The sequence below is a fragment of the Garra rufa genome, chromosome 1 (assembly GCF_049309525.1).
Source record: "Garra rufa chromosome 1, GarRuf1.0, whole genome shotgun sequence".
NCBI classification, from domain to species: Eukaryota; Metazoa; Chordata; class Actinopteri; order Cypriniformes; family Cyprinidae; genus Garra; species Garra rufa.
In genome coordinates this window covers 9,116,783-9,188,871 of record NC_133361.1, presented here as the reverse complement: position 1 = coordinate 9,188,871, position 72,089 = coordinate 9,116,783, and the positions used below count along the sequence as shown (strand labels likewise).

Genomic DNA, 72,089 nt, shown 5'->3' with positions numbered 1-72,089 from the left:
GCGCCACCAGCTGGCAGCGGCAAGTTTGGCACATTTAACCCTTTAGGCGCCGAGGTTTTTTTTGAAAAATGCTGGATTTTGACATCAAGATTTCAAAAGCTTGTGGCTTGAAAGGGCTTAAAGATAGAGATCTACTGTAAATTAGAAAAATGTTGGGCATCACCAAAAGTTGATGTGGGGTGTAAATATTCTCATCTAATTTGCATATTATGACGTCATCATGGGGGCGGCATTATTGAAATTCATAATATTCAGGAAATAGTAGATATTGAATTGATGTTTTTTTAGTTTTTTGTCTTTTTATCCACATTACAAATGATCGGAAAAGAGAAAACCAACAATAAAACAGGAAAAATGACTCAATTATTACTATATTACTATACTATATAGTAAAATGCACGTGAACAGTAGCCTAATGTTTGATTAGTTCATCAGTAATACTCAGGAAATAATAGATATTGAATGGATGTTTGAACTTATTTGCACATTTTTTGTCTTTTATCCTCATTCCAAATTATCAGAAAAGAGGATACCAACAATATAACAGGAAAAAGTACTAAATTATTACTATTCTATATAGTAAAATGCATGTGAACAGTAGCCAACTGTTTGATCAGTTCATAATAATATTTAGGAAATAATAAATAATGAATGGATGTTTGAAGTTATTTGCTAATTTTTTTGTCTTTTATCCTTATTTCAAATAATCAGAGAGATGAAACCAACAATAAAACAGGAAAAAGTACTAAATTATTACTATATTACTATTCGATGTAATAAAATGCATGTGAACAGTAGCCAACTGTTTGATCATTTCACAAGTAATATTCAGGAAATAAAAGATAATAAATGGATGTTTGAACTTATTTGCATGTTTTTATTTTTTTTATCCTCATTCCAAATGATCAAAAAAGAGAACACCAACAATAAAACAAAAATATTACATATTACACTACTATACAGTAGTAAAATGATCAAATGGATGAGAATAGAGGAAACCAACAATAAAACAGAAGAAATTACTAAATTATTAGAATATTACTATACCCCTGTGTACACTATGACCATATTCACCCCTGCCACCCCCATTCCTTTTGGGCAAAGGGACGAAATGATCGCTGGTTATGCTTTGTAAACACTTTCTCGTCTTGCGCGGCGGCACCACTGCGAGGCAAAGATGTACCGGGAGACGCGCGTCTATTAGACGGCCGATCGTCACTTCCAAAAGGCAAACATTCCCCTTCAGAGTGAGAATCGGCAAATAACATTTGTTTGTGCTTTATTTGTTTGTGCTTCATGAACAATCTCGTCTTACACAGCGGCACAACTGCTCCGCAAAGATGTACCGCGAGATGCGCGTCTATTAGACGGCCGATCGTCATTTCCAAAAGACAAATATTCCCCTTTAGAGTCACAATCAGCAAATAACATTTGCAACACAACTTCACGGTACAACTTTTTATCAGCCGTTTGGTGCTTTTCTCCTCACAAATCTGACAATTTACTCTATTTACACTATGAGCTGTACTGCTTCCGCATCAATGAAGATCGCTCGCTTTCTCTATGATTTCCGCCAATACTTTGAACAGGAACAAGACGTAATTTTGGTCTAGAATCGAAGTACTACATGTCTGCCATCTAGTGGTTAGGAATACAAATGAGAAATTACACCGTATTAGGAACTACAGTCTATTTCAATGGGTATGACGTCTTGTCGCAATTCTGCGACTTTGGCGCTTAGAGGGTTAAGTGACTTTGACATATTTCTCCTACATTTACTGTATTAAAAGCATACTGCCCACCGTTTGCTGTTTTCCTGAAGCCACCGGTCGGCGGTGAGCCCGGGTGCGAGGGCCCGTTCATCGCTGCTCGCAGCTTTAATTATTATTATTCTTCTTCTCCGGAATGAATCGCATTTTTGAGGGCCTAAACATACCCGAAAACTCATGAAACTTTGCACACACATCAAACCTGGCGAAAATGGATGTCTGATATGGGTTTCAGAGATGGGTGTGGCAAAACGGCTCGATAGCGCCACCTTTACACGTTCCGCGGTGTGCGCTTTCAGCTATGATTCACGTACATGCATGAAAATCGGTACACACATGTAACTCACCAATACCTACAAAAAAGCCTCCTGGGACAAAATCCGAAACCCAACAGGAAGTCGGTTATTATTAATTTTCTTAGCAAAATTTGTGTCATTTTTGCCATTTTCAGGCGTCGTACTTGAACGAACTCCTCCTAGAGATTTACTCCGATCAACAGCAAATTTGGTGAGTCTAATCTAAAGCCCTTTGTGACGTTAAATTGTGAAGATCTAGAGTTTTCATCGGAGGGCGTGTCCGTGGCGGCCTCGCAAATTTCGATGTTTCGCCATGAAAAAGGAAGTTGCTATAACTGAGACATAAAATGTCCGATCTGTCCCAAACTTCACATGTGTGATAACACTCCTGACCTGATGACATCTACATATCCATATTCAGTTATAGTCATAGCGCCACCTGCTGGCAACAGGAAGTGTCATGCTGTACTCTACAACCAACTCCTCCTAGAGATTTATACAGATCAACACCAAAATCGGTCAGTCTAATATAAAGGCCTTAGTGATGTTAAATTGTGAAGATCTTGAGTTTTCGGTAAAGGGCGTGTCCGTGGCGGCCTGACAAATTTTGAGGTCTCGCCATGGATATAAAACTTGTTATAACTCAGCCATAAAATGTCCGATTTGCCTCAAACTTCACATATTCGATAAGAGTCCTGGCCTGAACACATCTGAAGGCCAATATTCTATTATAGTCACAGCGCCACCTGTTGGCAACAGGAAATGACTTGTATCAAACTCCTCCTAGAGATTTAATGATATCAACATTATATTTGGTCAGTCTGATCTAGAGGCCTTAGAGATGTTAAATTGCGAAGATCTTGAGTTTTCGTTAAAGGGCTTGTCCATGGCGGCGTGACAAAGTTTGATGTTTCGCCATGGACATAGAAGTTGTTATAACTCAGCCATAAAATGTCCGATCTGCCTCAAACTTCACATGTTTGGTAAGAGTCCTGGCCTGAAGACACCTAAAGGCCAATATTCAGATATTATCATAGCGCCACCTGTTGGCAGCAGGATATATCATATATTTCACTAACTCAAACATACCAAGGTCAATCTGCACCAAACTTCATATGTTTGATGAAAGTGGTGGCCTGAACACATCTACATGCCAATAATCAGTTATAGGCATAGCGCCACCAGCTGGCAGCAGGAAATTTGGCACATTTAAGTGACTTTGACATATTTCTCATATTTTTACTGTATTAAAAGCATACTACCCACCATTTGCTGTGTTCCTAAAGCCACCGGTCGGCGGTGAGCCCGTGTGCGAGGGCCCGTTCATCGCTGCTTGCAGCTTTAATTATTATTCTTCTTCTTCTTCTCCAAAATGAAAAGTATTTTTGAGGGCCTAAACATGCCCGAAAACTCACGAAACTTTGCACACGCATCAGACCTGGCGAAAATTTACATCTGATATGGTTTTCAAAAGTGGGTGTGGCAAAATGGCTCGATAGCGCCACCTATAAAATTTCAACGGAGTGCCCCTCGAGCTACGTTTCACGTACATGTACGAAACTCGGTACACATATGTAACACACCAATACCTACAAAAAAGTCTCCTGGTGCAACATCCGAAACCCAACAGGAAGTCCGTTATATTGAATTTCCTGTACGATTTTTGTGCAGTTTTTGCCATTTTCAGGCCTCATACTTTAACGAACTCCTCCTACAGTTTTTATCCGATCATCTTCAAATTTGCTGAGTGTCATCATAAGGCCTTTGCGATGTTAAATTGCGAAGCTTTAGAGTTTTCGCCGAAGGGCGTGTCCGTGGCGGCCGGACAAACTTTGATGTTTCGCCATGAAAAAGGAAGTTGCTATAACTCAGGCATACGATGTCCGATCTGCCTCAAACTTCACATGTTTGATGACAGTCCGGTCCTGAACACACATCAGTGCCCATATTCAGTTATAGTCATAGCGCCACCTGCTGACAACAGGAAATGACATGTTTAACACTGTTACGGACTCCTAGAAACATATTGAAAAGCGTTAACAAGTCTTAAATAGGCTAGCAACATGCTACAAACATGCTAAAACATGCTAGCAACACTTAGCTAAGAGCTAAAGCATGCTATTAATACAAATACAAAAGGAAATTGCTGTAACTCATGTATATAATGTTGAATCTGACCCAAACTTAATATTCAACATGCTACAAAAATAATAAAGCATGCTAGCAACACTTAGCTAATATGTTAAAGCATGCTAATAATACAATGAAACAGGAAGTTACTCTAACTCAGGCATACAATGTCCAATCAGCCCCAAACTTAACATGTTTGATAAGAATCCTGGCCTAAACACACGCCAATGCCCGTATTCAGTTATAGTCATAGCGCCACCAGCTGGTAACAGGAAGCCACATGTTTAATACTGTTGTGGATGCCTAGCAACATTTTAAAAAAATTCAACAACTGTTAAACAGGGTAGCAACATGCTAGAAACATGCTATAACATGTTAGCAACATTTAGCTAAGTGCTAAAGCATACTCTTAATGCAATGAAACAGGAAGTTACTCTAACTCAGGCATGCAATGTCCAATCAGCCCCAAACTTCACATGTTTGATAACAGTCCTGACCTGAAGATATCTACATGCCAATATTCAATTATAGTCATAGCGCCACCTACTGTCAACAGGAAGTGACATGTTTAACACTGTGACACACTATTAGCAACACACTAAAAAAGCCATTGAGTGCTAAACTAGTTTAAAACGTACTCAAACATGCTAGCAGCACTTACTTAGTGCTAAAGCATGTTGTTAAAGACATAAAACAGGAAGTTGCTGTAGCTCAGGCATGCAATGTCCAATCAGCCCCAAACTTCACATGTTTGATAAGACTCCTGGCCTGAAGATATATACATGCCCATATTCAGTTATAATCACAGCGCCACCTGCTGACAACAGGAAGTGACATTTAATGGTATTACGGACTCCTAGCAACATATTAAAAAGCGTTAGCAAGTTTTAAATAGGCTAGCATCATGCTAGAATCATGTTAAAACATGTTAGCAACACTTAGCTAAGAGCTAAAGCATGATATTAATACAAAGAAAAATAAGTGTAACTCATGCATACAATGTCCAATCTGACCCGAGCTTAATATGTTTGATAAGAGTCCTGTTCTGAACACAAGCCCATGCCTATATTCAGTTATAGTCATAGTGCCACCTGCTGGCAACAGAAAGTCACATGTTTAATACCGATGTGGATGCCCAGCAACATTTTAAAAATATCAACAAGTGTTAAATAGGGTAGCAACATGCTAGAAACATGTTAGCAACATTTAGCTAAGTGCTAAAGCATACTCTTAATGCAATGAAACAGGAAGTTACTGTAACTCAGGCATGCAATGTCCAATCAGCCCCAAACTTAATATGTTTGATAAGAGTCCTGGCCTGAATACATTTACATGCCAATATTTAGTTATAGTCATAGCGCCACCAGCTGGCAACAGCAAATTACTTGTTTTACACTAACTTAAGAATGCAATGTACAATTTGCACCAAACTTGACATGATTGCCAATAGTCCTGGCCTGAAGACATCTAAAAGCCAATATTTCATAATAGCGCCACCTGTTGGTAGCAGGATATGTCATGACTTACACTCAAGCATGCCATGTTCAATCTTCACCAAACTTCATATGTTTGATAAAAGCGCCGGCCTGAACACATCTGCATGCCAATATTCATTTATAGGCATAGCGCCACCAGCTGGCAGCAGGAAGATTGGCACATATCAATGACTTTGACATATTCCTCCTACATTTACTGTGTTAATAGCATAGTGCCCACCATTCGCCACCGATCGGCGGTGAGCCCGAGTGCGAGGGCCCTACCATCGCTGCTTGCAGCTTTAATTATTATTATTCTTCTTCTTCTCCAAAGTGAATCGCATTTTGGAGGACCTAAACATTCCCGAAAACTCACAAAACTTTGCACACACATCAAACCTGGCGAAAATTTACGTCTGATTTGGGTTTCAGAAGTGGGTGTGGCAAAATGGCTCGACAGCGCCACCTTTAGACGTTCAGCGGTGTGCGCTTTCAGCTGTGATTCACGTACATGCACGGAAATCGGGACTCACATGTAACACACCAAAACCTACAAAAAAGCCTCTTGGAGCAAAATCCGGAACCCAACAGGAAGTCGGTTAATATTAATATTCTCAACAAAATTTGTGTCATTTTTGCCTTTTTCAGGTGTCGTACTTGAACGAACTCCTCCTACAGATTTATTCGGATCAACGCCAAATTTGCTGAGTCTAGTCTAAAGCCCTTTGTGACGTTAAATTGTGAAGATCTAGAGTTTTCATCGGAGGGCGTGTCCGTGGCGGCCTCGCAAATTTCGATGTTTCGCCATGAAAAAGGAAGTTGCTATAACTCAGGCATACAATGTCCTATCTGTCCCAAACTTCACATGTGTGATAACACTCCTGACCTGAAGACATCTACATGCCCATATTCAGTTATAGTCATAGCGCCACCTGCAGGCAACAGGAAGTGTCATGCTGTACTCTACAACCAACTCCTCCTAGAGATTTATTCAGATCAACACCAAAATCGGTCAGTCTAATATAAAGGCCGTAGCGATGTTAAATTGTGAAGATCTTGAGTTTTCGGTAAAGGGCGTGTCCGTGGCGGCCTGACAAATTTCGAGGTCTCGCCATGGATATAAAACTTGTTATAACTCAGCCATAAAATGTCCGATTTGCCTCAAACTTCACATATTAGATAAGAGTCCTGGCCTGAACACATCTGAAGGCCAATATTCTATTATAATCACAGCGCCACCTGTTGGCAACAGGAAATGACTTGTATCAAACTCCTCCTAGAGATTTAATGATATCAACATTATATTTGGTCAGTCTGATGTAGAGGCCTTAGAGATTTTAAATTGCGAAGATCTTGAGTTTTCGTTAAAGGGCGTGTCTGTGGCGGCGTGACAAAGTTTGATGTTTCGCCATGGACATAGAAGTTGTTATAACTCAGCCATAAAATGTCCGATCTGCCTCAAACTTCACAGGTTTGGTAAGAGTCCTGGCCTGAAGACACCTAAAGGCCAATATTCAGATATTATCATAGCGCCACCTGTTGGCAGCAAGATATATCATATCTTTCACTAACTCAAACATACCAAGGTCAATCTGCACCAAACTTCATATGTTTGATGAAAGTGGTGGCCTGAACACATCTACATGCCAATAATCAGTTATAGGCATAGCGCCACCAGCTGGCAGCAGGAAATTTGGCACATTTAAGTGACTTTGACATATTTCTCCTATTTTTACTGTATTAAAAGCATACTACCCACCATTTGCTGTGTTTCTAAAGCCACCGGTCGGCGGTGAGCCCGTGTGCGAGGGCCCGTTCATCGCTGCTTGCAGCTTTAATTAGGGCCCGAGCACCGATGGTGTGAGGACCCTATTGGATCTGCTCCGTTTCTTATTATTATTATTCTTCTTCTCCGGAATGAATCGCATTTTTGAGGGCCTAAACATACCCGAAAACTCATGAAACTTTGCACACACATCAAACCTGGCGAAAATGGACGTCTGATATGGGTTGCAGAAGTGGGTGTGGCAAAATGGCTCAATAGCGCCACCTTTACACGTTCCGCGGTGTGCGCATTCAGCTGTGATTCACGTACATGCACGCAAATCGGTACACACATGTAACTCACCAATACCTACAAAAAAGCCTCCTGGGACAAAATCCAAAACCCAACAGGAAGTCGGTTATTATTAATTTTCTTAGCAAAATTTGTGTCATTTTTGCCATTTTCAGGCGTCATACTTGAACGAACTCCTCCTAGAGATTTATTCGGATCAACACCAAATTTGGTGAGTCTAATCTAAAGCCCTTTGTGACGTTAAATTGCGAAGATCTAGAGTTTTCATCAGAGGGCGTGTCCGTGGCGGCCTCGCAAATTTCGATGTTTCGCCATGAAAAAGGAAGTTGCTATAACTCAGGCATAAAATGCCCGATCTGCCCCAAACTTCACATGTGTGATAACACTCCTGACCTGAAGACATCTACATGCCCATATTCAGTTTTACTCATAGCGCCACCTGCAGGCACCAGGAAGTGTCATGCTGTACTCTGCAACAAATTCCTCCTGGAGATTTAATCAGATCAACACCAAAATCGGTCAGTCTAATAAAAAGGCTTTAGCGATGTTAAATTGCGAAGATCTTGAGTTTTCGTTGAAGGGCGTGTCCGTGGCGGCCTGGCAAATTTCGTGGTCTCGCCATGGATATAAATCTTGTTATAACTCAGCCATAAAATGTCCGATTTGCCTCAAACTTCACATGTTCGATAAGAGTCCTGGCCTGAACCAATCTGAAGGCCTATATTCTATTATAATCACAGCGCCACCTGTTGGCAACAGGAAATGACTTGTACCAAACTCCTCCTAGAGATTTAATTATATTAACATTATATTTGGTCAGTCTGATCTCGAGGCCTTAGAGATGTTAAATTGTGAAGATCTTGAGTTTTCGTTAAAGGGCGTGTCCATGGCGGCCTGACAAAGTTTGATGTTTCGCCATGGACATAAAAGTTGTTATAACTCAGCCATAAAATGTCTGATCTGCCTCAAACTTCACATGTTTGGTAAGAGTCCTGGCCTGAAGACATCTAAAGGCCAATATACAGATATTATCATAGCGCCACCTATTGGCAGCAGGATATATCATATCTTGCACTAACTCACACATACCAAGGTCAATCTGCACCAAACTTCATATGTTTGATGAAAGTGCTGGCCTGAACATGCCAATAATCAGTTATAGCATAGCGCCACCAGCTGGCAGCAGGAAGTTTGGCACATTTAAGTGACTTTGATCTATTTTTCCTACATTTACTGAAAAAGCATACTGCCCACCGTTTGCTGTGTTCCTAAAGCCACCGGTCGGCGGTGAGCCCGTGTGCGAGGGCCCGTTCATCGCTGCTTGCAGCTTTAATTATTAGGGCCCGAGCACCGATGGTGTGAGGACCCTATTGGATCTGCTTCGTTTATTATTATTATTATTATTCTTCTTCTCCGGAATGAATCGCATTTTTGAGGGCCTAAACATACCCGAAAACTCATGAAACTTTGCACACACATCAAACCTGGCGAAAATGGATGTCTGATATGGGTTTCAGAGATGGGTGTGGCAAAACGGCTCGATAGCGCCACCTTTACACGTTCCGCGGTGTGCGCTTTCAGCTATGATTCACGTACATGCATGAAAATCGGTACACACATGTAACTCACCAATACCTACAAAAAAGCCTCCTGGGACAAAATCCGAAACCCAACAGGAAGTCGGTTATTATTAATTTTCTTAGCAAAATTTGTGTCATTTTTGCCATTTTCAGGCATCATACTTGAACGAACTCCTCCTAGAGATTTACTCCGATCAACAGCAAATTTGGCGAGTCTAATCTAAAGCCCTTTGTGACGTTAAATTGTGAAGATCTAGAGTTTTCATCGGAGGGCGTGTCTGTGGCGGCCTAGCAAATTTCGATGTTTCGCCATGAAAAAGGAAGTTGCTATAACTTAGGCATAAAATGTCCGATCTGTCCCAAACTTCACGTGTGTGATAACACTCCTGACCTGATGACATCTACATGCCCATATTCAGTTATAGTCATAGCGCCACCTGCAGGCAACAGGAAGTGTCATGCTGTACTATAAAACCAACTCCTCCTAGAGATTTATACAGATCAACACCAAAATCGGTCAGTCTAATATAAAGGCCTTAGCGATGTTTAATTGTAAAGATCTAGAGTTTTCGGTAAAGGGTGTGTCCGTGGCGGCCTGACAAATTTCGAGGTCTCGCCATGGATATAAAACTTGTTATAACTCAGCCATAAAATGCCCGATTTGCCTCAAACTTCACATATTCGATAAGAGTCCTGGCCTGAACACATCTGAAGGCCAATATTCTATTATAATCACAGCGCCACCTGTTGGCAACAGGAAATGACTTGTATCAAACTCCTCCTAGAGATTTAATGATATCAACATTATATTTGGTCAGTCTGATCTAGAGGCCTTAGAGATGTTAAATTGCGAAGATCTTATGTTTTCGTTAAAGGGCGTGTCCGTGGTGGCGTGACAAAGTTTGATGTTTCGCCATGGACATAGAAGTTGTTATAACTCAGCCATAAAATGTCCGATCTGCCTCAAACTTCACAGGTTTGGTAAGAGTCCTGGCCTGAAGACACCTAAAGGCTAATATTCAGATATTATCATAGCGCCACCTGTTGGCAGCAGGATATATCATATATTTCACTAACTCAAACATACCAAGGTCAATCTGCACCAAACTTCATATGTTTGATGAAAGTGGTGGCCTGAACACATCTACATGCCAATAATCAGTTATAGGCATAGCGCCACCAGCTGGCAGCAGGAAATTTGGCACATTTAAGTGACTTTGACATTATCTCCTATTTTTACTGTATTAAAAGCATACTACCCACCATTTGCTGTGTTCCTAAGCCACCGGTCGGCGGTGAGCCCGTGTGCGAGGGCCCGTTCATCGCTGCTTGCAGCTTTAATTAGGGCCCGAGCACCGATGGTGTGAGGACCCTATTGGATCTGCTTCGTTTATTATTAGGGCCCGAGCACCGATGGTGTGAGGACCCTATTGGATCTGCTCCGTTTCTTATTATTATTCTTCTTCTCCGGAATGAATCGCATTTTTGAGGCCCTAAACATACCCGAAAACTCATGAAACTTTGCACACACATCAAACCTGGCGAAAATGTACGTCTGATATGGGTTTCAGAGATGGGTGTGGCAAAATGGCTCGATAGCGCCACCTTTACACGTTCCGCGGTGTGCGCTTTCAGCTGTGATTCACATACATGCACGAAAATCGGTACACACATGTAACTTACCAATACCTACAAAAAAGCCTCTTGGGATAAAATCCAAAACCCAACAGGAAGTCAGTTATTATTACTTTTCTCAGCAAAATTTGTGTCATTTTTGCCATTTTCAGGCGTCATACTTGAACGAACTCCTCCTAGAGATTTATACGGATCAACGCCAAATTTGGTGAATCTAATCTAAAGCCCTTTGTGACGTTAAATTGCGAAGATCTAGAGTTTTCATCGGAGGGCGTGTCCGTGGCGGCCTGGCAAATTTCGATGTTTCGCCATGAAAAAGGAAGTTGCTATAACTCAGGCATAAAATGTCCGATCTGCCCCAAACTTCACATGTGTGATAACACTCCTGACCTGATGACATCTACATGCCCATATTCAGTTATAGTCATAGCGCCACCTGCAGGCAACAGGAAGTGACATGCTGTACTCTACAACCAACTCCTCCTAGAGATTTATACAGATCAACACCAAAATCGGTCAGTCTTATATAAAGGCTTTAGTGATGTTAAATTGTGAAGATCTTGAGTTTTCGTTGAAGGGCGTGTCCGTGGCGGCTTGACAAATTTCGAGGTCTCGCCATGGATATAAAACTTGTTATAACTCAGCCATAAAATGTCCGATTTGCCTCACACTTCACATGTTCGATTAAAGTCCTGGCCTGAAAACATCTGAAAGCCAATATTCTATTATAATCACAGCGCCACCTGTTGGCAACAGGAAATGACTTGTATCAAACTCCTCCTAGAGATTTAACGATATCAACATTATATTTGGTCAGTCTGCTCTAGAGGTCTTAGAGATGTTAAATTGCGAAGATCTTGAGTTTTCGTTAAAGGGCGTGTCTGTGGCGGCGTGGCAAAGTTTGATGTTTCGCCATGGACATAGAAGTTGTTATAACTAAGCCATAAAATGTCCGATCTGCCTCAAACTTCACAGGTTTGGTAAGAGTCCTGGCCTGAAGACACATAAAGGCCAATATTCAGATATTATTATAGCGCCACCTGTTGGCAGCAGGATATATCATATCTTTCACTAACTCAAACATACCAAGGTCAATCTGCACCAAACTTCATATGTTTGATGAAAGTGCCAGCCTGAACACATCTACATGCCAATAATCAGTTATAGGCATAGCGCCACCAGCTGGCAGCAGGGAATTTGGCACATTTAAGTGACTTTGACATATTTCTCCTATTTTTACTGTATTAAAAGCATACTGCCCACCATTAGCTGTTTTCCTAAAGCCACCGGTCGGCGGTGAGCACGGGTGCGAGGGCCCGTTCATCGCTGCTCGCAGCTTTAATTATTATTATTATTCTTCTTCTCCGGAATGAATCGCATTTTTGAGGGCTTAAACATAACCGAAAACTCATGAAACTTTGCACACACATCAAACCTGGCGAAAATGGATGTCTGATATGGGTTTCAGAGATGGGTGTGGCAAAACGGCTCGATAGCGCCACCTTTACACGTTCCGCGGTGTGCGCTTTCAGCTATGATTCACGTACATGCATGAAAATCGGTACACACATGTAACTCACCAATACCTACAAAAAAGCCTCTTGGGACAAAATCCGAAACCCAACAGGAAGTCGGTTATTATTAATTTTCTTAGCAAAATTTGTGTCATTTTTGCCATTTTCAGGCGTCGTACTTGAACGAACTCCTCCTAGAGATTTACTCCGATCAACAGCAAATTTGGTGAGTCTAATCTAAAGCCCTTTGTGACGTTAAATTGTGAAGATCTAGAGTTTTCATCAGAGGGCGTGTCCGTGGCGGCCTCGCAAATTTCGATGTTTCGCCATGAAAAAGGAAGTTGCTATAACTTAGGCATAAAATGTCCGATCTGTCCCAAACTTCACATGTGTGATAACACTCCTGACCTGATGACATCTACATGCCCATATTCAGTTATAGTCATAGCGCCACCTGCAGGCAACAGGAAGTGTCATGCTGTACTCTACAACCAACTCCTCCTAGAGATTTATACAGATCAACACCAAAATCGGTCAGTCTAATATAAAGGCCTTAGCGATGTTAAATTGTGAAGATCTTGAGTTTTCGGCAAAGGGCGTGTCCGTGGCGGCCTGACAAATTTCGAGGTCTCGCCATGGATATAAAACTTGTTATAACTCAGCCATAAAATGTCCGATTTCCCTCAAACTTCACATATTCGATAAGAGTTCTGGCCTGAACATATCTGAAGGCCAATATTCTATTATAATCACAGCGCCACCTGTTGGCAACAGGAAATGACTTGTATCAAACTCCTCCTAGAGATTTAATGATATCAACATTATATTTGGTCAGTCTGATCTAGAGGCCTTAGAGATGTTAAATTGCGAAGATCTTGAGTTTTCGTTAAAGGGCGTGTCCGTGGCGGCGTGACAAAGTTTGATGTTTCGCCATGGACATAGAAGTTGTTATAACTCAGCCATAAAATGTCCGATCTGCCTCAAACTTCACAGGTTTGGTAAGAGTCCTGGCCTGAAGACACCTAAAGGCCAATATGCAGATATTATCATAGCGCCACCTGTTGGCAGCAGGATATATCATATCTTTCACTAACTCAAACATACCAAGGTCAATCTGCACCAAACTTCATATGTTTGATAATAGTGCTGGCCTGAACACATCTACATGCCAATAATCAGTTATAGGCGTAGCGCCACCAGCTGGCAGCGGAGAATTTGGCACATTTAAGTGACTTATGACATATTTCTCCTATATTTACTGAATTAAAAGCATACTGCCCACCGTTTGCTGTTTTCCTAAAGCCACCGGTCGGCGGTGAGCCCGGGTGCGAGGGCCCGTTCATCGCTGCTTGCAGCTTTAATTATTAGGGCCCGAGCCCAAAAGGGCGAAGGCCCTATTGTTCTTCTAAGGATTCTTATTTGTTTTTTTTTTTTTATTTTTATTTTTTATTTTTGTTTTTTTTCAACCGTTGGGGCACTTTTGGGGGCCTTAACATACTCAAAAACTCTTGAAAATTTGCACACACGTTGGAATCTGCCGTCGTCCGGACGCCACAGAGGCTGGGACCCGGGCGTGGTTCAGGGCATCTACAGCGCCCCCTGGAACACAGTTTGAAAACTTGATGTACTGCGCACACATACTTGCGCGTATTGATATGAAACTCGGTACACATATAGAACTCATCGAGCTGAACAACTTTTGTACTCTATGTCATGGGCTCCACGCAACAGGAAGTGAGATATTTAGGGCTGTTTAAAAAGCGCATGCTCTGGAATTTAACGTACTCCTCCCAGGAATTCCATGGGATTGTCACCAAACTCGGTCAGCATGATCTCAAGACATTGGGGACGCTAAATTGAGAGGAGATTTTTGATATCTCGAACGGTTTGGCCGTGGCAAGGCGACAAAGTTATGGCGAGAAATGAGAAACAGGAAGTGTCTAATAACTGTTGCACACATTGCCTGATTCTGATGAAACTTCACCCGTTTGTTCCTTGTATGATGCCGATTCCATAAATGTGACTATTATGAGTCAAAGTTATAGCGCCACCAACTGGCAGCAGGAAACGTGTCATTTTCAAAATGCTTTGAAATCAGCCTCTTAATTTTACTCGATTTTCTTTAAACTTCATCAAAATCATGTCAAAACACGGCCGATAAGAATATGTAAAGGGGTCGATGATAAATCAAATGCTGTTGCCATGGCAACGTGTCAAACTTTAAAATTACATTCCTGTCTTTTCGAGGCAGAAAACATGCTTAGAATTTCATGAAACTCAACACACACATCAATATTAATGATAGTTAGACACTGGCAAAAGGTCATAAATGGGCGTGGAGCAGGCACTCTATAGCGCCATCTTTTGACAAAAGTTGGGGGGTTAGTTTTTCCTACAGTCACCAAACTCTGTACTTATATTGTTCTCATCAATCTGGACAACTTTCTAAATCAAACTCATTAGCTAAGACCAACAGAAAGCCGGCTATTTTGATTTGAAGGTGGATTTTTTGAAAAATCAGGTAGTAAACAAATTCACACTACTCCTAAGAACAACCAGCTGTTCACACCAAACTTTTTTAACATGAAGAGAAGATTCTGAAGATGTTAAATTGCGAGCGGATTTTGGATATCTCGAACGGTGTTGACGTGGTGATTTTTTAAAGATGTAGTAAAAAACATAACCCTAATTTTTTATATCTTTAAAGTGCAGCATCCAAACTCTTTAAAACTTTTTTCACACAGAGATCTAATCCTTCTGAGCAAGTGCTGGAAATATAAATTTTATACAAGCTTCAATGAATTAAAGAAAATTAAAAAAATAACTCAGAAACCTGCTGTCACTCTGGTGAATGTCTCTACAGTATGTGTGTGCGTTCAGTCAGGCACAGAGAAGCTCATTATTGCAGGGGGGAGGGGTGAGAGGCAGAGAGGGTGACAGAGTAGAGAGCCATCCTACAGACCATCTCTGAACAAAAAATGCACATATGTATTGTAATTACATAAATATGTCTGATCTTTGAGAGTCTGATATTTTGAGAAAATATAAAGGGTCACTAAGTCTTTCATTGTTCGTATTTTGCAGTTGTTGTTTTTTATTTATTTTTTACTTAACTGTACCATGAACTTGTCCTATTCAGTCACATAGCAAAAGATTTAAAAAAATACAACTTTTTAGCATGATCAATTTATCTTCATTGATAGACAATATTTACATAGTGTTATTTATTGAATATAAAATAACAATAATAAAAAATTAAGACAAACTTTGACAACAAAACAAACGTTACTGTTATCTCTTCAAAACATCTGAAAACCATAATTTTAAGATCAGTTATAAATATATATATCACCCCATTAAAATACTCAACTTGATTTTTAAAGATATTTTGAAAGAATGAAGCGTTTATAGAGCACTTTATTGTGTATTGCTGTACACCCACATGAACTGTGTTCATGTTCATGTTAATACACAGTACATAAACTTTATATGAATACTTCTTTTAGCTTAATATTAATTAACATTAATAAATGCTATTTATTTATTGGTCATGTTAACTAATATAGTTAATTTTAACAAATGAAACTGGATGGCAACATTTTATATTTTGTGTGTATGTGTCTGTGTGTTGATTTTAAAGTCTAACCCTTTCAATTCTGTAAACTTAAAATCCAAACTAGCAGAGAGTTACTGTGAATGCATGTGCCAACTGGGCACCGTTTTCCTTATTGATTCTTAGTTATGTAGCACTTAAGAGTGATGTCTTATAACAGGAGGAGTCACCTGCAAAGCAATATCCACACAAAAATTGTACAGATAGGTAACAATGACATTTAAGCAGAAGTGGTGGACGTAAAGCAAGCAATAATAACATTTTGTTATCATCATGAATCATGTTCTTATCATCATCATCAGAGTATAGGGAAAATTTTGCATATTGGTTCACAGTTGGCATTATCTGAAGTCCTTGCATTGATTGCATTTAATTAAATTATATTTGGTCAGTCTGATCTAGAGGCCTTAGATATGTTAAATTGTGAGGATTTTGAGTTTTCATTGAGTTGTTATAACTTAGCCATAAAATGTCTGATCTGCCACAAAATTCACAGGTTTGGTAAGAGTCCTGGCCTGAAGACACCTAAAGACCAATATTCAGATATTATCATAGCGCCACTTGTTGGCAGCAGGATATATCATATCTTTCACTAACTCAAACATACCAAGGTCAATCTGCACCAAACTTCATATGTTTGATAATAGTGCTGGCCTGAACACATCTACATGCCAATAATTAGTTACAGGCATAGCGCCACCATCTGGCAGCGGCAAGTTTGGCACATTTAAATGACTTATGACATATTTTTTCTATATTTACTGTTTTAAAAGCATACTGCCCACCGTTTGCTGATTTCCTGAAGCCACCGGTCGGCGGTGAGCCCGGGTGCGAGGGCCCGTTCATCGCTGCTCGCAGCTTTAATTATTATTATTAGGGCCCGAGCCCAAAAGGGCGAAGGCCCTATTGTTCTTCTAAGGATTCTTATTTGTTTTTTTTTTTTTTTTTTTTTTTAGGGCCCGAGCCCAAAAGGGCGAAGGCCCTATTGTTTTTCTAAGGATTATTATTATTATTATTATTATTATTATTATTATTATTATTTTTTTTTTTTCAATGTTTTGGGGGATTTCGGGGGCCTTAACATACACGAAAACTCTTGAAACTTTGCACACACATTGGAACCTGCGGCCATCAGGGCCGGACAGACTTTGACATGGGGGGGTCACCTGGGGGGGGGCATGGCACAGCGTTAAAAATTGCGACTTTTGAAGGGCTCTGGAGCGCACAACGTTTGACCTACAGTCATCAAAATTCATACACATATAGACCTCATCGGGCCGAACAAATTTCACACTCATAGTCCATGCTTCGCCAAACAGGAAGTCGGCTATTCAGGGATGTCTAAAAAGTGCATGCAATGGAATTTGAAATACTCCTACTAGGCCTTTCCACCGATGGCCACCAAACTCAGTCAGCATGATCTCAAGACATTGGGGACGCAAAATTGCCAGGGAATTTTTGATATTTTGACCGTGACGGGGCGACAAATTTATGGCGAGAAATGAGAAACAGGAAGTGCCTAATAACTTTGACATACTTTGTCTGATTTTGACCAAACTTCAGCAGTTTGTTCACCGTCTGATGCCGATCACAGAGATGTGACTATTATGAGTCAAAGTTATAGCGCCACCAACTGGCAGCAGAAAGCGTGACGTTTTTGAAACGCTTTAAACTCAGCCTCTTAATTTTACTCAATTTGCTTCAAACTTCATCACAATAATGTCAAAACACGACCGATAAGAATCTGTGAAGGGCGTTATCCATAACTTTTATCATGTTGCCATGGCAACGTGTCAAACTTTAACTTTAGTTTTTTGTGTTTTTGAGCCACTTAAAATGCTTAGAATTTCATGAAACTCAACACACACATCTGTATTAATGACAGTTAAACACTGATAAAAGCCCATAAATGGGCGTGGAGCAGGCGCTCCATAGCGCCACCTTTTGACAAAAGTTGGGGGGTTACTTTGTCCTACAGTCACCAAACTCGGTACATATATTGGACTCATCAAGCCGGACAACTTTCTAATTTACACCCATTAGCTACGACCAACAGGAAGTCAGCTATTTTTATTTAAATATGGATTTTTGGAAAAATCAAGCTGTGGAATTTGAAATACTCCTCCTAGACCTTTCCACCGATGGCCACCAAACTCGGTCAACATGATCTCAAGATATTGGGAATGCAAAATTGCCAGGGGATTTTTGCTATCTCGAACGGTTTGGCCGTGGCAGGGCGACAAATTATGGCGAGAAATGAGAAACAGGAAATGTCTAATAATTTTGACACACTTTATCTGATTTTGACCAAACTTAAGCAGTTTGTTCGTCGTATGATACCGATCACAGAGATGTGACTATTATGAGTCAAAGTTATAGCGCCACCAACTGGCAGCAGGAAGTGTGTTGCTTGCAAAACGCTTTTAAATCAACCTCTTAATTTTACTCAATTTGCTTCAAACTTCATCAGAATAATATCAAAACACGGCCGATGAGAATCTGTGAAGGGGTCCTTGATACATCAAATGCTGTTGCCATGGCAACATGTCAAACTTTAACATTTGTTTCCTGTGTTTTTAAATATAGCTGTGAATAAATTCATATCACTCATAGCAGAATCAGACAGTTCACACCAAACTTTGTCAACATGATGCCAAGATACTGAAGATGTTAAATTGTGAACGGCTTTGGGACATCTTGAACGGTGTTGATGTGGTGATTTATGAAAGTAACAATAAAAAAGATGAAGAGTTATTTTCATATATCTTTAAATTGCATTATTCTAACTCATCAAAACTTTTTACATATAAAGAACAAGAAATTCTTAGGAAATACGTGTAGTTTCAAAATGTTATCATGCTCAGAGGCCCCAAAAACATTAAAAGTGTCACATAAATTTGTCAGATTAAAGCTCTAATACCAGGGATGAACACTAGAGGTCCTCATAAGATAAGGAATCGTTTGACCTCTAATGCTATTTAGCTCATTCTCAGTGTATAAGAATGAAAATAATCCATAGAATCAGTTGATATAGACTGTACTGTCAGTGTACTTTTACATAATTATTTTGTATAGGTGCTTAAAGAGCATTAAAATCTTTTTTTAATCTTTTAAGGAAAAATTATATGATTTATATACATATATACAATCTCACTGATAGAATAAAAAATATTATAAGTATGACACTATACTGCTCAGTTCACTTAATTAGAATGAGAAACAAATACATCAACTAAGTAAATATGTATTTATTTTTAATATATTTGTTTATAATTATTTCACAGATGCTTATAGATCATTAAAATAATATGAAAAATGGGTGTAGATCATAAAACATGGTAACTATTTAAAATAACATTGTTAACATTGTTTAATGACCTAACAAACACGAACGAACAACGGACAATATATTTGTACTCGATTTTATTCAAACTTCATCAGAATAATGTAAAAACACGGCCGAGTCTGTAAAGGCGCCCCTGATGCATCAAATGCTGTTGCCATGGCAAATAAATAAAAATAAAAAATACATTCAAATATTTGTTTCCTGTGTTTTTGAGGCAGATAGCGTGCCTAGAATTTCATTTCCCATTTTCAATTTTCAATGATTTATTATATATTTAAAGTGCAGCATCCTAACTCTTTGAAACTTTTTTCATACAAATAACTATTCATTCTGATTAAACACAGTTCATTTAATAATTATATAAAACTCCACGAATGAAAGAAAATTAAAAAACAAATCTGATCTCACTCTGCTCTGCACTCTATGTGTGTGTTTGTGTGGTAAGTGGCTGAGTGTAAGGAGGTGGGATGGGTGGTAAGAGAAAGAGTCAGACAGGAGGAGAGACAGTTAGGGTTAGTCCAAAGGGTTATTGTGAATGCATGTGCCAACTGGGCACCGTTTTCCTGATGCTATTGGGATGGCGACTGCCAGACGGCGAGGGCCCGGTCAACGCTGCTTGCAGCTTTAATTATTTTTATTTTTTTTCAACCGTTGGGGCACTTTTGGGGGCCTTAACATACTCAAAAACTCTTGAAAATTTGCACACACGTCGGAATCTGCCGTCGTCCGGACGCCACAGAGGCTGGGACCCGGGCGTGGTTCAGGGCCTCTACAGCGCCCCCTGGAACACAGTTTGAAAACTTGATGTACTGCGCACACATACTTGCGCGTATTGATATGAAACTCGGTACACATATAGAACTCATCGAGCTGAACAACTTTTGTACTCTATGTCATGGGCTCCACGCAACAGGAAGTGAGATATTTAGGGCTGTTTAAAAAGCGCATGCTCTGGAATTTAACGTACTCCTCCCAGGAATTCCATGGGATTGTCACCAAACTCGGTCAGCATGATCTCAAGACATTGGGGACGCTAAATTGCGAGGAGATTTTTGATATCTCGAACGGTTTGGCCGTGGCAAGGCGACCAAGTTATGGCGAGAAATGAGAAACAGGAAGTGTCTAATAACTGTTGCACACATTGCCTGATTCTGATGAAACTTCACCAGTTTGTTCGTTGTATGATGCCGATTCCATAAATGTGACTATTATGAGTCAAAGTTATAGCGCCACCAACTGGCAGCAGGAAACGTGTCATTTTCAAAATGCTTTGAAATCAGCCTCTTAATTTTACTCGATTTTCTTTAAACTTCATCAAAATCATGTCAAAACACGGCCGATAAGAATATGTAAAGGGGTCGATGATAAATCAAATGCTGTTGCCATGGCAACGTGTCAAACTTTAAAATTACATTCCTGTCTTTTCGAGGCAGATAACATGCTTAGAATTTCATGAAACTCAACACACACATCAATATTAATGATAGTTAGACACTGGCAAAAGGTCATAAATGGGCGTGGAGCAGGCACTCTATAGCGCCATCTTTTGACAAAAGTTGGGGGGTTAGTTTTTCCTACAGTCACCAAACTCTGTACTTATATTGTTCTCATCAATCTGGACAACTTTCTAAATCAAACTCATTAGCTAAGACCAACAGAAAGCCGGCTATTTTGATTTAAAGGTGGATTTTTTGAAAAATCAGGTAGTAAACAAATTCACACTACTCCTAAGAACAACCAGCTGTTCACACCAAACTTTTTTAACATGAAGAGAAGATTCTGAAGATGTTAAATTGCGAGCGGATTTTGGATATCTCGAACGGTGTTGACATGGTGATTTTTTAAAGATGTAGTAAAAAACATAACCCTAATTTTTTATATCTTTAAAGTGCAGCATCCAAACTCTTTAAAACTTTTTTCACACAGAGATCTAATCATTCTGAGCAAGTGCTGGAAATATAAATTTTATACAAGCTTCAATGAATTAAAGAAAATTAAAAAGATAACTCAGAAACCTGCTGTCACTCTGGTGAATGTCTCTACAGTATGTGTGTGCGTTCAGTCAGGCACAGAGAAGCTCATTATTGCAGGGGGGAGGGGTGAGAGGCAGAGAGGGTGACAGAGTAGAGAGCCATTCTACAGACCATCTTTGAACATAATGCACATACTGTATGTAGTGTAATTACATAAATATGTCTGATCTTTGAGAGTCTGATATTTTGAGAAAATATAAAGGGTCACTAAGTCTTTCATTGTTCGTATTTTGCAGTTGTTGTTTTTTATTTATTTTGTACTTAACTGTACCATGAACTTGTCCTATTCAGTCACATAGCAAAAGATTTAAAAAAATACAACTTTTTAGCATGATCAATTTATCTTCATTGATAGACAATATTTACATAGTGTTATTTATTGAATATAAAATAATAATAATAAAAAATTAAGACAAACTTTGACAACAAAACAAACGTTACTGTTATCTCTTCAAAACATCTGAAAACCATAATTTTAAGAACAGTTATAAATATATATATATCACCCCGTTAAAATACTCAACTTGTTTTTTAAAGATATTTTGAAAGAATGAAGCGTTTATAGAGCACTTTATTGTGTATTGCTGTACACCCACATGAACTGTGTTCATGTTCATGTTAATTCACAGTACATAAACTTTATATGAATACTTTTTCTTAGCTTAATATTAATTAACATTAATAAATGCTATTTATTTATTGGTCATGTTAACTGATATAGTTAATTTTAACAAATGAAACTGGATGGCAACATTTTATATTTTGTGTGTATGTGTCTGTGTGTTGATTTTAAAGTGTAACCCTTTTAATTCTGTAAACTTAAAATCCAAACTAGCAGATGGTTACTGTGAATGCATGTGCCAACTGGGCACCGTCTTCCTTATTGATTCTTAGTTATGACAACAATTGATTTTATACAAAAATATATTATACAAAAATTGTAAAGATAGGTAACAATGACATTTAAGCAGAAGTGGTGGATATAGAGGAAGCAATAATAACATTTTGCTATCATCATGAATTACATGTTCTTATTTGTAGCATACTGGTTCACAGTTGGCATCTATCTGAAGTCCTTGCATTGATTGCATTTAATTAAATCAACATTATATTTGGTCAGTCTGATCTTGAGGCCTTAGAGATGTTAAATTGTGAAGATCTTGAGTTTTCATTAAAGGGCATGTGCGGGGTGGCCTGACAAAGTTTGATGTTTCTGCATAGACATAGAAGTGGTTATAACTTAGCCTGAAAATGTCTGATCTGCCACAAAATTCACAGGTTTGGTAAGAGTCCTGGCCTGAAGACACCTTAAGACCAATATTCAGATATTATCATAGCACCACCTGTTGGCAGCAGGATATCTCATATATTTCACTAACTCAAACATACCAAGGTCAGTCTGCACCAAACTTCATATGTTTGATAATAGTGCTGGCCTGAACACATCTACATGCCAATAATCAGTTATAGGCATAGCGCCACCATCTGGCAGTGGCAAGTTTGGCACATTTAAATGACTTATGACATATTTTTTCTACATTTACTGTATTAAAAGCATACTGCCCACCGTTTGCTGATTTCCTGAAGCCACCGGTCGGCGGTGAGCCCAGGTGCGAGGGCCCGTTCATCGCTGCTCGCAGCTTTAATTAGGGCCCGAGCACCGATGGTGTGAGGACCCTATTGGATCTGCTTCGTTTATTATTATTATTAGGGCCCGAGCACCGATGGTGTGAGGACCCTATTGAATCTGCTCCGTTTATTAGGGCCCGAGCACCGATGGTGTGAGGACCCTATTGGATCTGCTTCGTTTATTATTATTATTATTATTATTATTCTTCTCCAAAATGAATCGCATTTTTGAGGGCTTAGACATACCCGAAAACTCATGAAACTTCGCACACACATCAGACCTGGCGAAAATTTACGTCTGATATGGGTTGCAGAAGTGGGTGTGGCAAAATGGCTCGATAGCGCCACCTTTACACGTTCCGCGGTGTGCGCTTTCAGTTGTGATTCACGTACATGCACGAAAATCGGTACACACATGTAGCTCACCAATACCTACAAAAAAGCCTCTTGGAGCAAAATTTGACACCCAACAGGAAGTCGGTTATTTTTAATTTTCTTAGCAAAATTTGTGTAATTTTTGCCATTTTCAGGCGTCATACTTGAACGAACTCCTCCTAGAGATTTATTCGGATCAACGGCAAATTTGGTGAGTCTAATCTAAAGCCCTTTGTGACGTTAAATTGCGAAGATCTAGAGTTTTCATCGGAGGGCGTGTCCGTGGCGGCCTGGCAAATTTCGATGCTTCGCCATGAAAAAGGAAGTTGCTATAACTCAGGCATAAAATGCCCGATCTGCCCCAAACTTCACATGTGTGATAACACTCCTGACCTGATGACATCTACATGCCCATATTCAGTTTTACTCATAGCGCCACCTGCTGGCACCAGGAAGTGTCATGCTGTACTCTGCAACAAACTCCTCCAAAAGATTTAATCAGATCAACACCAAAATCGGTCAGTCTAATAAAAAGGCTTTAGCGATGTTAAATTGCGAAGATCTTGAGTTTTCGTTGAAGGGTGTGTCCGTGGCGGCCTGGCAAATCTCGTGGTCTCGCCATGGATATAAAACTTGTTATAACTCAGCCATAAAATGTCCGATTTGCCTCAAACTTCACATGTTCGATAAGAGTCCTGGCCTGAACCAATCTGAAGGCCTATATTCTATTATAATCACAGCGCCACCTGTTGGCAATAGGAAATGACTTGTACCAAACTCCTCCTAGAGATTTAATGATATCAACATTATATTTGGTCAGTCTGATCTCGAGGCCTTAGAGATGTTAAATTGTGAAGATCTTGAGTTTTCGTTAAAGGGCGTGTCCATGGCGGCCTGACAAAGTTTGATGTTTCGCCATGGACATAAAAGTTGTTATAACTCAGCCATAAAATGTCCGATCTGCTTCAAACTTCACATGTTTGGTAAAAGTCCTGGCCTGAAGACATCTAAAGGCCAATATACAGATATTATTATAGCGCCACCTATTGGCAGCAGGATATATCATATCTTGCACTAACTCACACATACCAAGGTCAATCTGCACCAAACTTCATATGTTTGATCAAAGTGCTGGCCTGAACACATCTAAATGTCAATAATCAGTTATAGGCATAGCGCCACCAGCTGGCAGCAGGAAGTTTGGCACATTTAAGTGACTTTGATCTATTTTTCCTACATTTACTGTATTAAAAGCATACTGCCCACCGTTTGCTGTGTTCCTAAAGCCACCGGTCGGCGGTGAGCCCGTGTGCGAGGGCCCGTTCATCGCTGCTTGCAGCTTTAATTATTATTATTATTATTATTATTATTCTTCTCCAAAGTGAATCGCATTTTAGAGGACCTAAACATTCCCGAAAACTCACAAAACTTTGCACACACATCAAACCTGGCGAAAATTTACGTCTGATTTGGGTTTCAGAAGTGGGAGTGGCAAAATGGCTCGACAGCGCCACCTTTAGACGTTCAGCGGTGTGCGCTTTCAGCTGTGATTCACGTACATGCACGGAAATCGGTACACACATGTAACACACCAAAACCTACAAAAAAGCCTCTTGGAGCAAAATCCGGAACCCAACAGGAAGTCAGTTAATATTAATATTATCAACAAAATTTGTGTCATTTTTGCCTTTTTCAGGTGTCGTACTTGAACGAACTCCTCCTACAGATTTATTCGGATCAACGCCAAATTTGCCGAGTCTAGTCTAAAGCCCTTTGTGACGTTAAATTGTGAAGATCTAGAGTTTTCATCGGAGGGCGTGTCCGTGGCGGCCTAGCAAATTTCGATGTTTCGCCATGAAAAAGGAAGTTGCTATAACTCAGGCATACAATGTCCGATCTGTCCCAAACTTCACATGTGTGATAACACTCCTGACCTGATGACATCTACATGTCCATATTCAGTTTTACTCATAGCGCCACCTGCTGGCAACAGGAAGTGTCATGCTGTACTCTGCAACAAACTCCTCCAAGAGATTTAATCAGATCAACACCAAAATCGGTCAGTCTAATAAAAAGGCTTTAGCGATGTTAAATTACGAAGATCTTGAGTTTTCATTGAAGGGCGTGTTCGTGGCGGCCTGACAAATTTTGAGGTCTCGCCATAGATCTAAAACTTGTTATAACTCAGCCATAAAATGTCCGATTTGCCTCAAACTTCACATGTTCGATAAGAGTCCTGGCCTGAACCAATCTGAAGGCCAATATTCTATTATAATCACAGCGCCACCTGTTGGCAACAGGAAATGACTTGTAGCAAACTCCTCCTACAGATTTAAGGATATCAACATTATATTTGGTCAGTCTGATTTAGAGGCCTTAGTGATGTTAAATTGTGAAGATCTTGAGTTTTCGTTAAAGGGCGTGTCCGTGGCGGCGTGACAAAGTTGGATGTTTCACCATGGACATAGAAGTTGTTATAACTCAGCCATTAAATGTCCGATCTGCCTCAAACTTCACAGGTTTGGTAAGAGTCTTGGCCTGAAGACACCTAAAGGCCAATATTCAGATATTATCATAGCGCCACCTGTTGGCAGCAGGATATATCATATCTTTCACTAACTCAAACATACTAAGGTCAATCTGCACCAAACTTCATATGTTTGATAATAGTGCTGGCATGAACACATCTACATGCCAATAATCAGTTATAGGCATAGCGCCACCAGCTGGCAGCAGGAAATTTGGCACATTTAAGTGACTTTGACATATTTCTCCTATTTTTACTGTATTAAAAGCATACTGCCCACCATTAGCTGTTTTCCTAAAGCCACCGGTCGGCGGTGAGCCCGTGTGCGAGGGCCCGTTCATCGCTGCTTGCAGCTTTAATTATTATTATTATTATTCTTCTCCAAAATGAATCGCATTTTTGAGGGCTTAGACATACCCGAAAACTCATGAAACTTCGCACACACATCAGACCTGGCGAAAATTTACGTCTGATATGGGTTGCAGAAGTGGGTGTGGCAAAATGGCTCGATAGCGCCACCTTTACACGTTCCGCGGTGTGCGCTTTCAGTTGTGATTCACGGACATGCACGAAAATCGGTACACACATGTAGCTCACCAAAACCTACAAAAAAGCCTCTTGGAGCAAAATTTGACACCCAACAGGAAGTCGGTTATTTTTAATTTTCTTAGCAAAATTTGTGTAATTTTTGCCATTTTCAGGCGTCATACTTGAACGAACTCCTCCTAGAGATTTATTCGGATTAACGGCAAATTTGGTGAGTCTAATCTAAAGCCCTTTGTGACGTTAAATTGCGAAGATCTAGAGTTTTCATCGGAGGGCGTGTCCGTGGCGGCCTGGCAAATTTCGATGCTTCGCCATGAAAAAGGAAGTTGCTATAACTCAGGCATAAAATGCCCGATCTGCCCCAAACTTCACATGTGTGATAACACACCTGACCTGATGACATCTACATGCCCATATTCAGTTTTACTCATAGCGCCACCTGCTGGCACCAGGAAGTGTCATGCTGTACTCTGCAACAAACTCCTCCAAAAGATTTAATCAGATCAACACCAAAATCGGTCAGTCTAATAAAAAGGCTTTAGCGATGTTAAATTGCGAAGATCTTGAGTTTTCGTTGAAGGGTGTGTCCGTGGCGGCCTGGCAAATTTCGTGGTCTCGCCATGGATATAAAACTTGTTATAACTCAGCCATAAAATGTCCGATTTGCCTCAAACTTCACATGTTCGATAAGAGTCCTGGCCTGAACCAATCTGAAGGCCTATATTCTATTATAATCACAGCGCCACCTGTTGGCAATAGGAAATGACTTGTACCAAACTCCTCCTAGAGATTTAATGATATCAACATTATATTTGGTCAGTCTGATCTCGAGGCCTTAGAGATGTTAAATTGTGAAGATCTTGAGTTTTCGTCAAAGGGCGTGTCCATGGCGGCCTGACAAATTTTGATGTTTCGCCATGGACATAAAAGTTGTTATAACTCAGCCATAAAATGTCCGATCTGCCTCAAACTTCACATGTTTGGTAAAAGTCCTGGCCTGAAGACATCTAAAGGCCAATATACAGATATTATTATAGCGCCACCTATTGGCAGCAGGATATATCATATCTTGCACTAACTCACACATACCAAGGTCAATCTGAACCAAACTTCATATGTTTGATCAAAGTGCTGGCCTGAACACATCTACATGCCAATAATCAGTTATAGGCATAGCGCCACCAGCTGGCAGCAGGAAGTTTGGCACATTTAAGTGACTTTGATCTATTTTTCTTACATTTACTGTATTAAAAGCATACTGCCCACCGTTTGCTGTGTTCCTAAAGCCACCGGTCGGCGGTGAGCCCGGGTGCGAGGGCCCGTTCATCGCTGCTTGCAGCTTTAATTATTATTATTCTTCTTCTTCTCCAAAGTGAATCGCATTTTAGAGGACCTAAACATTCCCGAAAACTCACAAAACTTTGCACACACATCAAACCTGGCGAAAATTTACGTCTGATTTGGGTTTCAGAAGTGGGTGTGGCAAAATGGCTCGACAGCGCCACCTTTAGACGTTCAGCGGTGTGCGCTTTCAGCTGTGATTCACGTACATGCACCGAAATCGGTACACACATGTAACTCACCAATACCTACAAAAAAGCCTCTTGGAACAAAATCCGGAACCCAACAGGAAGTCGGTTAATATTAATATTCTCAGCAAAATTTGTGTCATTTTTGCCTTTTTCAGGTGTCGTACTTGAACGAACTCCTCCTACAGATTTATTCGGATCAACGCCAAATTTGCAGAGTCTAGTCTAAAGCCCTTTGTGACGTTAAATTGTGAAGATCTAGAGTTTTCATCGGAGGGCGTGTCCGTGGCGGCCTCGCAAATTTCGATGTTTCGCCATGAAAAAGGAAGTTGCTATAACTCAGGCATACAATGTCCTATCTGTCCCAAACTTCACATGTGTGATAACACTCCTGACCTGAAGACATCTACATGCCCATATTCAGTTATAGTCATAGCGCCACCTGCAGGCAACAGGAAGTGTCATGCTGTACTCTACAACCAACTCCTCCTAGAGATTTATTCAGATCAACACCAAAATCGGTCAGTCTAATATAAAGGCCGTAGCGATGTTAAATTGTGAAGATCTTGAGTTTTCGGTAAAGGGCGTGTCCGTGGCGGCCTGACAAATTTCGAGGTCTCGCCATGGATATAAAACTTGTTATAACTCAGCCATAAAATGTCCGATTTGCCTCAAACTTCACATATTCGATAAGAGTCCTGGCCTGAACACATCTGAAGGCCAATATTCTATTATAATCACAGCGCCACCTGTTGGCAACAGGAAATGACTTGTATCAAACTCCTCCTAGAGATTTAATGATGTCAACATTATATTTGGCCATTCTGATCTAGAGGCCTTAGAGATGTTAAATTGTGAAGATCTTGAGTTTTCGTTAAAGGGCGTGTCTGTGGCGGCATGACAAAGTTTGATGTTTCGCCATAGACATATAAGTTGTTATAACTCAGCCATAAAATGTCCGATCTGCCTCAAACTTCACTGGTTTGGTAAGAGTCCTGGCCTGAAGACACCTAAAGGCCAATATTCAGATATTATCATAGTGCCACCTGTTGGCAGCAGGATATATCATATCTTTCACTAACTCAAACATACCAAGGTCAATCTGCACCAAACTTCATATGATTGATGAAAGTGGTGGCCTGAACACATCTACATGCCAATAATCAGTTATATGCATAGCGCCACCAGCTGGCAGCAGGTAATTTGGCACATTTAAGTGACTTTGATCTATTTTTCCTACATTTACTGTATTAAAAGCATACTGCCCACCGTTTGCTGTGTTCCTAAAGCCACCGGTCGGCGGTGAGCCCGTGTGCGAGGGCCCGTTCATCGCTGCTTGCAGCTTTAATTATTATTATTCTTCTTCTCCGGAATGAATCGCATTTTTGAGGGCCTAAACATACCCGAAAACTCATGAAACTTTGCACACACATCAAACCTGGCGAAAATGGACGTCTGATATGGGTTGCAGAAGTGGGTGTGGCAAAATGGCTCAATAGCGCCACCTTTACACGTTCCGCGGTGTGCGCATTCAGCTGTGATTCACGTACATGCACGCAAATCGGTACACACATGTAACTCACCAATACCTACAAAAAAGCCTCCTGGGACAAAATCCGAAACCCAACAGGAAGTCGGTTATTATTAATTTTCTTAGCAAAATTTGTGTCATTTTTGCCATTTTCAGGCGTCATACTTGAACGAACTCCTCCTAGAGATTTATTCGGATCAACACCAAATTTGGTGAGTCTAATCTAAAGCCCTTTGTGACGTTAAATTGCGAAGATCTAGAGTTTTCATCAGAGGGCGTGTCCGTGGCGGCCTCGCAAATTTCGATGTTTCGCCATGAAAAAGGAAGTTGCTATAACTCAGGCATAAAATGCCCGATCTGCCCCAAACTTCACATGTGTGATAACACTCCTGACCTGAAGACATCTACATGCCCATATTTAGTTTTACTCATAGCGCCACCTGCAGGCACCAGGAAGTGTCATGCTGTACTCTGCAACAAATTCCTCCTGGAGATTTAATCAGATCAACACCAAAATCGGTCAGTCTAATAAAAAGGCTTTAGCGATGTTAAATTGCGAAGATCTTGAGTTTTCGTTGAAGGGCGTGTCCGTGGCGGCCTGGCAAATTTCGTGGTCTCGCCATGGATATAAATCTTGTTATAACTCAGCCATAAAATGTCCGATTTGCCTCAAACTTCACATGTTCGATAAGAGTCCTGGCCTGAACCAATCTGAAGGCCTATATTCTATTATAATCACAGCGCCACCTGTTGGCAACAGGAAATGACTTGTACCAAACTCCTCCTAGAGATTTAATGATATTAACATTATATTTGGTCAGTCTGATCTCGAGGCCTTAGAGATGTTAAATTGTGAAGATCTTGAGTTTTCGTTAAAGGGCGTGTCCATGGCGGCCTGACAAAGTTTGATGTTTCGCCATGGACATAAAAGTTGTTATAACTCAGCCATAAAATGTCCGATCTGCCTCAAACTTCACATGTTTGGTAAGAGTCCTGGCCTGAAGACATCTAAAGGCCAATATACAGATATTATTATAGCGCCACCTATTGGCAGCAGGATATATCATATCTTGCACTAACTCAAACATACCAAGGTCAATCTGCACCAAACTTCATATGTTTGATGAAAGTGGTGGCCTGAACACATCTACATGCCAATAATCAGTTATATGCATAGCGCCACCAGCTGGCAGCAGGAAATTTGGCACATTTAAGTGACTTTGACATATTTCTCCTATTTTTACTGTATTAAAAGCATACTACCCACCATTTGCTGTTTTCCTAAAGCCACCGGTCGGCGGTGAGCCCGGGTGCGAGGGCCCGTTCATCGCTGCTTGCAGCTTTAATTATTATTATTATTATTATTCTCCAAAGTGAATCGCATTTTAGAGGACCTAAACATTCCCGAAAACTCACAAAACTTTGCACACACATCAAACCTGGCGAAAATTTACGTCTGATTTGGGTTTCAGAAGTGGGTGTGGCAAAATGGCTCGACAGCGCCACCTTTAGACGTTCAGCGGTGTGCGCTTTCAGCTGTGATTCACGTACATGCACGGAAATCGGTACACACATGTAACACACCAAAACCTACAAAAAAGCCTCTTGGAGCAAAATCTGGAACCCAACAGGAAGTCGGTTAATATTAATATTCTCAACAAAATTTGTGTCATTTTTGCCTTTTTCAGGTGTCGTACTTGAACGAACTCCTCCTACAGATTTATTCGGATCAACGCCAAATTTGCTGAGTCTAGTCTAAAGCCCTTTGTGACGTTAAATTGTGAAGATCTAGAGTTTTCATCGGAGGGCGTGTCCGTGGCGGCCTCGCAAATTTCGATGTTTCGCCATGAAAAAGGAAGTTGCTATAACTCAGGCATACAATGTCCTATCTGTCCAAAACGTCACATGTGTGATAACACTCCTGACCTGAAGACATCTACATGCCCATATTCAGTTATAGTCATAGCCCCACCTGCAGGCAACAGGAAGTGTCATGCTGTACTCTACAACCAACTCCTCCTAGAGATTTATTCAGATCAACACCAAAATCGGTCAGTCTAATATAAAGGCCGTAGCGATGTTAAATTGTGAAGATCTTGAGTTTTCGGTAAAGGGCGTGTCCGTGGCAGCCTGACAAATTTCGAGGTCTCGCCATGGATATAAAACTTGTTATAACTCAGCCATAAAATGTCCGATTTGCCTCAAACTTCACATATTAGATAAGAGTCCTGGCCTGAACACATCTGAAGGCCAATATTCTATTATAATCACAGCGCCACCTGTTGGCAACAGGAAATGACTTGTATCAAACTCCTCCTAGAGATTTAATGATATCAACATTATATTTGGTCAGTCTGATCTAGAGGCCTTAGAGATGTTAAATTGCGAAGATCTTGAGTTTTCGTTAAAGGGCGTGTCTGTGGCGGCATGACAAAGTTTGATGTTTCGCCATGGACATAGAAGTTGTTATAACTCAGCCATAAAATGTCCGATCTGCCTCAAACTTCACAGGTTTGGTAAGAGTCCTGGCCTGAAGACACCTAAAGGCCAATATTCAGATATTATCATAGCGCCACCTGTTGGCAGCAAGATATATCATATCTTTCACTAACTCAAACATACCAAGGTCAATCTGCACCAAACTTCATATGTTTGATGAAAGTGGTGGCCTGAACACATCTACATGCCAATAATCAGTTATATGCATAGCGCCACCAGCTGGCAGCAGGAAATTTGGCACATTTAAGTGACTTTGACATATTTCTCCTATTTTTACTGTATTAAAAGCATACTACCCACCATTTGCTGTGTTCCTAAAGCCACCGGTCGGCGGTGAGCCCGTGTGCGAGGGCCCGTTCATCGCTGCTTGCAGCTTTAATTATTATTTATTATTATTTCGGTCTTTTTCGGTTATTATTCCGAAGCAGGATTGCTTTGCTGTTTATTTATATTTTTAAAACTATAACGCTACATCTATGGGCATTTGTTATCATTGTATCCATTCATTTCTTTATTTTAATAATATTATTTGGGTCTTATTACCGGTGAAATGTTGCAGTAAGCCATCAGCGATAAGCGGGTCATTAACGACACTATAGGCTATCGCATTAAGCAGCCTTTACAATATATTTAGAGTCTAAAGAAAAAAAAAGAAAAAAAAAAATTGAAAAGCCCAAAGATCTGTAGGCCTATCTTTGCTAAATGAATTTAACATACGTTTGTGATGCCCTTTATTTTAAGTTTCTTTTTTCTTTTCTTTTTTGGTTCTTTTTATTTAAACTATGTTGTTACTAAATTTGAAAATGTGTAAAAGTAATGTGTCAAGGACTTGATATTGAATTCTGTCATTTTAAAAATTCAATAAAAAAATAAGAATAAAACAATTTAAAAAACGAAACACTGCGCATCTTACAGAAAAAAAAGACATTTAATCTGTGTTTTTGTCACCAGCAGTACAGTATGTTGCTCAGTTTTGTTACAGTAAGTTAAGCTCCGATTTTTTTTTTTAAGTTCCAGTAAGTTTCTTCTGTTCTCCTGTTGGAGAAAAAAAAATAGTTTAATTTAATTTTTCACCTTTTTTTTTTTTTTTTTTTTTTTTGCACAACAATATCCGGGTGACGGCGCTACCGCCAATTAGCTACTTAACGTTACGTCCTTTGGAGTCGTTGAGTAAGGTAAGATAAAATTATTGGCAACCTCATGAACAAGTAGACTATATAATTCGATGAAATATGTATGCAAAAGTGTATTAGTCAAGTATGTTGCTGGAGTATTGTCATGACTGCCTTATGCTCTATTTTAACTTCTTGTGACATTGTTTTGGTGTTTCCATTTGTCTGATATAAAACGCTATAAGTGCTAACTGCATGTCAGTCACATGTTAGTGTAACTAGTTCACAAAAAAATTCTCAACTCTTCCTTTTCGATTTTCGTGTAATTTAATATTGTGATATTCATAAGGCGTTCAGTAGACATTAAAATGTCACATTTTTCTTTTATCAATAGGACTATGTTCGGTCTCTCATATGGGCAACACACACACAGTGTATTATTGTGTAAATAGCAGTTAAAAATCAGAGAAATGTTTACCCTTATCACAATGTCATCACGAACAAAGTTCAAAACTCAGAAGAATGACTGGTTAAGACAATTTGACCATTGAAATTAAGAAAGCACATAGCATCCCTTACATAGTGTGATTTTAAGTCCTATAGTGTGATATTAATTCAGAATGTTTCAATGGGTAGCCTATATTATACATAAATAACTTTCTCTTTTTTCTTTCTTTTTTTCTCAGACAACATGGTTTCTAATAAGAAGAAATGCCCCAACTGCCCTCAGGTCATGCCCTGTGCCACTAAGGTCTGTAAGGCCTGTGGGGCAGAGCAGCCCAAGAAGGCACGTTTGTTGAAGAGACTGCAGGCCCTTGATATGAAGAAGGGGGAGTGGCTTGGCAATCTTAAAAAAAACCACAATGAGGCAGCCATGCGTGATGAAGCCATAATTTTGGTGTGTACAATTAACACTACCTTTTTTAATAGGGTCGCCACATTTACCAGTCCTGATTGAGTGACATTTTTGACAGAAGATCATAATATATTTTTCAAATGCTTTTATTTGTATTTATTTTAAAGAGGGATTTAAACCAGATTTCTGAAATATAGGGTTTACCTCTACCTCGACCTCTAAACAGAGTTTAAATACCAAATGCAACTTGAAGGTTCTCTTTCACACAGTTAAAGCCTAGTGCAGGCGTGTTAAACACATGGTGGTCCAAAATTAAAAACTGTCCAAGTTGCGGGCAAGGTAAATCTTTATTGAAAAACTGACTTAAATTGAGCATGTGATTCCCCCTTTCAGTAGTATGTGATGAATTTAATGTAGTCATGGCATTCATGCAATAATAATAAGGAATTTAGGTACTACTGTTAAAAGTGGAGTTTAACTTTAAACACAGATTCTTCAGAATAGAATAGAATAGAATGCCTTTTATTGTTATTATACACATGTACAACGAGACTGAAGCAACTCCTTTTCCACTGTCAACATGTACATAAGAGAAATGTAACAACAAGGAATAAAATAAGTATTGCAAAAGAGGGGGGAGGGGGTGTAAGGTGCACAGTTCTGAGAAGCTATATAAATTAAAATAAAAAAATAAATTTGGTTTCTAAACTGATTTTGATTGTATCAGAAGTATTAAGTATTACATATTAAGTATTAAATATTGAACAGTAATGAAGTTGCACAGAATAGCAGTGTTATCAAACGTATTAAATATTGCACAGTAGGTGGGCAGAAGAAAGTCTGGGGATTGGAGGGGAAGTGTGGAGTCAGTTCCTGTTCCTGAGTTCAAATTGGTTATGGCTTTTGGGAACAGGCCAGCAGAGTCAGAGTCACTGACTGTTAACTTGAAAGGCATATTAATGAACTAAATACCCATTGCCAAAAATTCACTCTCCAGAACATTCTCATTCACGGTTCCATGCTGGTGGAACGATCTTCCTACCATCATCCGGAATGCAGAATCCCTGACAACATTCAAAAGACAACCAAAAATTCATTTATTTCATGAGCACTTAACCTTGTAAAAAAAACATACAGTATGAATGGGTTTACCAAAGTAAACAACACAGCTATATTGTGTATTTTACTAAATCCTGTATCCTAGATGTACCATCTTCCGTCTCGTAGAACTAATCCCGTTATGTATTTGCAGTGTATTGAAATGCATTGATTTTCAGTGTAAACCTATTCATTTGGGGTGGTAAATATGAAATATGGATGGAAAAAATCTATACATCTACAGGGCTACCAAATTCATACAAGTGGCAACCAGATTTTGACTTTTAAAATGTAACATTAAGTCCTGACCTGTTAATAATTCTAACATCAAATTCAAGCCAGAGATAATTTTTCATACAGAGTAAATTTGACAAAATAGAAAATTCAGTTTTGATGATGACTCAGTAATTTTGCTTTTGCTGGTTATAAGTGCATTTATCCTTTAAAAATAAATGTCTTTGCAGCTTGAGAAGCTACATGCAATGGGCTACAAGCCACTCCTCCTCCTTCAGAAGGAAGGCAATGGCAAAAAAACAAAAATAACTTCCCTCACCCCAAGATGCGAACTGGACCCACTGGCCACACAACACCTCAGCAAAATAACTGCCTTTTATGAGTTGGTTTGTGCAGGTGAGATGTAAAGTATATATTTTTTTCAGTCGTCTACTTGTACAGTTGATTGTCAATACTTCCCTATTTTTTCAGCACTTATCAAATATTTATAGTTTATACAACAAATGACAGCCTTATTACATTTCAACGTTGTGGAATGTTGGTTACATGGACGAGATAATTGTGGCAAACAAGACACTGTCCACTGAAGGTAGAACTACTTTTTGTTGCGTAGAAACTAAGTCGAAAATTACATAAATAAACAATACTCTGGTGTTTTAAGATTATAATTCCAGCCATGTTCAATACATAGCCTTGTTAATATAGGTTACCAAGTGTAGTCTGAAAATTTGGTAAAACATAGTTTGGGTTTCTTTAGATGCCAGTTCGATATTTGGTGTATGTTGTAGTAAGTTTCCCTGTTTTCCCCATTGTTTCGCCTTTAGCTATTCACACCTTAAACAAAATCATATAAACTTGCATCCCGTATGAAAAATAGCCTATAGTCAATGTTTTGCCTGTGTTTCAGAAATATGTAAATGCATACAAGCTAAGAAATATAGTCTTAAAATTCTTATGTGCGGCAATGTCAAATAATCTGCCTGTTTGAATATTATAATACATTATAGTTCAGCCTCATTCCTACCATTTTTTTCGAATCAAATTTGAACAGGTTGGAAGGCAAGTGAGGACACTGTCCTCACCTTGACCCTCACCCCCTGTGACGAGCAGGGCACCTCAGGGGAGGTGGGGTCAGAAAATCTTGTGCAGGAGGCGGAGCTGGGAGGCCTCGTGGAGGAGGCGGAGCTGGAAGGCCTAGGTGCGGAGACTGAAGGCCTCATGGAGGAGCCGGGGCTGGAAGGCCCAGGTGTGGAGACTGAAGGCCTCATGGAGGAGCCGGGGCTGGAAGGCCCAGGTGTGGAGACTGAAGGCCTCATGGAGGAGCCGGGGCTGGAAGGCCCAGGTGTGGAGACTGAAGGCCTCATGGAGGAGCCGGGGCTGGAAGGTCTAGGTGCGGAGACTGAAGGCCTCGTGGAGGAGGCGGAGCTGGAAGGCCCAGGTGTGGAGACTGAAGGCCTCATGGAGAAGCCGGGGCTGGAAGGCCCAGCTGTAGAGAGTGATGGCCTCGTGGAGGAGGCGGGGCTGGAAGGCCCCACTGTGGTGGGTGAAGGTGAAATACATCTACCTAAAAAAGGTAACTCTTACAGCGAACTTTTAAAGCTCTTAAAGCAACATTCCGCTGTGTTTTGTTTAATTCGCTCACTTGCTGTCTACCAGAGAGTTAGATTAGGGAGGGACATATACTTTTTTTGTATTTGTATGCAACATCCCAGTTCGACATATCCCCCTATTAGCCTAATTCAATTGAAGTTGGAGGGGCCGATTAGCATGTAAGCTAAAGGCTAGTTGTCTCCAACTGAAATCATTAGCTTAGCTAATGATGTCAGTTGTTACAATGGAGGTTATTGCACACATAAGAAAGAGTATGGTATGTACTGTATCCAACAAATTTTTCAGCAATTTTGCTGGGCAACTTCTCAACCGATTGATTTAGTTCTGATTGGGTGTTCATGTTCATTTTTGTGGTATGACATAGGTTACACATGATGTGTGTGTGTGTGTGTGTGTGTGTGTGTGTGTGTGTGTGTGTGTGTGTGTGTGTGTGTGTGTGTGTGTGTGTGTGTGTGTGTAAACACAACATGTGTGAATGTGTGCCTGTTTTAATGAATGTATAAAAAGACATACCTAGATAGTCCTTAATTGTTTTCCACTCCATACTTAGTTTGACATCTGACTTCTTTAAAACCACAGGGTCAACAAGGAAGAGAAAGGGGAAGTCAGGCATGTTTTGCATTTGTCAATTTTTTTTTTAATGATATTGATATTTGTAATAAATGGTATGGTGAGCAAGACCGTTTTTGAATTGTTTGCCTTTTTTGAGTGAATATATGTCTGTTTTTTTTTTTATCCCACAGAGGCAGAAATGGATAAAAAAAAACAAAAAAGTAAGTTTAAATGACTTTTGTCAAATAAATACATTTGCATTTAGACTTGATGTTTGATCACTTTGATGTGAATGCTTGACCTGAATATGTTTATGATGTTGTGTTCGTAATCTGAGTTTTGATGCCTTCAGATTGCTCCTACCACACTGGCCTAGGTGTTTTTCCAATTAGGAGTGCTCTGAAAGAAAGAGTGAGAAAGGTAAGACATGCATAACAGAACACATACTACTCTTTATTTGTTCTATTTACGTCAAACTAATGTCAAGATGTTAAGTTAAAATACCTGTCAATCACAGAAGTAAAGCTGGCAAATAATCAAACAATGTAAATATTGTATACAGTATATACTACAGTCTCTTGACTAAAATAATTCAAATATAATAGTAAAACATGAAACAAAAAACATGGTGGCTGTTACCAAAGCCTGATGCAAAAAATATGTAAGGCAAGCATGTATTGTTGTTCCTGCCATAGGGTCAAACAGAATTGCTGATTGACTGGGAGCCTTGTGCAGCATGGTATGTTTTCTACTATATGACAAATACAGAAATAAGATTGCTCTGACTCTCTATTTTACTCTCAATCTCACACACGTTTTGAAGTCAATTGCGTTTACCTAGACCTGTTTTGAAGAATGTGCAAATGTGTTTGAAGTTAACATTCCCAATAGAATAATTGAAATATCACATGTAACTTAATTGTCTCCTTTTTGTTTTCAGTGGGAAACAGTGGACTCCTACTTGGGAGCCCAAGGAGTCATTTGTTTAAGTTAATTAATTTAGTAATATATGTTGTTTTATTTTTTTTATTGTACATTGCATATTCAATAAAGTTTTTTATAGCAATTTTGTGATATTTTTATACAAAGTAAAGTGTTGTTTACAAGCCCTGTGTTAAAGATGGTAGATGTTCAACATTTCCTGCCATTTCAGAACTGGATAATTCAAGAAATGCGTAACTCCATACAGAAACATGTTCTTCTTTTGATATGTGGTTTATCAAGAGGTTAGTAAATCATTCAACCGAGCAAAATGTGTGCACAAAGCAGGACTCTGTACATGCTGTAAGTCAGATGAAATTTATTGTAAATTTTAAAAAAATCCCTCACGAATGACAGTGTTAATAATTTAAAATGAATGTGCAATATCCATAATGGTCATCACAAACACATGTTTCTATATGTAATATGCATGGCAGTTTCCAACATTCATACAACAGAAGGTAATGTAGTGTGATTATTTACAATATTTGTTGATTTAGGATTGGTTGGCTGAAACTTGTTATTCTTGGTGGTTTAAATGACCTTACATCTTTCCCCTTTACTGATGTTTTACCAGTCACTGCTGCTGATGTGGTCCCACTCCATTATTTGGTTGCAGTTCATCAGTGGTCCCTGGTAAGGTAGATAAGTAAGTGTTGTACTGTTTTGGACATCCTCAATTTTTTACTTTACCAACTTCTGTACACACACTGGAAAATGTCAGCTGAGCATTACATATTTGTCCCCCCCCCCCACCAGAAACAAGCTGAAGAAGCCGGTCTTTGTCGTGCCACACTTCCCTGTAGTAGTCCCACTCCACTGTTTGGTCGTTGATCCTTGGTAAGTACATGTTTCACTTTCATTTCACAGCCACACGATATGTCTGTGAATGACTAGTAATTTAATAAGTAAGGGATAATGTGCAGAACGCCAGTCATTATATTTAAAATAACTCCCTACAAGGCGAACAGGTCTTGCTTTATCCTAAAGGGACTTATTTCCCAATAATGACCAGCATTTTGGGCATAAATCTGTTTTTCCAATTTGGTTTTTAGGCTCTCCTATTATATTGTGGTGGTGAGACTGTAGAAGGACCCAAAAAGAAGACCCAAGAATGTTCCAGTGGACAATGGTGGTGGTGCTGCTGCTTTTACCTCATGCCGCTTTTTGGCTGTCCAATCAAACAGCCTCTTAAGCCTAAACACAATTCCCACCCCCACACACACTCCTGTTTTTCCACCTTTCATCTGCTTGCATCCCTGTAGTTTCCATTAAATGTATATTAAATAAAGTTTTTGCTAAATATTGAGAGATTTTTGTTACTTTCATACATATATGCATAGAGAAGACAATAATTGTCTTTTGTCACTTTCATATAGACAACAACATTCAACAAAGTACAAAATAATTAAAATAAGCAAACAATGTCTGTAAATGAAATTAGTATGCATTACATTAATAAACATGGAATAGTTTTTACACTTTGTTAACAGTGTTTTATTGTTAAAGGTAATTGTGCAGTTTGTGGTAATCGTGAGTTGATTTGATGGGTGTTGATGTTTACAGTCAAATAGAGTATGCCCACTACTCCGGGTGTGCCCCCAATGTGCGTGGAGTGGACACTCTTCCTCTGACTGAATATCCATGTATTGATAATCCATTGCATAAATAACAATAAAAAATATTTCCTTCTAACAATGATTTATTGCGTAATTGGGTGATAACAATATCATGATTCTAATGCATTGTAATTTAATGCATAGTAAATTATACATTTCTGTAGTTTCATGTAGCCCATTCATTGTTCTTTAGCCAAGCTGTACAGGGTGTGTTGCCTAGCAACAGGGGTCAGAAATACACATTTTTTATATATTTTGTTTAATTACACTGTTTATATTGTTTGTCATTGTATGCTGTGGTTCATATAACATGTTTGTAAATGAGATGGACCAATAACAGATATAATCATAATCATTATAAACCATATCTTAAGTGATTAGCATAACACATTCAAGGATTCAAGCCCTTTTGAATGTGTCATTTTTTATACCTTTGGTGGGCTCTACTGAGATAACCTGGGGTCCAGGGGCAGTAACATTTCATCAGATGCTTTCTTCTATCTGGTTAAATAACAGGTAATTTTATTGCCACACACACACACCAGTCATATCATATGCAGAGATACAGTACAATTTCATGAGCATAAAACATAAAGATATGTGCCATTTTGGCAAAATAAATTCTGATGTATATGTTTTGCTAAAATATATCCAGTTTCATAGCTGGCCTGCTTTGGCAAGTCAAGGGCCCAGACATCCTCGCATCATAGGACAGCATGTGGGCAGTACTTTTCGGGACAGAACAGTTCCTAAATAATTCTCCAACCATTGACAGAACATTTACAGGCTATAGGGTTCTGGAAAAATGTGTGGTTTTGGTGGTTGAATCAGCTGTACCTCATTGGTAAATAGGCCAAAATGTACCACCTGTAAAGTTGGTTCCGCAATGTACAATATGGGGCTATGTAAACTGTAACCCATATGCTAAATGCCTATGCATGTCAATTCATGTGAATTAAGACATGTTCCATCTTCCAGCTTCGGTGCATCATACTGCATATATAGCCCCATATTCTATATTGATGAACTAACTGTCCAACAGGGTTGGGGCCATTCATGATTGAATTGAGAATGAATGGTAAATTCAAATTCCCTTCCTGGAATGGAATTGGAATTGGAATTGCATGCAGCTGACAGGAAATGGAATTGGAATTTAATTGGAATGTCAGGAAACAGAATTGAAATCAAATAAATTCCACTTGAGTTGCTAAATAAAAAAATGTGACTTGATTTGCTTAATAGTTTAAAGTACATTAAATATTGTAAATCACATAAACAACAAACATATAAAAGAAACACAAAGTACTGTATGTTTAGTATGTTAAGCATGACCATTTCACATGCCAAATTTCAGCAAATTATGATAATTTGATGCAATAAAAAGTGAAAGAAATACATGAATGAACATGACTCATTTGTTTGTGAGTTGAGACATACACTATGTGGTAATCATACATTGAATGTATAGTGCATCCAGAAACTTATCACCACTGTCATTCAATTATTAATTCATAAAGTACAGTTCTCATTTTTATTTCCTTGCATTTGATCAACTCTGTTTCATACATTACTTGGTATTTGTAAAGCATCATAAATAAAGTTCAAATGTATGTCTCTAAATGTAATCACAAATAAATGCTTACTGCACTAAACAGCACTAAATGGAATTCAGTGGAATTTCCCTGAATTGAATTCCACTTCCTGTAATTCCAATTCAATTCCAACTCTGTTTCCTGTAATTGTTGTTCAATTCCAATTCCATTTCCTTCTTTGAATTGGAATTGTTGAGTTCATTCCTGCATTGACCCCAACCCTGCTGTCCAATGCATCAATCTCATCCATGCCCTCATCACCTCCAGACTGGACTACTGCAACAGTACAGGTGCATCTCAAAAAATTAGAATGTTGTGTTTAATTTATTTATTTTAAAGTTTAATTATTTCAGTAATTCAACTCAAATTGTGAAACTTCAATGCATTTAACAAAAACCCACCAATTCACTATCTCAACAAATTAGAATACCCAATAAAAAAAATAAGACCAATAAAATGTTTTTTTTTTTTTTAATTAAATTATTGGCCTTATAGAAAGTATATTAATTTACTCTATATGCACTCAATACTTGGTAGAAGCTCATTTTACTTTAATTACTGCCTCAATTCGGTGTGACATGGAGGTGATCAGTCTGTGGCACTGCTCTCTCATCTTCCTCTTGACAATATCCATAGATTTTCTATGGGGTTCAGGTCAGGCAAATTTGCTGGCCAATCAAGCACAGTAACACCATGGTTATTGAACCAGCTTTTGGTACCTTTGGCAGTGTGGGCAGGTGCCAAATCCTGCTGGAAAATGAAATCTGCATCTCCACAAAGCAGAAGGAAGCATGAAGTGGTAGATGGCTGAGTTGACTGTGGACTCCAGAAAACACAGTGGACCAACACTAGCAGATGACATACCAAATCATCACTGACTGTGGAAACTTAACACTGGACTTCAAGAAACATGGACTCTGTGCCTCTCCACTCCAGACTCTGGGACCTTGATTTCCAAATGAAATTCAAAATTTACTTTCATCTGAAAAGAGGACTTTGGACCACTGAGCAGCAGTCCAGTCCTTTTTGTCTTTAGCCCAGGTAAGATGCTTCTGATGTTGTCTCTGGTTCAGAAGTGGCTTGGTAGCCCTTTTCCTGAAGACGTCTGAGCGTGGTGACTCTTGATGCACTGACTCAAGCTTCAGTCCACTCCTTGTGAAGCTCTCACAAGTGTTTGAATCAGTCATCCCTGTTGCTTGTGCACCTTTTCCTACCCAAATTCTTTGCATTTAATATGCTTTGATACAGTACTCTGTAAACATCCACCCCTTCAGTAATGACCCTCTGTGATTTACTCTTTGTGGAGGGTGTCAATGTTTGTATCATTGCCAAGTCAGCAGTCCTCTCCATTATTGTCTCCATTATTGTGGTTTCAAAGAACAAGAGATACAGTGAATTTATACTGTAGGGATGGTCATTTGTTGAAACTCAAATGTAAATATTCTAATATTTTGAGATACTGATTTTTGACTTTCATGAGCTGTAAGCTCTAATCATCAAAATTACCCCCCCCCCCAAAAAAAAAAAAAAACAAACTTTGAAATGTTTTTTTACTTTACATACAATGGATCTAAAATATCTGAAAGTTTCACTTTTTGAAATAACTTACAAGAAAAAATGAACTTTTTCACAACATTCTAATTAATTGAGATGGACCTGTACTCTGTATTGCAGTGTTTCCCAACCCTGCTCCTGAAGGACCCCCAACACTCCACATATTATTTGTCTCCCTAATCAAACACACCTGATTCAACTCATCAGCTCATTACCACATGGGTTAATGAGCTGAGGCGTTAAATGAGGTGTTTGATTAGGGAGACAAAGAAAATGTGCAGTGTTGGGGGTCCTTCAGGAGCAGGGTTGGAAGCACTGCTCTATGGTCTTAAAAAGCACTATACAAATTAAATGTTTTATTAGTATTATTTAATGCCTGTAGTGCTGCTCTGTATTAGCATATACATTTGATGTGTGTTTTATGTGCATTTAATCCACAAAATATCTTTTTGACATATTGGTGGCAAGCTTGATGCACCAGATATACTTATAAACTACAATTCAAACACCCATATTGGCCAGAGAGGCCTAGGTAAGTGTTACACCCATTATTTCATGAAATGTCAGCATGTGGCACATATTGATACAGGGAATGATAAATTGTTAGTCAAATTTTAGACCTCCCGCTGCTTGTGTGTTGTCAGGAGGTGGAGCATAAGATTTAAAAAAAAATTGATTTCTAGGAGGCACTATAGAATCAGTGAATGTGTAGTTGTGATTTTACTTAGCTCATGTATAAACCTTACAAGTCCAGAAAAATGGAACAACAGTGTAACCCTGACTAGGCTCCTTTTTGCCCAGGCAACATGAAATGGGAGACCACACGTGGATAAAGATACATAAAATAGTGATTTATTACAGTACATACGTGAGATGAAACCTGAGAAATAAGCAATAATCAGTATAAATGATATGGTATGAAATGAAAGTGTGATGTAATAAGTCATATGGCAAAAAGGCAAACAAAAAGCAAAACAATGTGATACAGGAGAGAAGGAATCCAGAATGGCACCCATGAAGTTCTTTTTACACTGCCCTGGCCGCAATCAAGCGATTACAGACACCTGCCCGGTAGCTCCTCACTGAGAGACACAGACACAAACAGACAGGAGTAGACATTTAACATTAAACAAATGTAGTATTAATGCTATCTTTACTCAATTTGACAGGTTACATAAATTAAGGATATACAAATGACACTTTTCACATATTCATTACCTGCACTCCTCCTCTTCATTTTCACTGGTGTCTGGACTGCTGAAATCACTTTCATTCTCCTGTTTATCTTCCAGTTCTATAGCAGAGCCCTGAGGGCCTAAAACAGTCTTGTATTGAAGGAGCACCTCTTTCAACGTATCCGAAACTTCAGACAGTCGTCTTCTGCAGAGACAGGAAAGGCCCTTGTTTCGCTTGTCTGTAAGTGAAAAGTGAAAAACAAATCCAAATTACCACAACATTGCTTTGTAATATTTGTTATAACTCACCAAAATTAGATGGTCAGTGTAATGTTTTTAGTAAGATTTCTAGTAAGATACATCTCTTGTTAGGTAAAGTTAAAGTATGGTGTCCTTATCACCATCACTTCCTTGTTTGATTGGTATGGTTACAAAGATGAAACTTGCCTTCCTCTGAAGTTTTTCTTCTAAGAGTTGCCTGCAAGTTCTGCAACCATGAGCAGTGCTGGGCCATCTCCTGAACAAGTATTGTCCTTTCCTCCTCCAGTCTCATTTTCAGCATGGCTTTGTTAAAAATTTTTAACTTTTCTTCGATTTGTGCTACAACAGAGGTAAAGAAAATGTATAAATACATTTGACTTGAGTCTTTACAAAATAAATCAGAGGCCTCGGGAAACTCCGCTTACCGCTGCCATGAATCTCCCACGGCCATGTTGGGGACGGGTTGTCTCCTGATAGCGACTGCTCCACTTCATTAAAATCAATTGGCATGGCAGGCTCATGACTGTTATAGGTCTCTATGTCTTTCATTAGCAGTCTCTTGCTCTCAGCAATTTTCCTCCGCAGGCGGTGACGGAACTTGCCACTATCTGTAAACACATGAAGCAGAAGGTAAAAAAAAAAAAAAAGACCAAAAATACAGTGAGCAATTATTTATAGACTATGTAATTATACCATTTTGGTGGTATAGAGCCTGCTTCCGCTGCCTCACGTTAAGGTAACGTCCCTCAATGGACTGCTCTAGGGAAGTACCTGTTGTTTCTGGAAACACAACACAAAAACACAATAGTGTAAAGAAGGACGAGTCGGGAGGAGGTGGGTGCCAAAAAAGGATTACAGAGATAGTGGCATGCAGCATAGTAAGCAGTAGGCAGCTTAAATATCATGATCTTAATGATCGCTGCCAATGAGGAAGCACAAAGTGAAACACATTATTGGTTCAAACTTACCACCAGCTGCCCATTCCCTCACATCAGACACCCACACTGCTTCATCGGTGCAAGCCAAGCTTTCTTTAAGCTCCGCTAGACTTGCAGTCTCCTCCTGAAGTCTCTGGCAAGTCTAATGCGACAGTTAAACAATGCAGTTACACAAAGCTACACAATAACCACAAATTGAATTTACAGAGAACACACCTTCACATATCTTGCAGACAATGCCCGATGTAGTGTTGTGATTTTTTGGTAGTTCCAGGCCATAGCGTGGATTGTAAGCATATCCACACGTGCTGTTGAGAGTAAATGTTGAGTGAATGTCATGCAAATAAGCAATAAAAAAATACATTAGAAGAGAAATACTACAATCACCTCCTTTCGACATGTATTTAGTCGTTAGGGCACAGCGGGAGAGGTAGCTGTTCACCTGTTCAACTTCCTCCCCCGCAGTTGACCCTGCTCCTTCTTGGTTTTTGCCACTCCATGTAATCTAGTAGTAAGAAGACATGTAAGGGATAATGTAATGTCCGCCGGTCATTATCGGATAATAAGTAATGACAAAACGAACCGGACCGTGACGTGCAGTAGAGGGACTTATTTTCTGATGATACAGTTAAACATAATAAACACTGAACATACCTCACACTTAGTGGAATGTGCTTTAGCATGCATGACGCTTAGGAAAGGCCTGATTGATGTTAGCCCCTGGAGATCAGGAAGGATGTTTGCTGATTTGTGTAAATATGGCCAGTATTTACACATTACATCCATGGCGATAAACCTTGGCTTTGAACTCATCAATTCCTTGTGCAGATACATGGGGTAGGCAAAGATTTCACCTAGGGATATACAAATTGTATTAGAAATGCAAATATCCTTTTATTGTACATTCTAAAGAGAGCTTTATAATGGGAAACTCAACCATGCAGTGGTATAAGCTGCACTAATAGTGATAATTGAGATGCTTCTCCATATTATTATTTTATTTAGCTTTTGTCCAAAGTGACATACAAATAATAACAATACAAAGTTACATTTACAGCAAACAATTTATTATAATCTCACCTCTGAACATATTAAGCGCTTTAAGGAGGAAACCATGCCGACACACCGCAACCTCCATGCCCTCTTCGTCCAACTTGAAGGTCCTCCTAGAAGTCTCCTTCGCTGCTGTCCACGAGGAGCTCCCACATCTGCCTTGTCCAGGTTGCTGTGATGTAAATGAGACACACTATAAACATACTGTATATGCACCTTGTATTTTGAAGTTGAGGGCAGTTTTTCACCAATGCAATGAAAATCTGGAAAAACATAGTAATTTAATTAACAAATAATTTGAAACCTGCCTGTTTCACAGCTTTATGCAAGACATCAACAAATGCAGACACAGATGTGTCTTCTGCGACAAATGCCCCTTCAAAAAACGAAGAGTCGGAGCTGAGGAACAAAGAAACAGAAAATGTATCCATGCTGAATATAGAATCTAAAAAAATCTAGATCAATCTATACTGGTATAAAAAAAATATCACCTTCCGTTTCGGAGAAACCGGTATAGCTTCCTGTTGCCATCCACAGAGATTGCCAGCATGTCTGGAGTGCAAGCAGGGCAGGTGAAAGGTGCACCGCAGGACAAGTTATCTTCCTCAAAAGCACAATAGGAAAACTCCAGGAAGCTGCGCTGCAGAGTGTCCCCGCACACAGGTCCTGACTGAAAGATGCATTATATTAATTGTTACTTCGGAGATGTCTGCATATGTTAAACAATTCTATAATATGGTGAACATTTACCCGCCCACCACACTTTGTACGATGCTCCAGCAGCTTTGCAAAGGCTTGTCTGGACAGTGCCGGCGCGATGACTTTCAGTTCTCTTACACTGCTGAAAAGGTTGAGGGAATACAAAGTAGAAGAACTGGTGGAAGCTGGCCAATATCCACTGTTTACGAGGTCCATGAACTCTGGAGCCCACTGCTGCTGGCATGTTTGGCATGCAAACAATGGCTGGTGCATGTCATAACGCCCTTGGATTATAAGAAAACAAACCCATGGATACCTGAGCTTTTAGAAACAATCAGCTGGCACACTTTAAGACACTTGAGCTACATCTAGAGTAGAATCACACCAGCATAGTTTAAATTAGTATATTTCTTTTGATTTATCATAGTGACAAGATGTATTCTGCAATTTTTGAGCACTGCTTTTTTCCTTGCAACGCAAAGCCAAAAAAGGGGGAAAAGCTAAATATAGAAAAAAGATCAGAGTTTGGAAATATTACCATTGATGGAAATTAAAATGACTGCTTTGCCAGGTGACACAGTTATGCTGGGGACTTCACAGGGACATTTTTGAGTCACTCTCACCGTTGGCAAAATACAAGCTAGTAAAGGAAAGAAACACAAAATTAGCCTACCAGATTTATTAGACAAGAGTACAAAAGAGTTTTGCAATTACCTACCTTGGTCGTGTGAGCTGTATCCTCCTTCCCCTCTTACAAAATATGTGGATGGGGGAATAGCTTTAAAAAAGCCCTGAAGGACTGACTCCCTGTCGTGGAGTGGCCATCTCCTGTGATTCTTGGTATCGCAGGTTTCACAGAACCACTGATCTGGTAGACACTCTCTGCATCTAGGAACGAAATCAACGAACCAATTCAGTCATTGAATCAACTCTTTGAAACAGCCCTGATTCCACCATAAACATGGAGTTTATCCAAAACATGAAGACATCAATTAGTGATGCACTCAAAAAACCTACAAAGTATGAAAGAACATTAATGAGATCTCACCTAACAACCGCAGGCTTGCTGCAATGGCTACAAAATGGTTGGCCAACATCCTGAGTTTGGATGAGGCATTTAAGGTGGAATGGCCTTGCCTCCTTCCATCTTTGTGAAGCTTGCTGCTGCCTGAAACTCCATGATGATGATGCCCTCTGGATTTCAGGGGAGTCAGACATCATAGCAGAGAGGCTCTCCATGTTTTTTTCTGCAAAGACAAATATTAATTTAATTGACAAAGGACCATTTCTATGCAGACCCACTATTTCATAATAATGGGTAAATATCTTGCCAATGCTTTCAATAACATCAATTTCAGAACTTTTCCAAATCAACTTTCCCACAGTCTAGGGCCAAATTCAGCATAGTTTGAAACATGGATCAGGGTAAATTGTATCAACGTGAAAATTGAGATGGAATTTCTATTGGGATGAACTTGAAACTACTACAAAAAGTGGTTCAATAATAGAATTCAGCCTATTGTGGACACAATTCGTGGCTTTGCTGGTTTATAAAAAAAAAAAAAACCCTGAAAACCCGAAAACCGCCACAGGTAACTAGGCATGGAAAATCTGCCTCAGAATATTACCTAATAATAATTTAAATGTATTTGACCATATTTTACCAAATTCCACTTGAGGATCAAGACTGGCTGCAGGAAGCTCTTCAGTGAGCAGGCAGTTCCCGATCTGGTTGTGTCTAACTACTGTACAACAGCACACAGAGGAATAAAACCAAGTTAGACCACCAATGTATACTTTTTTGGTTGAATCTACATATCTATACATTTCAAATATGGGGGAAATTACATTTTAAAATTAAAATAATTAAAATAAATAACAACAGAACTTGGAAATAATAAATGTAAATAATAGTACAGTTAACCTGTGGATGCAATAAGAAGTTGAACCATGTGGAATATGTTTATGCAGTATTTGATTTGATAACAGTATAAACATATTCCACATAGTTCAACCTCATTATAATGAGCTCATTATCTGGATACAAGTACATGTTACTTAAGTCTACCAGCAACACAACTTGATTTCTTGACAATAATGTGTAACCAATTACTATTAGTATTTTTACCGGTAGCTGAGGCTTTGGGCCGTCCTCCACGCCTCCCCCTTGGCTTGCCACGCACGCTTTTTGGGACTGGCGGTGGGGCAACTTGCCTCTGCTCCTCAGATTCTTTCTGGGGGTTGAAGTGAAAATTATGATTAGGCTGTTAATTTATTTTTAACAAAAGATGCAATGGATATGAAAAAACTCTTATCATACCCTCTATATTTTGAGGGGGGGGGGGTGGGATTCAAGAAAGAATCCTTGATCAATGCATTGAGTTTGGCTGGACCAAGGAGTTCAAAAGTAAAAACCAACTCTACAACCCTTTCATGAAAATGTTTGAGAATTGAGAGCAGCTAGATGCAATAACAGACTGAATGAGTCTGAGGTACGTAGGCTTATATAATAGCCTTATATAACACTGTTTTCTGATAAGCTACAGAGTAATTATTATAGCCTAAACATTTCTTCAACTATTAAGATACAATGGATAGTGTTTTTTTGTACATGGCAATACATAGAATAGGACCTGATGTAGGCACTCTACTTCTCTGCATCTGAAAATTCAACACCTAAAAAGCACCTACCCTGGCTTCAGTCAGAGCATGTTCTAAGCTCATTTCAAGAGCCATCCGTCTCCCCTCCATGTAATAGCCATCTTGACTGTCGGTGACACGTGTAGTGTTCATCACAGAAACAGAGAAAGGGGCAGACAGACACTGAAATGGACAGAGGGGTAGACAAACACTCAGAGAGGGACAGAGGGGTAGAGAGAGATGAGAGACACAGACAGAAATGAGAGGTAGAGCACAAATCCAGATAGGCTGGCGCTTAAAAGGGCCTTTGGTTGTGGTGATTTACTGGTGATCTACTAGTGGGTAGGTTGGTAGAATCTAAAAAACAAAAAAAAACAAACAAAAAAAAAAACACTCGTTTAGAGGAAGGGAGTTAATGGGACCGAGACAGTTAATTGACTTAACAATGGATTAAATATAACATTTTTGTGACTGGTGCAGGTAAATACAACTTTTTAATGAACACTGAAGATCTCAAAACTAAAATGTAAGCAATTCTGTTCACTCGGAGTCTGGAGGACAACTTTCAATCCGCTGAAAGAAGTCCGGATAATTAAACAGAAGTAAAAAAAAAAAATGCAATAAGCAATAAAATCGTATATATCCATGTAATAGGATAATGTAGAGAGATGCGGTTGTTATAGTGGATACAACCCCGAGAGGGTGAAATGCAAACACCAAAACAATGTCACAAGAAGTTAAAATAGGGCATAAGGCAGTCATGACAATACTCCAGCAACATACTTGACTAATACACTTTTGCATACATATTTCATCGAATTATATAGTCTACTTGTTCATGAGGTTGCCAATAATTTTATCTTACCTTACTCAACGACTCCAAAGGAAGTAACGTTAGTAACTAATTGGCGGTAGCGCAGTCACCCGGATATTGTTGTGCAAAAAAAAAAAAAAAAAAAAAAAACGTGAAAAATTAAATTAAACTATTTTTTTTTTCTCCAACAGGAGAACAGAAGAAACTTACTGGAACTTAAAAAAAATCGGAGCTTAACTTACTGTAACAAAACTGAGCAACATACTGTACTGCTGGTGACAAAAACACAGATTAAATGTCTTTTTTTTTCTGTAAGATGTGCAGTGTTTCGTTTTTTAAACTGTTTTATTCTTATTTTTTTATTGAATTTTTAAAATGACAGAATTCAATATCAAGTCCTTGACACATTACTTTTACACATTTTCAAATTTAGTAACAATATAGTTTAAATAAAAAGAACCAAAAAAGAAAAGAAAAAAGAAACTTAAAATAAAGGGCATCACAAACGTATGTTAAATTCATTTAGCAAAGATAGGCCTACAGATCTTTGGGCTTTTCAATTTTTTTTTTTTTTTTTCTTTAGACTCTAAATATATTGTAAAGGCTGCTTAATGCGATAGCCTATAGTGTCGTTAATGACCCGCTTATCGCTGATGGCTTACTGCAACATTTCACCGGTAATAAGACCCAAATAATATTATTAAAATAAAGAAATGAATGGATACAATGATAACAAATGCCCATAGATGTAGCGTTATAGTTTTAAAAATATAAATAAACAGCAAAGCAATCCTGCTTCGGAATAATAACCGAAAAAGACCGAAATAATAATAAATAATAATTAATATACAACGCCGCCACTGCCACCACGCGCAGTGCTGAGGGGTACCAAAACTAGCCTAATGAAAAATCAATAATCATAGTCAATAATTATAATTCCGATATTATTTCATTATATATTATTAGGCACCTTTCAGCAAAGAGTATTTAATTGCTCTGGAGTGGTCGGTTGGATTGCGCCAAGTTTGACTTTGACAGTAGGAGGTATATAAAAGACTGGCAAGCTCTCTTTATGTTTAAAATCATAAAGAAATTATGGTTAGGGCACCGAAATGGCTAGCAGCAGCACTGCACATAATCCAAGATCTCGTGAAAAAATGTTGATTAAAAAGCTTCTCTGCTGCAGCCCGACTGGCAGAAAGAATCGTGCAGTTTCACGAAATATGCATCCAATTGAAATGCATTAGTTTCAAAAAACGTGCTGGACTTACGAAAATAGCGAAATAAACGTGCCCCTGCCACGAAAAAATAGATTAAATTACGTGACTATATCACGAACTGCCGTGAGACTGGGTTGGCCATGCACACTGCTTTTAAAATCACGCCTTGTAAACCATAAAGCAACACCTAAGTAGAGGGGAGAAATAAAATATAACCACTAACCAGTCAACTTTAGAAGTTCCATTCTGCAACTTCACTGCAAAATGCATATCTCCTACATGTGGAATAAAGATTAAATCTTCTAAACCATGAATCAGGCAGCAAGTAACATGCCACACGGCAGTTACAAAATTTGTTAACCACAAGCATTTACACACTGCCTCCAAATTCATCCGTCATAAAAAAAAAAGAAGTTTGGATCAGGTTCGATTTTTTGGTTTTGACATCCGTAGAAAGCATTTTGATTGGAAATGATGGGGAATACAAAAAAAAAAAAAAACTCAAACTCACCGGAATTCTAATCACACGCACCTGCAAGCAATCGACCCCTGCACATATAAGCACGCCACACACAGCCATCAGTGATAAAATCAATAAATCAATAAACCTGGTACCTATTCACTTACCTGTCTCATCGGAATGCTTCCTTAACAGTGTGCAATGACCTTAATACTTAACTAATTGCTTAACCGTTTTGATATTACCAATTTCATAATAGATTTATAATTACTTGTTTTAAAACCAAGACAGTTGCAAATATAGGTCGTTTAAAACATTTATTTTAATTCAAAACCAAATTAGTCAATTAAGAATTGACAGCAGGCTTAAATCGATTATGTTGACTTCAGGCAGTAAGGCAACCTTTACACTTAGATCCTTTAAATGAAATGAATACATCATTAGTATCATAGGCAGAACCATTCTCACTCCACAGCAATGTCTTTTCCAGAAATCATGTCCGGGTTAAGATAATCCACAGACCCTGTAGTTTAGAAAGAAAACAGTTCCTAACCAACCAACTCTTTCACAGCTTGAACAGCTTTCAGCATTAAAACAAAAGAGCACTTATTGATAATTAAACTCAGTAAGGTGATTGTCAAATGTGGGGCAAGTAAATAAGAGTATGCTCAAATACTATGCTCAAAGAGGTGCACAGCAAGATCAACACATGTAAATCCATGATGGAAAGCATGAGCTAAAGACTTCCTCCGATTGATTTCCCCCACCTAGGAGACAAGAACCAGACTGAGATTCCTTCTAGACCACTTTGACCTTTTTTCCCTTATAATATGTTCCCAGGGAAAACATCTATTAACATGTGACACATTCACACATAGCATGCATTTATATTAAATAAAACCACTTCTCATAAAGTAACAAGAATATGCGTCCTCTTTTGAATTAAAGCTATCAATCTTATATAATACGCATTCTTTATAACAACTTGCACATTCAAGCAGACATATTTTAATCCTTATTAGGGCTACTGAAGTGATTCATTCCAAAGCAGTCAGTGTTTTTCGTCTTTTCTCTTTTCTAAAACTGACTGCACTGTTTTCATTATGGCAATATTCGACCAACAGTTTACACTGGGTGCATCAGAAATGGCATACTTCCCTACTATATGGTACACTCTTAAAAAATAAAGGTGCTTTAAAAGTTTCTTCACAGCGATGCCATAGAAGAACTATTTTTGGTTCCACAAAAAAACATCTGTTACCATTTTTTAATCACGTTTTCACCACAAAGAAACTTTTGTGAATAAAGGTTCTTCAGATGTTAAAGGTTCCTTATGGAACCATTTAGACTAAAAGGTTTTTCTATGGCATCACGAAGCACCTTTACTTTTAAGAGTGTAGGCGAGCAAACAGGTACTTTTGAGATGTGAAAGAAGTGGCATATATACACACACAGGCATGTCTACTCTTTGTTGAAACAGAAGTAATGCATTAAACATAGATAAGAGAAACTGAACCTGACTGAGCCTTGCCAGGCTTGTATTGATCCGATACCAATATCAACATTTGTATCAATATTAGAATTGATCTGTCCACCGCTAGAGAAACTCATTCAATCTCAGTCATGGAGTGGAGTAAAATATAGTTTATTAGGTAAATAAATGCTTTTTGAGATATGAAAGCCCAAAAACATTTGCAATACTTCATGGCTTTTAGATACTGAAACTAAAATTATATAAAAACATTTTTTTTTTTCAAATTCAAATATAATCAGTAGACAATTAAAGTTATTGATAAAATATAAAAAGTGAAACTAACAGTGTATTAATAAAAAAAAAAAAAAGATCAATAATTACATTAATCAGCAAATACAGAAACAGGTTAAGTATAAGCAAAAATAATCAGCTGGATCTCTCCAACTGACTTACAAGTAGGGATGGCCACAAGACAGGTGTTTTATTTTTTAATTTGAACCTCACAGTTGAATCTGATGGGTTTGAAGATAAAGATGAACTTTATTCAGTCTGAAAACTGTAGATAATGTTTATTGCTCATGTTGCTTGTAATGATTTATCTAGATGATATTTCACTGCTTGATGCATTACTGCGTCACATTTGGAGAAAACATGACATCAGACCTGAAAGTCCTGGATCTGAAGATGATCTACTCGCTGTGATTGTTTTTTGAATGACTTTGTTGAGAAGTTGAATGTTTGAAACTCTTCCCACATTCAGTGCATTAATACGGTTTTTCTCCAGTGTGTATCTTCTCATGTAGTTTCAGATTTCCTGAATCTTTGAATCTCTTGTCACAGTGTGAACACTTATAAGGTTTCTCTCCAGTGTGGATGTCCATGTGTTTTTTAAGGTGTAAAGACTTTGTAAATCTCTTCCCACACTGATCGCAAGAGAATGGTTTCTCTCCAGTATGAATCCTCATATGGTCTTTAAGGCACCATTTTATTGCAAAACTCTTGCCGCACAGATCACATGTGTGTGGTTTCTCTCCAGAGTGGACCCTCTCATGTGTTTTCAGGCTTCCTGACTGACTGAATCTCTTATCACAGTGTGAACACTTGTACGGTTTCTCTCCAGTGTGAATCCTCTCATGTATTTTCAGAAATCCTGAATTGCTGAATCTCTTGTCACAGCGTGAACACTTGTAAGGTTTTTCTCCAGTGTGAATCCTCTGGTGCAGTTTTAAACTGCTCACTGAAGTAAAAGTCTTTTCACACTCAAAGCACATGTAGTCTCGCACACCAGTGTGAACTTTCTGATGCTCTTTTAAATGTGCTGGACGTGCAAAACACTTTTCACACAAAGGACATGGATGTGGCTTTTCTTTTGTATGAACTGTCAGGTGCCTTTTAAGGTCTAAAGCTCTCAAAAATGTTTTGTTACATTGATCACATGCATACGATTTCTCTCCAGTGTGGAGGGCCATGTGAATCTTAAGCGCCGATGAGTATGAGAAATTATTTCCGCATTGATTACAAGTGTACGGTTTCTCTCCAGTATGAACCCGCATATGGCTTGTAAGGCTTGCTTTTAGTGTGAAACTCTTCCCGCACTGATCACATGTGAACGGTTTATTTCCAGTGTGGATCATCTCGTGTGTTTTCATCTGTGCTAACACTCTGAATCTTTTGTCACAGTGTGAACACTTGTAGGGTTTTTCTCCAGTGTGGATCCTCTGGTGCAGTTTTAAACACTTTGTTGAAATGAAAGTCTTCTCACACTCAAAGCACATGTACTCTCTGACACCAGTGTGTATTTTCTCATGTTCTTTCAAACTTTGTCGATGTGAAAATCTATTTCCACACACATTACATGAATGTGGCTTCTCCTTTGTATGAACTACCACGTGCTGTTTCAGGGCTGTATCTCTTGAAAATCTTTTTCCGCACTGATCACATGCAAACGGTTTCTCTCCAGTGTGGATCCTCTCATGTCTTTTCAGGCTTCCTGCCTGATTGAATCTCATGTCACAGTGTGAACACTTGTACGGTCTCTCTCCAGTGTGAATCCTCTCATGCACTTTTAAATGGCCCGCTGAACTAAAAGTCTTCCCACACTCGAAGCATGTGTCTTTCACACCAGTATCTATTTTCGGAGGCATTTTTCAATGTTCTGGATTAAGTGTAAAACTCTTTCTACACTGAGTGCAGGTGAAAGATTTTTTGGCCCTTTTTTTCTCAAAATCTCCAATTCTTCTTTCTCCTGATTATTTCATTCAACTCTGAAACAAAAGTAAAAACAGTCCATTTGTCAGTAATTCATTAAAAAAAAAACGTGAAGGGACATTATGAAGTGAAAGGACATAGAGAAGAACCTTGATATAAAAAAAAGTTACTGTAGAAAACTGCATAAAATTCGGTTGCAATTTTATAAATTATGCATCAATTAAACTTTCCATGAAAGAGGTACGCTGTGCTTTAAATTATTCCTTTTAAAACATTATTGACATGTTAATGTTTCTATAGAGAAAGTTATTAAATATGTTTGATCAACTACATGAAGGTTCTGAGGATCATCAAATACAAACTTTGTTGCATCAAGAGAGCGACCATACATTTGTATTGTTTTAAATTTCTTGTTTTTATTAATGTATTAATTAATCATTAATCGTTTATGAAACTGAGGCACGCCCTCAGCGTGACCACGCATGTAATCTCGTCCAATAGAGAAGTGCGTGTGACGTTATAGGAAGCTATAAAGCACGTGCGGTGAACGCGGCTGGCAGCTTCTGCCACCAGGAGCGCTCGCAGGGATGCCCGAATTGTGGTTTAGCGACGCAGTGTCTCGTTCCCTCGCGGAACTAGGGGTTCCCTTCGGGAATGCTGAGCTGCGTCGTAACGCTTTGGGAACGATATGCCCACGCCGCCAGAATTAAAAATCCCTGCTGTGTGGGTAAGAATGAGAGAAGGGCAGAAAAAGGCCCGGAAAAACACCCTGCTGGTTTTGAGCAGGACATAAGGAGAGAGGGCAGAAACGCCCAGGTAAAAAGGCCTGTTACAAACAATCAGAGGACAGGGCAAGGGTGCCCGGAGTAGAGGGGAGGTCTAACTCGTAGAACCTCACGAAGGTAAGAGGCATGGACCATCCCGCCACGTTGCAGATGTCTTGGACAGACACACCTGATAAGAAGGCCTTAGAGGCCGCCACTTTACGAGTAGAGTGAGCCTTGACCCCGAAGGGAGAGGGGAGGCCAGAGGACTCATAGGAGGTAGAGATGACATCCGTAATCCACCAACTTAATGTTTGCTTAGTAACAGGAAGACCTCTATTATGGGACCAAAGCAAACAAACAATTGGTCCGTCTTCCTCCACTGGGCAGCTCTGTGGACAAATGCGTCCAGTGCTCGCACTGGACACATACAGTTAAGCTTCTGCTGTTCTCGGCCACGTCTGTACCATAGCGTCCAGTCTCAGGGGAGCTGGATGACTCGGACAGAACCAAAGGGGACATTGCTTCGTCTCCTGAGTCGCAAAAAGATCCAAACTTGATCCAAATGAGCTCCACCACATCTGGGTGAAGTCTCCATTCCCCCGGGCCTCAGCCCCTGTCTCGACAGGATGTCTGCTCCCACATTGAGATATCCAGGGATGTGAATTGCTCTTAAAGAGAGAAGTTTTCCCTGGGACCACACAAGGATCTGGTGTGCCAGCTTGTTCAAGGGGTGCGAGCGCAGACCTCCCTGGTGGTCGATATAAGCGACCGCCGCTGTGTTGTCGGTGCGGACCAACACATGGTGGTATCTCAGGTCTGGGAGAAAGTGTTTCAAAGCTAGGGACACCGCCTGCATTTCAAGGCAATTGATATGCCACGTAAGATGGCGACCGCTCCACAGACCCTGGGCCAAGTGGCCACTCATGACCGCTGCCCAACCGATGAGGGATGCATCCGTTGTTAAAGTTACTCTACGACATGGAGCTCCCAAAACCGGGCCCTGAGATAGGAACCAAGGTTTCCGCCACATGTCTAAGGCACGAAAGCAATGCCGCGTTACCTTGATCATGCGAAGCGGGTTGCCCCTCCGGGAAAACCCCTTGGTCCTGAGCCACCACTGTAGAGGTCTCATGTACAGCAGGCCAAAAGGTATTACATTGGACGCAGCTGCCATCAGACCCAGCAGGACTTAAAACTGCTTGACAGTGAGAGACTGACCTATTCTGACTCTGTTGACTAACGTGAGAATCGACTAGATCCGAGCAGAAGACAGACGTGCCTGCATCGTGGTCGAATCCCACACTACTCCAAGATAAGTGGTCCTTTGAGATGGGGAGAACACGCTTTTCTTGGAGTTTAGTCTTAACCCCAAACTTTTCATGTGGGCAAGAACGACATCTCGATGCCGAACCGCTAACTGCTCTGACTGTGCTAGGATCAGCCAGTTGTCTATTATAGTTTAGAATGCGGATGCCTTGCATCCGAAGAGGAGCCAAAGCTGCATCCATGCATTTGGTGAAAGTTCATGGCGAAAGTGCTAGGCAGAACGGAAGAACTCTGTATTGGTAAGCTATGTCCCCAAAAGTGAACCTCAGGAACTTCCTGTGTTGTGGAAGGATGTAGATATGGAAGTACGTGTTTTTGAGATCTATTGTGACAAACCAGTCCTCGGACCTGATTTGAGACACGACTTGCTTGATAGTAAGCATTCTGAATTTGAGTTTCATGACCGCCCGGTTTAGTAGTCGGAGGTATAAAATGGGACGCAACCATCCATCCTTTTTTTGGAACTATGAAGTAACGGCTGTAGAACCCGGATTCTCTGAGATGAGGAGGGACCACCTCGATGGCCTCCTTCCTCAATAGAGTTTCTACTTCTTGCTGTAATATCAGAGCCTGTTGAGGGCCCACAAGAGTGGGAAGAACCCCTTGAAAAGGTGGTGGCCGAGAACCAAACTGAATTCTGTGACCTCTTTCTACAGTGTGCAGGACCCATTGAGACAAGTTTGGCCGAAGTTTCCACGCTGCTAAATGTTCTACTAAGGGAATCAGCCTCTCAAGGCTGACCTCTGATGTTACTAGAGATGGCGAGCCCCCCTGCCCTGCTGATGTAATGAGTGGAAGTGGAGAAAGAGACTCGCTGGAGACCGCTGCGCCCTGAAGCACCGAGGGTGGCAGGGTTAGCAGACCGATCCCCTGAGGGCACTGAGGAAGGATGCACATGTGTCCTTCCCCAGGGGGACCTGCCCTCAGAAGTCCTGACTGCCCTGTCGAACTTAGGCCTCGAGGCCCCGGGCTTAGAGCGCCGCTGAGACTCCCGACCCCGAACAGGAGGAGCGCGGGAGGCGACGCTCTGTCTTTGTGCATCACGGTATGAGGAAGAGGTACTTGGGAGGGGCTGCTCCCGCCCAGCAGCCCCAGAGCGAGAGTGGCGAGGAAGGAACCTCTGGAAAGCCGCCACTTGCTGCCTAGATTGATGAAACCTATCGACGACTGTCTCAACTGAATCGCCGAATATGCCTGAGGGCAGAAGCGGGGCGTCAAAGAGGTAGACCCTGTCTTTATTCTTCATGTCTGACAGGGTCAGCCAGAGGTGCCTATCTGCAGAGCTAGGTCGGCGGTACAACGCAGCTCGCATACGTCGTCCACCTTCACTTCCTCGCCATCTCCAAGCTCCTTCCTGTCTTTATTCTTCATGTCTGACAGGGTCAGCCAGAGGTGCCTATCTGCAGAGCTAGGTCGGCGGTACAACGCAGCTCGCATACGTCGTCCACCTTCACTTCCTCGCCATCTCCAAGCTCCTTCAGCATGTCAGCTTGGTATGCTTGCAACACCGCCATGGTGTGCAAGCAAGCACCAGCTTGACCAGCTGCCGAGTACCCTTTACCCAGCAAGGAGGATGTAGTGCGAAGAGGCTTGCTGGGTAAAACCGGGGCTCTCAGAGACGATGCCGAGCCAGGTGAGAGATAGCTAGCGAGCGTCTGTTCTGCTCTGTAACCGTGTTCACCCGTCCCAACCACATTGCTGTAATTAGAGGCGTTGGGAGAGTAAACACAGGTAGAGAAAGGCTTGATCCATGATCTCGACACCTCAGTGTGGATATCCGGAAAGAAAGGTAAGCCCCGGCGTGGAGGTGGTGGTTTGGAGCGCAGATACCTCTTGTCTAATCTGCTTTTAGGCGGCTCCATAGGTGTAACAGCGGGCCAATCTAAATTCAATTTTGCAACTGCCCGAGTTACCACCTCCACAAGCTCCTCATACTGTGCGGGCTGGGAGGGCGTGTCCCCAGCCTCCTCGACCATCTTGACGTCTTCCTCTTCGGAGGAAGATAGCCGGAGGGACGAGCGCTCTTCCTGGATGGAAGAAACCGAGAGGGATTCCGATCCAGAGAGAGCGGAGAATCTCATAAGGGAGGAGGGAGAAAGGGGTTCACCCATCTCCACTCCTGTTAAAAGATCCATTTGCAAGCGCCGCTACGCCTCAGCGAAAGCGGGACCTGATCCCTGAGGAACGCTTGTGAGGGCTCCTTTCTCAAAAAGAGCCCTCCAGGAGCGAAGTGTACGCAGCGGCAGCCGCGAACAATGCACACAGTCAGCCTCCTCAAAGGCTGACTGGGCATGCTTCGCCCCCAAACAAACAACACATAAAGCATGTGTGTCCTCTGCCGTGATGTAACGAGGGCAGGGAGGAACACACTGCTTAAACTGTTTGTTTTCACCCTTTCTAGACATGTCAGTACTCAAATAAAATTGGTGCAAACTGGCCCGGAAAAAAAGTACTGACAGACAAAGACACACAGAGAGAGCGACTGAAAGACAGAAGCTGCCGGCCGCGTTCACCGCACATGCTTTGTAGCTTCCTGGTTCTCTGCATCACCCCGCCCGTGACGTCATACGCGCTTCTTGGACGAGATTACACGTGTTCAGAGCATGGTCACGCTGAGGGCGTTCCCACAGCGCTATGACGCAGCTCGACGTTCCCGAGAAACGTTTGATGTAACCAGGGGCGCCGCTCGCAATTTTGGGCCCTATGACAAAATATGAGGTTGGGCCCCCTCTACCACACCAAAGCAGATCTCTGGGGGCCCCTAAAGGGCGTGGTCCCTTAGAATTGTTGGTTTGCTCTTTTCTGATCATTTGGAATAAGGATAAAAGACAAAAACATGTGCAAATAAGTTCAAATATCCATTCAATATTTATTATTTCCTGAATATTGTGATTAACTGTTCAAAAAGTTAGCTACTGTTCACATGCATTTTACTATATAGAATAGTAATAATTTAGTACTTTTTCCTGTTTTATTGTTGGTATCCTCTTTTCTGATCATTTGGAATGAGGATAAAAAGACAAAAAAAATAACATCAATTCAATATCTACTATTTCCTGAATATTATGAAATTCAATAATGCCGCCCCCATGATGACGTCATAATATGCAAATTAGATGAGTATATTTACACCCCACATAAACTTTTGGTCATGCCCAACATTTTTCTAATTTACAGTTGATCTCTATCTTTAAGCCCTTTCAAGCCACAAGCTTTTGAAGTCTTGATGTCAAAATTTGCATTTTTTCCAAAAAAAAAACCTTGGCGCCTAAAGGGTTAAAACAAATGTGGGCTAATTTTACAGTGCTATACTTTTTTTAACGATTTTGAATGAGCAGAAATCTGTAAGAAATGGCAGCGATCCTTAGGTAAAATAACTAAAAAAAAATTTTCATCACAAACAATATTTGAACTGCAAAAAGCAGCAATTATACCTTTTAAAGGTGAAATAATTTTTCCACATAACAGATATGAGTAGCTGATACATCTTTCGAATCCATAAAGACTCTACGTTTTTGTGTGCACTCACAATAACAACAAAACATTGCACTTTTGTAAAATAATGAAAGCAAACAGGATGCGCTGACTGCAGTTGGTCTTGCAAAGATATGCTTTACAGTAGGCTACTGCATTTTATGGAATCTAAATTGCGCTTTTTAGCATCTGAAACGTGCTTTAACCGTTTAGAATAAATTTTTACAGTGAATTTGTGTTTGATTTTACTCATACTTTTGTTTCTTTTTCTGTTCTGCACACTGCTAAAGTTAAGGGAGTTATTTGGAGCAAGGGAAATATAGATACATGTTTTAAATGTTTGTTAACGTTTTGTTTGTATTGCATTACTTGCTAATGAAATGATAAAATGTGTAGGCCGGTTTCAAACTGGATGTACAAGCAGAGCAAAGGAAGCGGGAACCTGAACGCGCCCATTGTGCTTTCACACCGGCAGCGGCTTGTGTACTTCAAATACAGACTGCTATCGTTCATTCGGTCATGCATTTCAGGTTCTCCGACAACTGTCTGTCATGTGCTTTGATTTATGATATGGCTGTATGTTGTAGATTTAGGTAGCAAATGAGAAACGCTAAATTAGATAAAAGTTGTCTTAATGATTACCAGTTTGGTTCAAACTAATTTAAGCAACCGTTTTTCAAAAACGAAAAGAATATGTAAAATTATGGTATTTGGAGTAAAACTCACCCCTGCTGTTGCATGGGGCTAAAGACACAATATTTGACAAGATAATTAATAGATGACTAACTTTTACATTTGTTGACTTGACTCAGATGGTAAATATCATGTTTTATTATGGCGGTTGTCCTGAGAGATAATCACCAGGTTTATAATAAAAACTTCATAATTAAAAATGTGATAAGACATAAAAAAAAAAAAAGTAGTTGTTACTGCTGTAAATCTATATTTAAATATTATAGGATCCCCTTAAATGCTTTCAGAATGTTTTAAAAATGATTTTGTTAGCTGGACAAGTGTGTTGTGATTGGCTAAATGTCGAGCCCCTCACCTCAGCGGCATGTGCTACAGTTGTTTTGTAAACAATAGCGTCGTCTATATTGCATATCTATATCTATATCTATATTTTGCAAATAGTGAAGAGCACATGCACATTACGTTCGCAGTGTCTTCAGCATTTGCCGTCTGGTTAGATGAGAACGTAAATACACGAACAACTGGTTGCTCTATTGCAAAGTAATTTATATTCTAAAAATTCCCCAAAACAGCGGAATTACTAGATGGATGGCCTACAAAAACTTACTCTGAACTTACGTCCATCATGCGGAGCTGTTTTTGCAAAAGTTCTAGCTCTTAGGGCCGAACAATGCTCTTAGATACACAATGGATTAATATTGAAGCAAAAAAAAAAAAAAAAAAAAAACTTAAATATATTTTTTTTTACATTTTTGTATTACATTGCATATTGACAAACTGATAAGCTATGTAACTTTTCATACTTTGCGGTAAAAGTGGCTCTCCTGTTGACTTTGCTGCATCTCTAAGTAAAGCGGCTTTACTTTCCTCATTTGTGAAACTATTTGTCCAAGTCCAAACAACTCAACGACGTATTCGACTCATCACATTAAACACAATGATCGGCATTTCAGGAGTGAAAGTCTTCTTTCTACACTGAACACACGTTAAAATCACTCCAGCCCGGTTCATACGAGAAGCTGACATTTACCTTACATTCCTGCTGCCCACAAACCTAATTATGCAAAATAACCCATGCATGACAGTAAAAGGCAACTAATAAATAAGAGAAGAGAAGAGAAAGAGGACTCACCCTCATCTTACAACTCTCACTCCCGTGCGCATTGACACACCAAAGTAATTCTCGCACCTACTACTTCTTTTTCTGTGCATTTATGGGCGGGTTGCAAACCAACTGTAAAGGTGCATACCGCCACCTGCTGTTCTGGAGTGTGAAGAAGATTGGATCACAAAGAGGAAGATGTTCTATATTCTGTTCTTTACCCGCTATTTCTCAAGAACTTCATTCACATCACAAAAATCCCCAAAAACCATTCCATTTCAAGTAAATATGCCCTCACCTGTAAGATTGAGAAGGTGGTCAGCTGTATGTAATGACAAAGTGATTATATTTCGTTTCTTTAATATATTAATTTAATTTAGGAAATTGTAAATGTAAGTTTTTGATTTTCAAAACGACCAGCTAGTCGATCATAGCTTATGATTAATCAATTTAGCCTTCTCAAATAATCACGACTTGCATGAAATAAAATCTATAGATATTAAACAGTTCAAGGCAAGCATATTATATAAGTTAGTTTAAACGTGTAACCTATAAATGTACGCTGTTAGACCCATATCCAATCGTTTGTGCGCAAATTTAAGTGAAAGCTAAAGCGGGCTTATAGGACTTGGAAACGCCATCGCGATCACTTGCACTGAAAACAATTTAAAATACGGCATACATTTTGCTCATAAAAGTATGAGTAATATATCATTTGGAGCTGTAAAGGGTCTACGTTTATTTGTGTGCACTCGCAATATCAACAAAACTTTGTGACTTTATATAAAAAAAGATAACAGACGATGCGCTTCTGCCGTCTTGGTCTTGAACGGGAGCGTTTCACAATGATGAACCGAAACCGAAAGCAAAATCTTTTATTGGGCTATGAAATCCTTGAAGATGCAATTCTCTATATAAAGGCGGGGCCGAGGAAATGGCGTGTCAGGATCGTCAGCATTATTTTTTAAAAAAATATTTCCTTACTATTTCCTCCTATTTCGCACATTCATGGTAATTACTTTTGCCGGTGCTTTGTGGCAAGCTTTACGCTATTGTGTGCGCATGATCGCGCTACTTTTCAAAATGAAAATTTTAAAATTTACTCTCTTTCGCTATGAAAAAAAATCCTGGAGGCGCCACCGTAGAAGCATAGGCCATGCACACTGCTTTTAAAATCACGCCTTGTAAACCATAAAGCAACACCTAAGTAGAGGGGAGAAATAAAATATAACCACTAACCAGTCAACTTTAGAAGTTCCATTCTGCAACTTCACTGCAAAATGCATATCTCCTACATGTGGAATAAAGATTTAGGGGCCGTTCACATGAAGCGTCTTTTGCGCGCGCAAGTTCGTTATTTCAAATGGAGACGCGCGGCTTGCGCGCGCATATTGGAAGCGACACGGTCGCGACGCGCACGCGGTGCGACGCGCTCGTTTTTTCCAGGCGCGTCCGTGCCGCATCGAGATAAAAACATCTCAACTTTTCAGAATGCAGCAAGCGCACCGCAGCTTGGAGCTAGAGCGCAGCTGATGGTTGCTTAGAAACGGCAGACGCTTCCGGAGCGCAAGCGAGCGCTTTGTTGACAAGGAAGAAAGCGACGCGCCTAGCGTTTTCCACGCGTTTTTAGGGGCGACATGTGAACGGCCCCGAAGAAAGCGACGCGCCTAGCGTTTTCCACGCGTTTTTAGGCGCGACATGTGAACGGCCCCTAAATCTTCTAAACCATGAATCAGGCAGCAAGTAACATGCCACACGGCAGTTACAAAATTTGTTAACCACAAGCATTTACACACTGCCTCCAAATTCATCCGTCATAAAAAAAAAAAAAAGAAGTTTGGATCAGGTTCGATTTTTTGGTTTTGACATCCGTAGAAAGCATTTTGATTGGAAATGATGGGGAATACAAAAAAAAAACCTCAAACTCACCGGAATTCTAATCACACGCACCTGCAAGCAATCGACCCCTGCACATATAAGCACGCCACACACAGCCATCAGTGATAAAATCAATAAATCAATAAACCTGGTACCTATTCACTTACCTGTCTCATCGGAATGCTTCCTTAACAGTGTGCAATGACCTTAATACTTAACTAATTGCTTAGCCGTTTTGATATTACCAATTTCATAATAGATTTATAATTACTTGTTTTAAAACAAAGACTGTTGCAAATATAGGTCGTTTAAAACATTTATTTTAATTCAAAACCAAATTATTCAATTAAGAATTGATAGCAGGCTTAAATCGATTATGTTGACTTCAGGCAGTAAGGCAACCTTTACACTTAGATCCTTTAAATGAAATGAATACATCATTAGTATCATAGGCAGAACCATTCTCACTCCACAGCAATGTCTTTTCCAGAAATCATGTCCGGGTTAAGATAATCCACAGACCCTGTAGTTTAGAAAGAAAACAGTTCCTAACCAACCAACTCTTTCACAGCTTGAACAGCTTTCAGCATTAAAACAAAAGAGCACTTATTGATAATTAAACTCAGTAAGGTGATTGTCAAATGTGGGGCAAGTAAATAAGAGTATGCTCAAATACTATGCTCAAGCACAGCAAGATCAACACATGTAAATCCACGATGGAAAGCATGAGCTAAAGACTTCCTCCGATTGATTTCCCCCACCTATAGGAGACAAGAACCAGACTGAGATTCCTTCTAGACCACTTTGACCTTTTTTTCCTTATAATATGTTCCCAGGGAAAACATCTATTAACATGTGACACATTCACACATAGCATGCATTTATATTAAATAAAACCACTTCTCATAAAGTAACAAGAATATGCGTCCTCTTTTGAATTAAAGCTATCAATCTTATATAATACGCATTCTTTATAACAACTTGCACATTCAAGCAGACATATTTTAATCCTTATTAGGGCTACTGAAGTGATTCATTCCAAAGCAGTCAGTGTTTTTCGTCTTTTCTCTTTTCTAAAACTGACTGCACTGTTTTCATTATGGCAATATTCGACCAACAGTTTACACTGGGTGCATCAGAAATGGCATACTTCCCTACTATATGGTACACTCTTAAAAAATAAAGGTGCTTTAAAAGTTTCTTCACAGCGATGCCATAGAAGAACTATTTTTGGTTCCACAAAAAAAATCTGTTACCATTTTTTAATCACGTTTTCACCACAAAGAACCTTTTGTGAATAAAGGTTCTTCAGATGTTAAAGGTTCCTTATGGAACCATTTAGACTAAAAGGTTTTTCTATGGCATCACGAAGCACCTTTACTTTTAAGAGTGTAGGCGAGCAAACAGGTACTTTTGAGATGTGAAAGAAGTGGCATATATACACACACAGGCATGTCAACTCTTTGTTGAAACAGAAGTAATGCATTAAACATAGATAAGAGAAACTGAACCTGACTGAGCCTTGCCAGGCTTGTATTGATCCGATACCAATATCAACATTTGTATCAATATTAGAATTGATCTGTCCACCGCTAGAGAAACTCATTCAATCTCAGTCATGGAGTGGAGTAAAATATAGTTTATTAGGTAAATAAATGCTTTTTGAGATATGAAAGCATAAAAACATTTGCAATACTTCATGGCTTTTAGATACTGAAACTAAAATTATATAAAAACAACATTTTTTTTCTTCAAATTCAAATATAATCAGTAGACAATAAAAGTTATTGATAAAATATAAAAAGTGAAACTAACAGTGTATTAATTAAAAATTTAATTTTGATCAATAATTACATTAATCAGCAAATACAGAAACAGGTTAAGTATAAGCAAAAATAATCAGCTGGATCTCTCCAACTGACTTACAAGTAGGGATGGCCACAAGACAGGTGTTTTATTTTTTAATTTGAACCTCACAGTTGAATCTGATGGGTTTGAAGATAAAGATGAACTTTATTCAGTCTGAAAACTGTAGATAATGTTTATTGCTCATGTTGCTTGTAATGATTTATCTAGATGATATTTCACTGCTTGATGCATTACTGCGTCACATTTGGAGAAAACATGACATCAGACCTGAAAGTCCTGGATCTGAAGATGATCTACTCGCTGTGATTGTTTTTTGAATGACTTTGTTGAGAAGTTGAATGTTTGAAACTCTTCCCACATTCAGTGCATTAATACGGTTTTTCTCCAGTGTGTATCTTCTCATGTAGTTTCAGATTTCCTGAATCTTTGAATCTCTTGTCACAGTGTGAACACTTATAAGGTTTCTCTCCAGTGTGGATGTCCATGTGTTTTTTAAGGTGTAAAGACTTTGTAAATCTCTTCCCACACTGATCGCAAGAGAATGGTTTCTCTCCAGTATGAATCCTCATATGGTCTTTAAGGCACCATTTTATTGCAAAACTCTTGCCGCACAGATCACATGTGTGTGGTTTCTCTCCAGAGTGGACCCTCTCATGTGTTTTCAGGCTTCCTGACTGACTGAATCTCTTATCACAGTGTGAACACTTGTACGGTTTCTCTCCAGTGTGAATCCTCTCATGTATTTTCAGAAATCCTGAATTGCTGAATCTCTTGTCACAGCGTGAACACTTGTAAGGTTTTTCTCCAGTGTGAATCCTCTGGTGCAGTTTTAAACTGCTCACTGAAGTAAAAGTCTTTTCACACTCAAAGCACATGTAGTCTCGCACACCAGTGTGAACTTTCTGATGCTCTTTTAAATGTGCTGGACGTGCAAAACACTTTTCACACAAAGGACATGGATGTGGCTTTTCTTTTGTATGAACTGTCAGGTGCCTTTTAAGGTCTAAAGCTCTCAAAAATGTTTTGTTACATTGATCACATGCATACGATTTCTCTCCAGTGTGGAGGGCCATGTGAATCTTAAGCGCCGATGAGTATGAGAAATTATTTCCGCATTGATTACAAGTGTACGGTTTCTCTCCAGTATGAACCCGCATATGGCTTGTAAGGCTTGCTTTTAGTGTGAAACTCTTCCCGCACTGATCACATGTGAACGGTTTATTTCCAGTGTGGATCATCTCGTGTGTTTTCATCTGTGCTAACACTCTGAATCTTTTGTCACAGTGTGAACACTTGTAGGGTTTTTCTCCAGTGTGGATCCTCTGGTGCAGTTTTAAACACTTTGTTGAAATGAAAGTCTTCTCACACTCAAAGCACATGTACTCTCTGACACCAGTGTGTATTTTCTCATGTTCTTTCAAACTTTGTCGATGTGAAAATCTATTTCCACACACATTACATGAATGTGGCTTCTCCTTTGTATGAACTACCACGTGCTGTTTCAGGGCTGTATCTCTTGAAAATCTTTTTCCGCACTGATCACATGCAAACGGTTTCTCTCCAGTGTGGATCCTCTCATGTCTTTTCAGGCTTCCTGCCTGATTGAATCTCATGTCACAGTGTGAACACTTGTACGGTCTCTCTCCAGTGTGAATCCTCTCATGCACTTTTAAATGGCCCGCTGAACTAAAAGTCTTCCCACACTCGAAGCATGTGTCTTTCACACCAGTATCTATTTTCGGAGGCATTTTTCAATGTTCTGGATTAAGTGTAAAACTCTTTCTACACTGAGTGCAGGTGAAAGATTTTTTGGCCCTTTTTTTCTCAAAATCTCCAATTCTTCTTTCTCCTGATTATTTCATTCAACTCTGAAACAAAAGTAAAAACAGTCCATTTGTCAGTAATTCATTAAAAAAAAAAACGTGAAGGGACATTATGAAGTGAAAGGACATAGAGAAGAACCTTGATATAAAAAAAAGTTACTGTAGAAAACTGCATAAAATTCGGTTGCAATTTTATAAATTATGCATCAATTAAACTTTCCATGAAAGAGGTACGCTGTGCTTTAAATTATTCCTTTTAAAACATTATTGACATGTTAATGTTTCTATAGAGAAAGTTATTAAATATGTTTGATCAACTACATGAAGGTTCTGAGGATCATCAAATACAAACTTTGTTGCATCAAGAGAGCGACCATACATTTGTATTGTTTTAAATTTCTTGTTTTTATTAATGTATTAATTAATCATTAATCGTTTATGAAACTGAGGCACGCCCTCAGCGTGACCACGCATGTAATCTCGTCCAATAGAGAAGTGCGTGTGACGTTATAGGAAGCTATAAAGCACGTGCGGTGAACGCGGCTGGCAGCTTCTGCCACCAGGAGCGCTCGCAGGGATGCCCGAATTGTGGTTTAGCGACGCAGTGTCTCGTTCCCTCGCGGAACTAGGGGTTCCCTTCGGGAATGCTGAGCTGCGTCGTAACGCTTTGGGAACGATATGCCCACGCCGCCAGAATTAAAAATCCCTGCTGTGTGGGTAAGAATGAGAGAAGGGCAGAAAAAGGCCCGGAAAAACACCCTGCTGGTTTTGAGCAGGACATAAGGAGAGAGGGCAGAAACGCCCAGGTAAAAAGGCCTGTTACAAACAATCAGAGGACAGGGCAAGGGTGCCCGGAGTAGAGGGGAGGTCTAACTCGTAGAACCTCACGAAGGTAAGAGGCATGGACCATCCCGCCACGTTGCAGATGTCTTGGACAGACACACCTGATAAGAAGGCCTTAGAGGCCGCCACTTTACGAGTAGAGTGAGCCTTGACCCCGAAGGGAGAGGGGAGGCCAGAGGACTCATAGGAGGTAGAGATGACATCCGTAATCCACCAACTTAATGTTTGCTTAGTAACAGGAAGACCTCTATTATGGGACCAAAGCAAACAAACAATTGGTCCGTCTTCCTCCACTGGGCAGCTCTGTGGACAAATGCGTCCAGTGCTCGCACTGGACACATACAGTTAAGCTTCTGCTGTTCTCGGCCACGTCTGTACCATAGCGTCCAGTCTCAGGGGAGCTGGATGACTCGGACAGAACCAAAGGGGACATTGCTTCGTCTCCTGAGTCGCAAAAAGATCCAAACTTGATCCAAATGAGCTCCACCACATCTGGGTGAAGTCTCCATTCCCCCGGGCCTCAGCCCCTGTCTCGACAGGATGTCTGCTCCCACATTGAGATATCCAGGGATGTGAATTGCTCTTAAAGAGAGAAGTTTTCCCTGGGACCACACAAGGATCTGGTGTGCCAGCTTGTTCAAGGGGTGCGAGCGCAGACCTCCCTGGTGGTCGATATAAGCGACCGCCGCTGTGTTGTCGGTGCGGACCAACACATGGTGGTATCTCAGGTCTGGGAGAAAGTGTTTCAAAGCTAGGGACACCGCCTGCATTTCAAGGCAATTGATATGCCACGTAAGATGGCGACCGCTCCACAGACCCTGGGCCAAGTGGCCACTCATGACCGCTGCCCAACCGATGAGGGATGCATCCGTTGTTAAAGTTACTCTACGACATGGAGCTCCCAAAACCGGGCCCTGAGATAGGAACCAAGGTTTCCGCCACATGTCTAAGGCACGAAAGCAATGCCGCGTTACCTTGATCATGCGAAGCGGGTTGCCCCTCCGGGAAAACCCCTTGGTCCTGAGCCACCACTGTAGAGGTCTCATGTACAGCAGGCCAAAAGGTATTACATTGGACGCAGCTGCCATCAGACCCAGCAGGACTTAAAACTGCTTGACAGTGAGAGACTGACCTATTCTGACTCTGTTGACTAACGTGAGAATCGACTAGATCCGAGCAGAAGACAGACGTGCCTGCATCGTGGTCGAATCCCACACTACTCCAAGATAAGTGGTCCTTTGAGATGGGGAGAACACGCTTTTCTTGGAGTTTAGTCTTAACCCCAAACTTTTCATGTGGGCAAGAACGACATCTCGATGCCGAACCGCTAACTGCTCTGACTGTGCTAGGATCAGCCAGTTGTCTATTATAGTTTAGAATGCGGATGCCTTGCATCCGAAGAGGAGCCAAAGCTGCATCCATGCATTTGGTGAAAGTTCATGGCGAAAGTGCTAGGCAGAACGGAAGAACTCTGTATTGGTAAGCTATGTCCCCAAAAGTGAACCTCAGGAACTTCCTGTGTTGTGGAAGGATGTAGATATGGAAGTACGTGTTTTTGAGATCTATTGTGACAAACCAGTCCTCGGACCTGATTTGAGACACGACTTGCTTGATAGTAAGCATTCTGAATTTGAGTTTCATGACCGCCCGGTTTAGTAGTCGGAGGTATAAAATGGGACGCAACCATCCATCCTTTTTTTGGAACTATGAAGTAACGGCTGTAGAACCCGGATTCTCTGAGATGAGGAGGGACCACCTCGATGGCCTCCTTCCTCAATAGAGTTTCTACTTCTTGCTGTAATATCAGAGCCTGTTGAGGGCCCACAAGAGTGGGAAGAACCCCTTGAAAAGGTGGTGGCCGAGAACCAAACTGAATTCTGTGACCTCTTTCTACAGTGTGCAGGACCCATTGAGACAAGTTTGGCCGAAGTTTCCACGCTGCTAAATGTTCTACTAAGGGAATCAGCCTCTCAAGGCTGACCTCTGATGTTACTAGAGATGGCGAGCCCCCCTGCCCTGCTGATGTAATGAGTGGAAGTGGAGAAAGAGACTCGCTGGA

At 40.0% G+C, this 72,089-nt stretch overlaps 2 protein-coding genes, 1 long non-coding RNA gene and 1 pseudogene across 4 annotated transcripts; 1 reads left to right on the top strand and 3 right to left on the bottom strand.

The window, feature by feature from the left end:
- Positions 1 to 33,573: 33,573 nt before the first annotated feature.
- LOC141329438 (uncharacterized) lies at positions 33,574 to 39,197 on the top strand. Of its 2 annotated transcripts, XM_073835466.1 has the most exons (7): positions 33,574 to 34,114; positions 35,635 to 35,800; positions 36,456 to 36,977; positions 37,759 to 37,788; positions 37,920 to 37,987; positions 38,263 to 38,306; positions 38,508 to 39,197. In XM_073835466.1, exons 1-7 carry the CDS (start codon positions 33,908 to 33,910, stop codon positions 38,554 to 38,556), a joined length of 1,086 nt encoding a protein of 361 aa, XP_073691567.1. In that variant the 5' UTR covers positions 33,574 to 33,907; the 3' UTR covers positions 38,557 to 39,197. The 2 variants fall into 2 exon arrangements, with proteins under 2 accessions (XP_073691567.1, XP_073691566.1); XM_073835465.1 differs by lacking the exons at positions 37,759 to 37,788; positions 37,920 to 37,987; positions 38,263 to 38,306; positions 38,508 to 39,197 and having other exon boundaries at positions 36,456 to 37,375.
- Positions 39,198 to 47,498: 8,301 nt separating this feature from the next.
- Positions 47,499 to 48,244, bottom strand: LOC141329856 (uncharacterized). Its single transcript, XR_012355190.1, has 3 exons — positions 48,158 to 48,244; positions 47,978 to 48,079; positions 47,499 to 47,723 (listed from the first exon to the last, which is right to left on the bottom strand). It is a non-coding gene; the product is annotated as an uncharacterized lncRNA (long non-coding RNA).
- A 5,975-nt stretch (positions 48,245 to 54,219) lies between these two features.
- Positions 54,220 to 63,717, bottom strand: LOC141329114 (uncharacterized). The gene is made up of 2 exons (XM_073835443.1): positions 63,648 to 63,717; positions 54,220 to 56,311 (listed from the first exon to the last, which is right to left on the bottom strand). The coding sequence occupies exon 2, from the start codon at positions 56,189 to 56,191 to the stop codon at positions 54,812 to 54,814; it is 1,380 nt and encodes a 459-aa protein (XP_073691544.1). The 5' UTR covers positions 56,192 to 56,311; positions 63,648 to 63,717; the 3' UTR covers positions 54,220 to 54,811.
- A 3,402-nt stretch (positions 63,718 to 67,119) lies between these two features.
- Positions 67,120 to 72,089, bottom strand: part of LOC141329720 (uncharacterized) — a 15,024-nt pseudogene continuing 10,054 nt past the window's right edge.

Coding starts and splice junctions, on each gene's coding strand:
- LOC141329114 (XM_073835443.1), bottom strand. CDS start 56,191: ATGCCTCCGAAAATAGATACTGGTGTGAAAGACACATGCTTCGAGTGT.
- LOC141329438 (XM_073835465.1), top strand. CDS start 33,908: ATGGTTTCTAATAAGAAGAAATGCCCCAACTGCCCTCAGGTCATGCCC. Junction 34,115..35,634: donor GTGATGAAGCCATAATTTTG/GTGTGTACAATT, acceptor ATGTCTTTGCAG/CTTGAGAAGCTACATGCAAT. Junction 35,801..36,455: donor TTATGAGTTGGTTTGTGCAG/GTGAGATGTAAA, acceptor AAATTTGAACAG/GTTGGAAGGCAAGTGAGGAC.